Below are 59,815 nucleotides of genomic sequence, written 5' to 3'. Positions count from 1 at the left end.
CTCGAAACTTGAAAGTTTTGCTGTTAAGGATGCCTAGAAAGAGGGACACCTACGCTTCCCTTTCGTTTCTCCCCCCCCCCCGCATGTCCCCCATCCCAGCCGCTCCAGGGAAGCATTGCAGGGGAAGAGAGAGGGGGTGGCACAGACCAGCCGCGCACGCCCCGATCTTCCAGGTAGAGGTGTTTCGCTTTTCGAAAAAGGAGGGAGCAAAGCCTCGCCAAGCGGGCACCGACGGGAGGGGCGGGGCGGGGGAGGGGTTGATTGACGGTTCCCATAGAAACCCCGGGATGCCCCCGCCCCCTCCGCACTGGGCGGCCAATCCGCGCCCGCGCCCGGGTCCAGGAGGCTGCTTGTGCCATTAAAGAATATGTAGGCAGGCGAGAGGCAGAGAAGGCTTTGGAGGAGTCACGTTGTGGTGGTAGTGGAGGGGGGGGCGGGGGGAGAGGAAGAAAAGGGAGAGGGGGGGTTGGGGAGGAGGAGGAGGTCGGACGGGGTGGGGGGAAAGGAGCCGCGATCCGCTTACACAAAGTTTTGCTCGAACAAGCTGTCTTAATGGTTCCTGCGCGGCGGCGAGGAAACCTGATCGGCTGAACGCCAGCCGGGTGGCGGGGCAAGGAGGAGGAGCAGGAGCAGGAACGGTGTGTGTGTTTGTGTATTGCACTGGGGAGGGGGGGGAGAGAGAGGAAAGGGGGGGAAACCCACAAACCCACACCACCCAACTCCAAAACAAGGGAGGGGGCGGTGGAAAATGTCCTCTGCCTCCCCCACCGCCCCGATCCCCGGCGTGGTGGCGGCGATCAAGCAGGAAAACGTGCTGGCGGACATGCTCTCCGGCGGCGTCGGGGCGCAGGAGAAGGCAGCCCGGGAAGGCTGCGCGCCGCCTTTCGCCAGGAAGCAGGAGGAGGAGGACGACGACGGGGAGGACGAAGACGACGAGGACGAGGAGGCAGCGGCGGAGGCGGCCGACCAGGTCCTGCTCCACGCCGAGCTGCTGGTGCGCAACCAGCCCGTGCGCCACGCTGCCCTCTCCGCCGCGCCCGCCTGCTCCTCGCCGTCTCCCGCCTCGCCTTGCTCGCCGCCGGCTCCGCTGGCTTTCTCCCCGGAGCACGTCGCGTGCGTGTGCGAGGCTCTCCAGCAAGGCGGCCACCTGGACCGGCTGGCGCGGTTCCTGTGGTCGCTGCCGCGGAGCGACCTGCTACGTGGCAACGAGAGCCTGCTGAAGGCGCGCGCGCTGGTGGCTTTCCACCAGGGTCTTTACGCGGAGCTGTACGGCATCCTGGAGAGCCACAGCTTCGACGCCGCCAACCACGCGCTGCTGCAGGAGCTGTGGTACAAGGCGCGCTACAGCGAGGCGGAGAGGGCCCGCGGGCGGCCCCTGGGCGCCGTCGACAAGTACCGCCTGCGCAGGAAGTTCCCCTTGCCGCGGACCATCTGGGACGGCGAGGAGACGGTGTACTGCTTCAAGGAGAGGTCGCGCAACGCGCTCAAGGAGCTCTACAAGCAGAACCGCTACCCGTCGCCCGCCGAGAAGCGCAACCTGGCCAAGGTCACCGGGCTCTCGCTCACGCAGGTCAGCAACTGGTTCAAGAACCGACGGCAGAGGGACCGCAACCCCTCCGAGCCGCAGTCCAAGAGGTGAGCGCGCCCGCGGGAAAGGGAAAAACTTTCGCAAACTTTTTGGAGAGAGAAAGAGGAGGAGGCAGGGAGTGGGGAATCGGCCGGGGACAAAGCAGCTCCAGAATCCGGGAGCTCCTTGAGGCAGGGAGAGAGGGAGAGGCAAGCGAGGAGGACGGAACTCTGCACATGGGCAGGGGGCGCAGGAGTGCGATCTGGCGGAGCAAGTCCCCGGGTTAAGAGACGGCACAGCCTGAGGCTCTTGCTGGACGCGGGGGCTCCGCGCTCTGCTTGATTTCCACTCTGTTTAGACCTTGTTCCCTGCCCTTTATCGCCTGTTGTCTTCCCTTCCCCAAAACTTCCTGCTGCTTTGCTTGATTCCTTGCCACCACCACCCCTCTCTCTTCTGCCCTCTGCCTTGTTAGATATGCTAATTTCCCGGCCCCACAAAAGGCCTTTGGTGCCCCCACCCTACCCCAATGCCCCATCTTGCTTTCTGGTTTAGCATCCATAATTCGCACTCTGAGCCACTGCCTCATTCCCAGCTTATTTCCCCCCTTTGCATGCCACCCCCATCCTTCTTGCCTGACCCTCTCCTTCCACCTTGTCTTTCTTTGTTTCTCCAACCACCACATGCCATCTCTTTTAACACCTTGCCTGCTCCTTTGCTTTTCCTGTCCTTTCCCCCTCCTGTCTGGCTTGCTCCCTCCCTTCCCCTGCCCTGTCTGTCCTAGCCTGGCTCTCATTCCTTGACAAACATGGCGTTTACCTTACAGCTTTCTTCTCTCTCTCTCTCTCTCTCTCTCTCTTTCCCTCTTTCCTCCCACCACTGCCCCAAATCTCTCACTTTTAAAAACACACACACACCTTCTTCTTCCTTGCAGAGTGTCGAGCAAAATAAGTGTCTCTGGTAATCTCCTTGTCCCTTAAAAGTACTTTCTTCCCACTTCCTTCATCCTGCACTCACGGCTACATAATTCCCCCGCCCACCCACTAAAAAAGAAAGTGGTTATTTTGCTTCCAGATTCCCTGGGTGGAAAATCTCTCCTCCACCATGGCTTGCACACCATAACCTTCAAGGTATCTCTGCCTGGGAGCACTTTTTGTAGCTTGATTCGTCCTGGGGTGGGGGTACCCCTTTATTCCTCTCCCAGTGCGAAAATATAAAAGTTCCTCTCCCCCCAGTGCTCCCCACTTTATCCACCAGCAAAACAGCTCCCCCCCCCCAACAGCAAAACTTCTGTGTGTTCTTTCCAATGCCATATCCTTTATTTCTCTGTTTACTCCTTTCCTTGCGCACGATTCATGAAATTATGATGTTCTGTATACATTGCCACAAACCGCCAACCTAACATTTAAAATCTGCTGTTGCCGCGGGGGGGGGGGTGTGTGTGTGAAAAAAATGTTTCCAGATCTGCAAACTCCATACTACCATGGGAAGAAAAGTTTTCTTTCTCCATCTTAACCCTCTGCATAAATAGCAGCAGCCTCCTTTCCTAGGTTCCCTCAACACACCCAACAAACACGCAGTCATCTCTGATCATCTCCTCTTCTTGTTGTCCAAGGAAACTTTCTCTCCCCCTCCCATTTTTATTTGACAGCGTTAATCATTTGCCCAGGTTTTATGTCACCAAGGGGTGGGAAACCGAGAGAGGGAAACTTGAAGCTCCTTCCTCCGTGGCAGGAGGGTTGCTAGTCCCTCTCCCCACCCCCTCCTTGCACACTCACTCGGGTCTCTTGTTGTGAAACTTGATTCTGCCTTCGGTTCAGATCAGTTTTCCTTTCCCCCACAAGACAGGAACCGGGGACTGCCCAGGTCTATAATCCCAAGCAGCCCCTTGCCCTCAAAGGCTCCCAGGACAGAGCACCACCTTTCTGATCCCCCTTTATTCCTTCCCTCGTTCCCACTGAAAATATACTGGTGCGTGACTTATTCCTAAAATACCACAGAGATTTAAATGTCTGAACCTGCAAAGCCTGCTCTCTCTTTTTCTTTCACTAGATCTGGGCCAATGGTTGGGTCAGTTGTCCAGGGCTAGGAGACTTAAAATCGGGGGGGGGGGGGGCTTTGGCTGGTGAGAGGCCACCCCAGAGGTATTCTGCTGGGCCAGCCAGGTGAGCTGACCTGCTTGCCTGCCCAAGGCACATTCCTCTCCTCCTGTTCCTCCTCTTCTCTTTTCTTGCCCTCTTGCTTGCTTTTGGAGAGGGGCTGGTTGACAGAAGGCAGGAAAAGTGGTGGGTGGTTGTTGTTTTTTTGTGAAAGGAAAAACACCGCCCTCAACGGCCCATCTTCAAGCAAGGACACACAGGTTGTGCTGAGGCAGGTAGCTCCTTTCAATCCTTGGAGGACATAACATCAAAGCTACAAATAGCAGGCGAGGAAGGAGGGTGTAAAACCGGGAGGACCAGCTGCAAAAGTCTGGCCTGCGGAAGTTTGACCAGGCTACAATTCTTGCAAGGCCAGTTATTTGTTTGTTTGTTTTTTCTGATGGGTGTAAGGGGCAATTTGCTTCATTATTATTATTATTATTATTATTATTATTTGCTGGTAGGTACTCTGAGCAAAGATCCTCTGGCAAGCTTTGGAGGCTGCAGTTGCCCTCTTCCAGTGGTGGTTTAAATCAGTTCTTAAAATCCTGGGTCTTTATATCCCTTCTTTTTTCTAAGCACCCGGAAGCAAACGTAACCCAGTAGGAGGTGTTTTATACCTCCATGGGCTATATCACATGTTTTTATGTGGCTTACACACAAAAAAAACTCCAGAAAATATTTGATGCATGTTGCTTGCAGACATGTGTTTGCTATCGGCAAGTGTTGTAGCAGGAACATAACTGGCTGTGACTTCCTGGAGCCTGTTATCAGTGTATTCAGTTTAAGGGTGCGGGGGAGGAATCCTTCACTCCCCAATTTCTCCCAGCCCCTTCCCCCAGTCAGATCCCTGTTCTTCAGAAACCTCCATATATCTCCAGTCAGCTCACTGGCTTAGCAGGGCTAACTTGTTATAACACTGAACTGTTTGTGCTCCGTGTATCCTGAAGGCAAACTGGATCCTAACCACTATCACCCCAGCTGCCCCCCCCCCCCAGTCCTGCTCCCCCACCTCCTCTGCATGGATAAACTCCAGCAACAAAACTAATTTGAATACTATTTTTAAAAGAAAAGGGAGTGTAAAACTTAAAACTAATTTAATCCCTTCTGGATCAATGAGATGTGGGAACGGATATTACGTGTGCACAAACCCACAGGATATGCTTCACCTCATAGCAAATATTTATTCCTGCCCCTATAACTGCAACCCTATGGGGAGTGGAGGCAGGCAGCCGAGTGATGGAAGCATAGAGTTGCAAGGGAGCATGTGTGAAATATTCTTGCTTTCTTTGCTGATCTAAAATAAAGTGTTCACTTGACTTCATGGGATGTGTTTAGAGGCATCTATCTTCCTCAGAAAGCAGATGTGTCAGGTTAGGTCAAAGGCAGAAGTTGTTTTTTTGCTTTAAGGACTATTTTTTAAACCTGCGTTAACACTTTTTAATAGTTGCAAGGTATAGAAAACCAGCTCCAGCAAATATTCTTTAATCATTCTGCTTTGTACCGTTTAATCAGGAGCCTATCCCAGAGCAGGCCCTTCACGCCTCTTCCATCTCAATCCTCCCCAAATCTCTATACAGTGGTACCTCGGGTTAAGAACTTAATTCGTTCCGGAGGTCCGTTCTTAACCTGAAACTGTTCTTAACCTGAAGCACCACTTTAGCTAATGGGGCCTCCCACCGCCGCTGTGCTGCCGCTGCACGATTTCTGTTCTCATCCTTAAGCAAACTTCTTAACTCGAGGTAATATTTCTTTTTTTTTTTTTCCTTTATAATTTTATTGAATTCCAACTCATTATACATTTTATCCATTATACAACAAATCATATCCGTTTTAGACTTCCTTCAACGTCACTGACATTCTTTCATAGTTATCCTTTTGGTACACATTCCATTCTTCCATATTGCCATTTACACCTCCCTTCCCTCATTATTTCTATTAAACAATATTCATAAATTCTTTACAGAGCCTCTTTAAAACCCGCCAGCGTTGTATTTACACCATAGTTATTTTCCAGATAACACACAAATTTCTCCCAGTCCTTTATAAATTTTTGGTCTTTAGTATATCTGATTTTCCCTGTTAATTTGTCCAGTTCTGCATATTCTATTAATTTTGCTCTCCACTCTTCTACCCTTGGAATTTCCTCCTGCTTCCACCTCTGAGCCAATACGATTCTGGCAGCTGTTACAGCATACTGGAAAAGTTTGCAATCTTTTCTTCTAATGTCCTTCCCTACAACACCTAATAAAAAAGCCTCTGGCCTTTTCACAAAGGTATACCTCAACATCTTCTTCATCTCATTATAGATCTCATCCCAGAAGCTTTTTACTTTCTTACATTCCCACCAACTCGAGGTAATATTTCTGGGTTAGCGGAGTCTGTAAACAGAAGCGTATGTAACCCGAGGTACCTTGCCTGGGCTGGTTTACTGCTGCAGAGCTCCCTCCGTGGGCTGGATTGCGGGTGCTCATGAGCACGCCTGCATCCGCGCAGAAGCCATTTCCATCGCTGCTCGGTGAGTCCCCGCGCCACATGTCGGTTTAGCGCAGTGCGCAGGGACTCAACGAGTGGGCAGCTCAGGGGCCGGTAAAATGACCCCCGTGGGCCGCTTGTGGCCCATGGGCCTTAGGTTTCTGACCCCTGCTCTATGTCTTTCGGTTTTTCCTAAGGAGACATACTTAATTTTGCCCTTCCCCCATTTTTTATCCTCGCAACAACCCTTTGAGGAAGGTTAGGCTGAAAGAGAATGACTAGCCAAGATTTGCCCAGTGAGGGTCATGGCTGAGCAGGGCTTTGAACCTGCATGTTCCGGGTCAGACACTCTATAAGTGCAACACTACACCTGCTCTCTTGCAGAAATCTGATGTTGTGTCCCTTTGCCTGCGTTAAGACTTGACTCCTTTTCAGCTTTTAGCAATATTGGTTATTGCGATGAATCTGCCTGGCGAGCAATTGTCATCTCTTTCCCTGGCTATTTTCTTTTTTGGCTGCAGAAAGGGGGCCACTAAACATTGCATACAAATTTATTCTCTTGTAGCTGCATTAATCAGTGCTTGCATTTAATTCTTTTTTTTTGCCATCACTTGAATCCTTTCCAGTAATGGTTTGTTTTGCAGATGAGTAAGATACATGGGCTGTAACATCCTCTTAGTTTAGACCACAAGCATTGTAGAAATGAGAGCGTTCAAAAAATAAACAACTCTGCTCCTTTGCTTATTTGCAGGGATGTGTGATCATCCCACTTCCAAACCCCTCTGAAACTTCACAGCTGCAATAACCTTGGGGGGCTTACTCCTTTCATTTCCCCAGTGGGCTGTTCCTTTCCTCCCATTGGGAAGTGCCAAGGAATTGAGGACACCTGACACTTTTGGCCAAGCTGTCACGGTGGTGATAAATCCATCAGTTCAAAGAGCTTTTAACAGGCTGTTGTGTCTGTGACATTTTGGAACAACTCTGACATTCTGGATATTGCCTGGTTGGCCATGTCTTGAAGTCCATCTTCCAGATGTCATACTAAAGACTTCTTTACTTGTTGTTTTCCTTACATGGGGAAAATGGCATCACTTGGTGGTAGAGTACTTGGTTTTCACGCTGAAAGTCCCATGTTCACTCCTCCCAGGTAGGGCTGGGAAGGACTCTTACCTGAAAGCCCTTCTGTGAGCAGGTACATCATCTTAAAACAAAACCTTGCTTCAGAATTCGTTCCTCCTACATAATAGACAGATCAGCTCATGTCATGGATGATTTGGCTAAAATTTCAGTATTTTTGGTTGGACCAGATGAACCACTGTGCCCTTTCCAACTCCACAATTCTGTGATTCTATAACCCACTAAAACAGGCATGATAATTATTTAAGCGAAATATTGTCCTGTTTACAGTCATACCTCGGGTTACAGACGCTTCAGGTTGCACGTTTTCAGGTGACAGACGCGCCAAAACCCGGAAGTTCCAGAACGGGTTACTTCCGGGTTGCGGCACTCGCACATGTGTAGAAGCACCAAATCACAACTCGCGAGTGTGGAGACGCGGCTCTGCAGGTTGCGAACGTGCCTCCCGCACGGATCACATTCACAACCCGAGCGTCCACTGTATTTAATTTATTTCATTAACAAGTCTCTTCCTATGAAACCTCTCAAAGCAATTGGCTAGTTAGAAATACACACACACAAAAAAACTTCATTGTTTTATTGTCTTAAAAAAAAAAAATCTTGTGAAGAGCGGGTTATAAAAGCAGCCTTCTAAATTCATTTTGTACCTGCCTATTGGCCACTTGAGACCAAATGAAGATGCCCAGATGCCAGGATGACGCCTGACGTCTCTACCACCTGGAGGTGCCTGCCTAGGGATCCTTGGATCCTGACTGTTTTCACACACTAACAGCGCATCCTGTAGAATTCTATCCATTATCTTTTATCTGCACAGTCGGAATGAATCTAGGCATTCAGTTTTGGCAACTGTAACCCTGGTTTAAGGAGCCATTTGGCACCTACCTGTGGCTTATATATCTGAGTTTCTAACACTGTCAATAAATAGTTAGCGTTAAATAAATAGGCCTCAGGCAGACGTGTAGAGAAAGAGAAGATAAATTAGCCACCTAATGTGTGATTCATGTAATGCATAATTAATTTATAAGATTTGCTGCCGTAAGAATTGAAGGCCACTGTCCTGCTTATTTGAAATATTGATAGGCTGCCTTTCGCATCCTGTCAAGACAGGATCCAAATGTAATAAGCCATCATATAACTTAATAAAATACCAGCGAACCAGCTCACTAAGCCCATCATCAGAACGCTAAAATCAAATGTTCATTGTTGAAACGGCACCAATTCAAACAGTTGTGCTATAAAACCCATTATGCAAAAGCAATTTTAAACAGTTGGGTTGTTAAAGCCCACTTTAAAGCCAGCAGTGATGGGACTTGGCAGGCATCACTTTGTAGCAGAGTTTCACAGGCATGGGGCCATAGCTGAGAAGGCCCTTTCCCCCTCTCTACCTCCCAGTCTAATTGACCTTGAAGGCAGGCACACTAGCCGGGCCTTGGAAGATGACTTCAAGGTGCAAGTAGGTCGTCTTTGGAATGCTCTTCCCTGTGGAGTTGTGCCTGGGCCTCAAGAATCCTCCAGATAATTCCAGAATATTCTGAATGTCATGGCGTGCAGCTCGCGAGGCCATAGCATGTTACAAACCAGGTTACCCAATACTGGTTTCTGAGCACTAAGTCTGAACTAGGGCTAGTGGAAGGTTATTAGCCTGTCGGCAGCGCTCTCCAAAGCAGGCCAAAGCTGCATTTATTTATTTTTTGCAAACGTGATGGGATATATTGGCAGTCAGGAGGCATCGACGTCTTCATTTTTAATGGAGTTGCAGGCTTATTCAAAAGTAAGGTGATGGAGAGTGTTCAAGTCTGTCTTTCCTTCCTCCATCCTAAGTAGAAAGAAAATGGCTAGTGTGTGCTTAAGCCATTTTTTCTTTAAAGGCTTTAAAGCCCTGTATGGCCTAGGACCCTAGTACCTATGGGACTGCCTCTCCTGGTATGCCCCATGGAGGACCTTACGGTCTGCAAATAATAACATCTTGGGCCTCAAGAGAGATTAGGCTGGCCTTGACCAGAGCCAGGGCCTTTTCGGCCTTGGCCCCAGCCTGGTGGAATGCTCTGCCACAAGAGATCAGGGCCCTTGGTCAGGGCTCAGCCTGACTCCCCTTCCCTTTTTGTATAAGAACTAGTGTGAAAGAGGCCTCCCAGCATTCTCACAGGCCCATATAAGATCAGCGTACACAGTTGGGCCTGATGAGCATTTACTATTCCCAACCCAAATCGTGCAGAAAACCATCTAATTCAGATTTTTTATTTTATCCCGACTTGTTTTTAAGAGGTGATTTAATTATTGTTTGATTTTATATCAATGTTTATATATGATGTTAGCCGCCCTGAGCCCGGTCTCGGCCAGGGAGGGTGGGATACAAATAAAAGATTAGTATTATTGTTATTATCATTATCATTATTATTATTTCTTATACATGCTGAGGAAGGGGTAATGACTGAGAAAGTGGCGGGCATGCATGCAAAAGGTCTCAGGTTCATTCCGCAGCATCTCCAGTTGAGAAGGATGTCAGGAAACAGGTGATGTGAAAGATGTCCGCTAAGGAGCCACTGTCAGTCAGGGCAGGCAGTTCTAGAATAACGACAGGTAAATTGTTTGCTCTGACAAGGCAGCTTACTATGGCCAGTGCCAAGGGCCTTCTGGTGGTTCCCTCATTGTGAGAAGTGAGGTTACAGGGAACCAGGCAGAGGGCCTTCTCAGTGGTGGCACCCACCCTGTGCCTTGCCCTCCCATCTGATGTCAATGAAATAAACAACTATCTGACATTTAGAAGTCATTTGAAGGCAGCCTTCTTTAGGGAAGTTTTTAATGTTTGATTCTATTTTTAATATTCTGTTGGAAGCCACCCAGTGTGGCTAGGGAAACCCAGGATATAAATAAACTATTATTATTATTATTATTATTATTATTATTATTACGTACCTTTGGTCTCAACTCAGAGTAACCTATGGAAATTAACGGACATGACTAACTTATGGATATGTGCCTGGTGAACTCATTGTATTGTTCTAGTCATCCTCTGAAAGCTTCTTTATTTTGGCAACCTTACCCAGACACAATCAGTTGTCTATCTTCATCTGTGTTTTAATGATAATTATTTTATGTACGCTTGTTCTTACTGGTTTCCTGGATTTTACATGTGTTTCGTCTACAGTTTTGTTATATGCAGCCACTTAGCTATCTGATTTCATAAATATTTTGACATTAATGCAAGTGCATTGATTTCAGTGGGTCTACCGTGAGTAGAGCAGAATTGGATGCAACCCATACTCAGACCTTCCAAGTGTCCCTGTTTTTCAGGGACAGTCCCAGATTTACTGAAGTCGCCACGGTTTCTGGTTTGATCCCAGAATGTCCCACTTTTTCTTAGAACGTTCCTATTTTCATTGCAGAAATGTTGGAGGGTATTAAGTTATGTAACCCCTGAGCAAGGAGATAAGTACCGTAACTATTCAGCCTTTAGAAGACATCTGAAGGCAGCCTTGTTTAGGGATGTTTTAAAAAAATATTTAATGTATTATTATGTTTTTATATATGCTGGTAGCTTCCCCACAGTGGCTGGGGCAACACAGTCAGATGGGCGGGGTATAAATAATAAAATTATTATTATTATCATAGAATAGGGTGTCCCTATTTTCATCAGAAAAATGTTGGAAGGTGTGGAGTTTATGAATCCTGGAACAGCAGGACCTCCTCTAACCTCAAATAAAATTACAAAATGTGTTTTTAATAAATCAATCCCTCACCTTCCCAGGCTTCAGAAGTGACTTGTGTTGCAGCATAGCAGGCAGAGGGGCCTGTTATTGTGAGAAACCTCAATACGCATGCAGAGCTTTGGATCGTGACCAGCGGTTTTCTTAGGATGGTGCCTTAGCTTGGGAGCTACTTTCTGTAGGCTGGGGGGGGGGGAGAGTTGTCCAAGGATTTCCAGATCTCAGAGTAACTTCAGCTGGTGCAGAATTCAGTGGCCAGGTTGCTCACCTGAGCAAGACAGTCTGAGCATATTACACCGATCCTGGTCCAACTGCACCAGCTACCAATTAGTTTCCTGGCCCAATTCCAAGTGCCAGTTTTGACCTATAAAGCCTTAAACTGCTCGGAACACAATTCCTCAAGGACCGCCTCTTTCCATATGAACCTACCCAGACTCTGAGATCGTCTTCTGAGGCCCTCCTTCGTGTGCCGCCTCCTCGAGAGGTCCAAAGGGTGGCAACGTGAGAACAGGGCCTTCTCTGCAGTGGCTCCCCGTCTGTGGAATGCTCTCCCCAGGGAAGTTCACCTGGTGCCTTCATTATACACCTTTAGGTGCCAGGCAAAAACGTCACTTTTTCACCTTTGGTTGATCTGATTGACATCCTATGCCCTTTTAAAATGTGGGGTTTGTGTGTTGGGGGGGGGAGGTTATTGGGTTGTTGTTTTGATTTTGATTGTGCATTTTGTGGTTTTACATTTTGATTTTACTCCGTGAACCGCCCTGAGATCTCCAGGTATAGGGCAGTGTATAAATCCAATTAATAAAAATAATAACAATAATGACAACAACTTCAGAACCCAAGAAAAAGCACAGGAAGTGCAAGTGTCTCATTCATTCTTATTTTCTTTTATTCCTCTAAATTTTCACAATGCCCAGAATAGATTTTTCACGTCTTTCCCCAGTGGGGTGAGGCAGGTCATGAGCCAGCCTTTGTCAGCCTGGTGACCTCCAGCTATCTTGGACTACAACTCCCATCATTCCCAGTCAGCACACCGATGGGAGTTGTATTCCAAAACAGCTGGGGGCTGATGGGAGTTATAGTGACAGCTGGAGATCACCTGGTTGGTGAAGACCATAGCTGTCAACCGTCCCTTATTTGGCGGGAAAGTCCCGTATCCCAGGGCCGTGTCCCACTGCTGTCCCTTATTGATGATGTCCCTTAAATTTCCCGGGTTTCAAAGGAAGCAGCTCCTCTCCCTCCCTCCCTGCCGGCCAGGGAGGAGGGAGGCTCCAACTGTGTTGCTTGGCTGTGTTGCTCACCCAATAAGGAGTCTGAGAACGACTGGGGGGGTGGAGCTTGCATGCCTTGTGCCAATCAAATCGACCGCGTTGCCTGGGGACACGCCTTTGCTCAGCGCTTCCCAGAGGAGAGGTGACGGTGGTTTTCCTTGCTGCATCCCCTTTGCTGGGTTGCTGCGCTGTGGGAACCACCGCTTGAAGCTTCATTTGGCTGCTGGCTGGGCTTTCTGCCTTTGGCTTGGAGGGGCTCAGAAGTTGAACATACCTGTGTTCGGAAAATCCCTTATTTTGGCTGCTGATCCCTTATTTTTGAGGCTGCTGGTCCCTTATTTTCAAATCTGTAAGTTGACAGCTATGGTGAAGACTACTTGTGAATAAACTATGAAGGGGGATCAAAAACGACTATAAGTCGTGTGCCTGGATGCAGAAAATTCTCCTACGTGGTTTGGCGTTCCCAATGCATTTCAATATTTATCAAGGGTAAAATGATACGATCGGAACGTGTTTGGGTGATCAATCTTCGCAGCTCTTTTCCTCCCTTCGTACAGACATGCAAGCTGTCCCTGCCTCAGCCTGATGGTTGAAGCTGATTGTAACTGGCTGAATTGTTTTCATAATGCACCTACTAGCCCAAATACTCTGGAGGCAAGCCAACTGAGTTTAATCGTTTTCAAGGACCCATTGATCCCAAAGGAAGAATTAGGCATTGGGCTCAACATCTCACCCATTGAAATCAGTGGGGTTTGAAAAGTACTGAAATTGGGCTCGACTGTGCCTTAAATAATTAAAATGTGCACCATAAATAATGCAAGAATTTAAATAGTATAAATGGCAGGGGGTTAAGTGAGAACCTTCTTGTATATTTATATGCATGTAGTTGAAAATCAATAACAAATGCTAATATAAATTATTATTTTTAAAAAAGAAAGAAAGCAAGATCATGTGGGACCTGGAAATCACGTGGGACTAGATTGCCATAGCTTTAAAGACATTCTTTGTCCTTGAGAATAAATATTTATATAGCTTCCAATCTTTGCTCAGAAGCTGCGTGCATTTTTCTGCATGGTAGCAAGTTCAGATAGCAGAAAATATTCCATCATTTTAAAAAAAAATTAGCGGTGGGAAAAAAGAAGTAATATAGGTGAGAAGGAATGATAGCCAACTTTGAGAAAGAATTATAGGGGTGTCTGTCGTCCATAATTTTATCATTCCAAAAGTTGATGGCAAGGCACATCTTTCTATGAATTTATACTGTTGGTTCTTTGTTGCCCTTCTTTGGTAAGTTACCATAAAGCCATTTGTCTTTTCCAAATTAAACTTGGGGAAGGGCTTCAGCCAGGGTTAGAAATGGAGATATATAAGCTAGGTGCTAAATGGCTCTTTAAACCAAGGTTACAGTTGCCAAAGCATTGCGTCTAGTTGCTATTTTGGGTTGTTGTTGTTTAGCCGTGTCCGACTCTTTGTGACCCCATGGACCAGAGCACGCCAGGCACTCCTGTCTTCCACTGCCTCCCGCAGTTTGGTCAAACTCATGCTGGTAGCTTCGAGAACACTGTCCAACCATCTCGTCCTCTGTCGTCCCCTTCTCCTTGTGCCCTCCATCTTTCCCAACATCAGGGTCTTTTCCAGGGAGTCTTCTCTTCTCATGAGGTGGCCAAAGTATTGGAGCCTCAGCTTCAGGATCTGTCCTTCCAGTGAGCACTCAGGGCTGATTTCCTTAAGAATGGATAGGTTTGATCTTCTTGCAGTCCATGGGACTCTTAAGAGTCTCCTCCAGCACCATAATTCAAAAGCATCAATTCTTTGGCGATCAGCCTTCTTTATGGTCCAATTTATGGCCATTTTTGGGTTTAGACGGCTCTAAAGTCTTATTTTTCAAGTGATGGACTGGCTGTAATTGATTATCAGTTAAACACCTGGCTAGTTCAGATGACAACCTTAGCTAGATTAAGAGATTTGAGAACTTAAAGAAGAAAAGTCTCTTGATCCAGGGACAGTCCACATATATATTGGCCTGTTCCAACCTCTTTTTCTTAATGGGGAGTGCTCCTGCTCAGGCTGCACAGAAAAAGCATGTTGGTTTCTCAAATTCATTCTGATTGTGCAGATAAAATATAATGGATAGAATTCTACAGGATGGGGTGTTAGTGTGTGAAAACAGGCAAGACCCAAGGATCCCCAGACATTCACCTCCAGATGATGGAGATGTCTTCATCCTAGCATCTTCATTTGGTCGCAAGTAGCCAGTAGCCAGGTGCAAAATGCTGGCTGCAGCTTAGTAGCGGAGCCTCTGCGTTGCATTCCAAAGGTCCCAGGTTCGGGGATAGTGCGCACCCCGGAAATGATCTCTTTCAGCTTCTGCCTTCTGGAAGAAGGTACAGAGTTATAAAGACTAGGACTAGCCCCCTGAGAAACAGTTTCTATCCAAATGCGATTTTGGTTTTAAACGCAGTGTAAGGTAGTCTCTGTGTGAGAAAACTGTATTCAATTATGGGGTATCAGAGTTTTTAGGGGTTAACCAGGCTGGGATAGCTGGGATAGCAGGCTTGTGGGTTTTTGAAGGTCTGATGTAGATTTTTCAGTTTCGTTGTTCTGTATGGGATAGTGACAATAAAGATTATCATATCGTATCGTATCGTATCCTAGCATATTCAGGTAGGGCTGGGAGAGAACCCTGTCTGGAATCCTGGGGAGCTGCTTTCAGTGGTGTCCAAACTTTTTTCAAAGGATACCAAATTTGATGAAATTAAAGGGCTGTGAGGGCCAACCAAAATCCACAGGGGCCGGATTAAACCTACCGGCAGGCTGGATTCACTGGATGAGGAAGAGGAGTGCGGGGGGCGTAACTCCCCCGGCAGCACAATCCCGGTGGGGTGCCATCGTGGCTGCCCTCGCAGGCGGCGCACCATGCCCCCAGGACACGCGCCATGCTTCAGCAGGTGGCACACCACACCCCCGGGATGCACACCAGCCCCCCCGCCTGCTCTCCCCCCGATGCCAGAGCATGAAGCTCCGCCACTGGCCGGATTAGGTCCCCAAAACGGACTTTGGTCATGCCTGGTAGATGGACCAGTGGTTTAAACTGTCTATATGAAGCAGTGAATCTAATGCACACCTCAATTTTCAGAACCTTGAAACCAAAAAAGCATTTGCTGGGGAATGTAAATGCGCATCAAATCTAATGCGCACGCTAATATTCGTGAAATTGCATTCGAGTAAATACGGTTAAAGGTAAAGGGACCCTTGACCGTTAGGTCCAGTCGTGGACGACTCTGGAGTTGTGGCGCTCATCTCGCTTTATTGGCCAAGGGAGCCGGTGTACAGCTTCCAGGTCATGTGGCCAGCATGACTAAGCCGCTTCTGGCGAACCAGAGCAGCACACGGAAACGCCGTTTACCTTCCCACCGGAGCGGTACCTATTTATCTACTTGCACTTTGACGTGCTTTCAAACTGCTAGGTTGGCAGGAGCAGGGAGCGAGCAATGGGAGCTCACCCTGTCGTAGGGATTCGAACCGCTGACCCTCTGATCGGCAAGTCCTAGGCTCTGTGGTTTAACCCACAGCGCCACCCGCGTCCCTGTAAATACGGTAGTTTTGTATAAATTTTTGCAACTGGTGTTCTAAGGAAAGGTCGAAAAATTAATCCTGATAACATTTAGGCTGGATGTGTGTGCTCCTCTGTGTATGGGGTTGCCTAATGCCACACTTGATAGCAGAGAAGATGCCAAGAACACATTGTTCCCCCTGGCATTTCTCCAAATGGCTGCAAATAGCTGGGCGTCCCCCACATTTGTGCCTCTCTTGAGGGTACTTTAGCAGGAGGCAGAGAGGCTGGCCTGAGGCTATATCTTTCCTTTTGATTCCTTTTGCAATAAACATATTGGACTGCCCTGGAAATAGGAGCCGGAAAGGACATTTGCCTCTTCTCTGTGCTTGAGGAAATGGAAATACAGTGGTACCTCGGGTTAAGAACTTAATTCGTTCTGGAGGTCTGTTCTTAACCTGAAACTGCTCTTAACCTGAAGCACCACTTTAGCTAATGGGGCCTCCTGCTGCCACTGTGCTACTGCTGCACCATTTCTGTTCTCATCCTGAAGCAAAGTTCTTAACCCGAGGTAATATTTCTGGGTTAGCGGAGTCTGTAATCTGAAGCGTCTGTAACCCGAGGTACCACTGTATATAAAAACATTAAAAAATAGTCCAGTAGCACCTTAGAGACCAACTAAGTTTGTTCTTGGTAGAAGCTTTCGTGTGCACGCACACTTCTTCAGATACACTGAAACAGAAGTCACCAGATCTTTATACACTGTCCCTCAGAAAGTTTGGAAAAGAAACAGAAACAGTGGAAAGTTTGCTGGCCCCTGCACTAGATGCTCACCTAGAGCTGACAAGGTCCCTGCTTGGAGGGTCTGGATCTGACGTGCATGGACGGCAGCATTGGGTGGTGTAGGCAAAGATGGCCAACGACCTGAATGGCTTTGGAAGAGAACTGGGCAAATTCAGGGGGTGGCTTCTAGCAGTCGGAGGCAGCGATGGCTCTGAATCGCAGTTGCTAGAAGCCACTGGAGGGGAGAGTGTTGCTCTTGTGCCTCAGTTCTGCTTGCGGGTTTCCCACAGTCATCCGGTTGGCCTCTGTGAGAACAGGGTGCTGGGCCTGTTGAGATGGCAACGTTGACTTGTTTAATTAGAGAAGAATCATTACCGGCATTTTTTTTTGTAAGGATTGCAAACTACTTATGGACTTCCTGCATGAAAGAGACAATTAACTTGTAATAAAGTGGTACCTCGGGTTAAGTACGTAATTCGTTCCGGAGGTCCGTTCTTAACCTGAAACTGTTCTTAACCTGAAGCACCACTTTAGCTAATGGGGCCTCCTGCTGCTGCCGCGCCACCAGAGCACAATTTCTGTTCTCATCCTGAAGCAAAGTTCTTAACCTGAGGTACTATTTCTGGGTTAGCGGAGTCTGTAACCTGAAGCGTATGTAACCTGAAGCATATGTAACCTGAAGCGTATGTAACCTGAGGTACCACTGTATCTGGATTTGAAGTTTTTTTTAAAAAATTGGTTTATAGAAGATAGAAGGGTTGGATGAGTGAATACTCTATTTAGCTGCAGGACAGAGAACCGAAAATCTTTTTTTTCTTTATAATTTTCTTTCTTTTTCCTTTTCTTTTTCTTTCTGCTTCTGTTCTTTTTTTAGATTAATTATCTGTACTATTTCCATGTATTATAGAAAGAGACTTAGTAGTGGATGTGAATTTTTGTATATGCTTGAATAAGTATCAATAATGTTGTTGTTGTTGTTGTTGTTGTTGTTGTTGTTGTTGTTGTCAGCAGCAACAAGATGGCCCATTGGCCTGACCCAGCAGAGTTCTTATCCTGGGCTGTACCATTTCAGGTGATAGGAGAGAGAGCTGTGTGTCTGCTCTACTTTAAACCTCAAGACAAAAAGCAGTTCTCTCTATATGGAAAATGGGTGTCTTCAGGGAGGATAGCCTCAAAATCTCCCCCATCACGTGCTAGTTTTCTGTGCGCAGGGAGACTCTCCCTGCCCCCAGAACAACGCTTTGTTGAAATCAAATTGGAGGCCTCGGTCCAGTATACCTGAAGGAGCGTCTCCACCTCCATCGTTCTGCCCGGACACTGAGGTCCAGCGCCAAAGGCCTTCTGGCGGTTCCCTCGCTGCGAGAAGCCAATTTTCAGGGAACCAGGCAGAGGGCCTTCTCGGTAGTGGCACCCCGCCCTGTGGAACGCCCTCCCACCAGATGTCAAAGAGAGAAATAACTACCAAACTTTTAGAAGACATCTAAAGGCAGCCCTGTTTAGGGAAGCTTTTAATGTTTAATAGGTTATTGTATTTTAGTGTTTTGTTGGAAGCCGCCCAGAGTGGCTGGGGAAACCCAGCCAGATGGGTGGGGTATAAATAAATAATAATAATAATAATATTTATCATTATCATTAACATTAACATTATTATTATTCATTAACATTAACATTATTAACATTATTATTATTCACTGCTCTTTCTCTCTTGCCTTGCAGCGAGTCGGATGGCAACCCCAGCACGGAAGATGAGTCCAGCAAGGGGCAAGAGGACTTGTCTCCCCACCCGCTTGCCAGCGCCTCTGACGGAAGTGCCACCTTGAGCCTTCCTGGCCACATGGAGCCCGTCTACATGCAGCAGCTTGGAAACTCCAAAATATCTCTCAGCTCCCCCGGGGTTTTGTTGAACGGGAACTTGGTGCCCGCCAACCCGTCCCCCGTTTTCCTTAACGGCACCTCTTTCATCCAGGGGCCCAATGGGGTCCTCCTCAACGGGCTCAACGTGGGCGCTGCCTCGCCCTTGAATCCGCCCAAAACGTCTCCGAGCTCTTTGAGCAACGGCATGCCCTTGGCCGACATGCTGGCCTCTTCGTCGGAAGACGTGAAAGACTTCAAAATCCTCCAGACTTCCATGTCCAACTCGGCGGCCCCGTTGACGACGACGACGACGACGGCATACAGTCCCAGTTCTGCCTCTTTCTCAGGTCTGATACCAAGCCTTGAGGTGAAGAGGGAAGAAAGTGAAGAAGCCATTGCCTCGCAAGACGGCAGCTCCATTGTTACCTTCACAGGCCCTGTCCAAATAAACCAATATGGCGTCGTCCAGATTCCCAATTCGGCAACAAACGGAGGCCAGCTCCTCAACGGAGGCATCAGTTTTTCACCAGTCCAGCTCCCTCCGGTATCGACAGCAACTTCCCAAGGTAGGTTTTTCTCTTTCTTCAATTTGCTACGGGGTTCGGAAAGCTGAGCCTCTTGCATATTTTCGTAGTTGTGCTTCGTACGTCAGATTTCACCCGCCTGCACCCCTCCAGGACTGCAACCCCCATCAGCCCCTGCCAGCATGGCCGTGATGTCTATGACTGTGCTTGCTGAGGCTGATGGGAGTTGTAGGTCAAAACATCAGGTGGGTGAAAGCTCCTGTATGGAATGTGTAAGCGGGTCCCTTCTGTACACAGAAGGATTTTTTCTGCAAAGAGAAGGTCATTTGATCAAGTCATTTGAGCGTCTCTACCCCCATCGTTCTTCCTGGACACTGAGGTCCAGTGCCGAGGGCCTTCTGGCGGTTCCCTCACTGCGAAAAGCAAAGTTACAGGGAACCAGGCAGAGGGCCTTCTTGGTAGTGGCACCTGCCCTCTGGAACACCCTCCCATCAAGGAAATAAACAAGAATCTGACATTCAGAAGACATCTGAAGGCAGCCCTGTTTAGGGAAGCTTTTAATGTTTGATGGACTATTGTATTTTAATAATTTGTTGGAAACCGCCCAGAGTGGCTGGGAAAACCCAGCCAGATGGGCGGGGTTTAAATAAATTATTATTAAAATTGTGGCAGTTTTTGACAGTCCTCCCTGGGCCACCTCACATGCTGTCCCTGAGGGGTGGTGGTAGTGGTCTCTCTACAGCCTCCTTCCCCAAAAATGGCTCCTGGAGGTTGAGTCTTCTGGAGCAGAATGGCTCCTGGGCGTTACCAGAAAATTGAAGAAACCCCCCTCCTCATGTGTGGCTTATTCTCATTGATCTAAGCCTAGGATTCTGGCTGCTAGATATTGAGGATCCCTCCCCCCACTCAAGTGTCACATGCACCCAATAAATAAATGAGCTGCACACCATCTAAATCAGACCTGAAAATGTCTATAGGGTACCTTTGGTTGAAATTTAAAGCACTTAAACAATGTCGAATCAGGGGGAAGCAACCATTTTCTCCCACAGTTTTCTAAAACGCGCATCTCTTCAAATATGTCTCTTGAAATAGCGAAGCAAGCTTAGTTTCGTGTGTGATTTTATTTTATTTTTTAAAAAGTTACCCTGCTCTGTAAAAGTGGCTAGCATACAGGAAAAGGAATGGAAAGGAAGTTTCTATGTTGGGGAGCCAACACTGAGAAGGCCCTCTCACAGATCCCTACCTGCATTGCATCTGAAGGGAGAGGGCATGTGTAGAAGGTTCTCTGGGGAATAATAATAATAATTTTATTATTTGCACCACACCCATCTGACTCATGGCACATGCAGGAGGAGATGGCCATTAAGATAGCCTGGTCCCAAACCATTTAGGGCAGAGGTGGCTAAGCTGTGACTGTCCAGAAGTTGGACTACAACTCCCATCATCCCTGACCATTAGTCATGTGGACTGGAACTGATGGAAGTTGTAGTCCAAAGCACCTGGAGGTCCGCAGGTTAGCAACCCTTAATACAGGGCTTTAGAAGTCAAAACCAGCATGTTGAATTTGGCTCAGAAATGGATTGGGAGCCAGCATAGCTGTTTTCAAACTAGTTAGATGTGTCCCTTATTCCCAGGCCCTGTTAGTAACCTAGATTACCAGTTTCCAAACACTATTTTTTTCCTTTGGTCATTTTTGCATTTATAAAAGGCAACCAAAGTAAGCAGATCTCAAATGCAAACAGTAAGGTAACCTATGTTGGTCAAGTGAGAGCTCATTTTCTGAACTTGGTATATGATCTCCCTGGACTGAATTTTAATTGCATCAAACAACTTGCTGCAAGGAGCCAAGAGCTTCACATCTCCAGTCTCCGTTTTTCTTCTACCCTGGAGGAGATCCTTATAAATAGTTCTCCACTCCACCATCTGGGCTTCTCAAAATACCTCTTTGTTCTTTGCTGAGCTAGAATTTGCATTCCAGTACCTTCTGCAAAAAGACTAATCTGACTGCGGTTCACATTAAGTTGCTTTGCTTTGCTTTTCGGTACTGATTCTCTCCCCCCCCCCCCAAAAATTTTTTTTATTCATTTTATAACACAAATAAACAACACAAACAGAAAAACAAACAATACAAACAAATTCTTGTCTTATCCTTATTTTTTTCTAAACATTGTTAGGTGAGCTTCCCCAAGTCCCCCCATCTGATTTTCATTTTTTACCTCATCTTTAGCAGTTTACATATATCATAATTATTTAGCAATTTTTTATCACACTTTCTTTTACCATAATAATCTTCACATTTTATCCCTTACAAGTAATACTATTTTAAAATACACTATCTTCTACTTCTAACCCTTCAGCCTATATCTACTTCCAAAGCTATTCTAAGATTTAAATATTAACATATTTTTTCAAATATTCTTTAAACTTCTTCCAATCTTCCTCCACATCTTAGGAGGAGGATTAAAAGGCCAGGGAACGGACTTCTTCAATTGTGTTAACGTGCGAGTCATTCGTAACTTTTGGACAATGCCTCAGTTGCTGGATAAAACTGCCTGAGAGCCAGTGTGGGGTAGCAGTTAGTGGGTTGGACCAAGGACCCAGGAGATCAGGGTTCAAATCCCCGCTCAACCATGAAGCTCTATGGATGACTTTGTGCCAGTCACAGTCTCTCAGCCTAACCTGCCTCACAGGGTTGATGCATAGCTGTCAACTTACAGATTTGAAAATAAGGGACCAGCAGCCTCGAAAATAAGGGATTAGCAGCCAGAATAAGGGATTTTCCGAGCGCAGGTATGTTCAACTTCTGAGCCCCTCCAAGCCAAAGGCAGAAAGCCCAGCCAGCAGCTGAACAAAGCCTCAAGCGGTGGTTCCCACAGCGCAGCAACCCAGCAAAGGGGATGCAGCAAGGAAAACCACCGTCACCTCTCCGCTGGGAAGCGCTGAGCAAAGGCGAGTCCCCAGGCAATGCAGCCGGGCACAAGGCATGCAAGCTCCACCCCCCAGTCGTTCTTAGACTCCTTATTGGGTGAGCAGTGCAGCCAAGCAGCACAGTTGGAGCCTCCTTCCTCCCTGGCTGGCAGGGAGGGAGGGAGATGAGCTGCTTCCTTTGAAACCTGGGAAATTTAAGGGACATCATCAATAAGGAACAGCAGCGGGACATGGCGCTGGGATAAGGGACTTTCCCGCCAAATAAGGGACGGTTGACAGCTATGGGTTGATGCGAGGATAAAATTGGCCAAGGAGTGATTAGTAGTGCATCATCATTCTGAAGCTCCTTTTCTCCTAATTCAGATCTTTATAGATCTAATCCAGGCGCCTGGAGCCAAGCGTTCGGATGTGTCATATCCTGGTCTTGGCAAGGCAGCAAGAATAGCACTCAGATGAGCAACTTGCTCTGACAACGCCTAAGAATGAACAGAAGGCTTAAAGTCGGGGTGGCTAACCTGAGGCCCTGTAGATCTTTCTGGACCACAATTCCCACCACCTCTGGCCAGTGGCCAGTGGCTGGTGGGAGCTGTACTGCAGCAGCATCTTTTTGGCCATTGATTAGCCATCCTTGGCTTAAAGGGGCGGGCCTTTCTTTGGCTTGGAGCTTAGAGCTCCTCTGTGTGCATTTCCTGCCTTGCTTGAAAGACATACATTGGCTCCCAGTATGTTTCCAAGTACAGTTCAAAGTGTTGGTGTTGACCTTTAAAGCCCTAAACAGCCTTGGCCCAGTATACCTGAAGGAGCGTCTCCACCCCCATCGTTCTGCCCGGACACTGAGGTCCAGCGCCGAGGGCCTTCTGGCGGTTCCCTCATTGCGAGAAGTGAGGTTACAGGGAACCAGGCAGAGGGCCTTCTTGGTAGTGGCGCCTTCCCTGTGGAACGCCCCCCCCATCAGATGTCAAAGAGATAAACAACTACCTGACATTTAGAAGACATCTGGAGGCAGCCCTGTTCAGGGAAGTTTTTAATGTGTGACATTTTAATGTACCGTATTTTTTGCTCTATAAGACTCACTTTTTCCCTCCTAAAAAGTAAGGGGAAATGTGTGTGCGTCTTATGGAGCGAATGCAAGGTGCGCAGCTATCCCAGAAGACGGAACAGCAAGAGGGATTGCTGCTTTCACTGCGCAGCAACCCCTCTTGCTGTTCTGGCTTCTGAGATTCAGAATTATTTTTTTCTTGTTTTCCTCCTCCAAAAACTAGGTGCGTCTTGTGATCTGGTGCGTCTTATAGAGCGAAAAATACAGTATTTTTAATCTTTGTTGGAAGCCGCCCAGAGTAGCTGGCGAGACCCAGTCAGATTGGTGGGGTACAAATAATAAATTATTATTATTATTATTGCTGGGCTGACGAGGGGGCTGGTGGTTACTCAGAGTGGGGGGAAGATTGTAGGTTGCAGCTTCAGGTGTGGGTTCCAGAATCATAGAATCATAGAATCATAGAGTTGGAAGAGACCACAAGGGCCATCGAGTCCAACCCCCTGCCAAGCAGGAAACACCATCAGAGCACTCTTGACATATGGTTGTCAAGCCTCTGCTTAAAGACCTCCAAAGAAGGAGACTCCACCACACTCCTTGGCAGCAAATTCCACTGTCGAACAGCTCTTACTGTCAGGAAGTTCTTCCTAATGTTTAGGTGGAATCTTCTTTCTTGTAGTTTGGATCCATTGCTCCGTGTCCGCTTCTCTGGAGCAGCAGAAAACAACCTTTCTCCCTCCTCTATGTGACATCCTTTTATATATTTGAACATGGCTATCATATCACCCCTTAACCTCCTCTTCTCCAGGCTAAACATGCCCAGCTCCCTTAGCCGTTCCTCATAAGGCATCGTTTCCAGGCCTTTGACCATTTTGGTTGCCCTCCTCTGGACACGTTCCAGTTTGTCGGTGTCCTTCTTGAACTGTGGTGCCCAGAACTGGACACAGTACTCCAGGTGAGGTCTGACCAGAGCAGAATACAGTGGCACTATTAGTTCCGACTGGTTCTTTCCCCCCAAATCCATGTGGGAACTTCAACCTTCTTCATTCCTGCAGCTCTTGGGGTGATGTGCACCTCTGCTCTCAATCATAGGAGCCAACTCCTAGGGGTCAAGGTCCCTTTGCCCCCCCCCCCCCCATAAAATATTAGAGTGGCTAGGCCTCCCCAAAGTTTATGAGTATTGCCATTCAGATGGTGTGCGTGCACCGCATCATGTGATTCATTGTGTGGGGTGGGGCTTACCTCCCCCCCCCCTATATTTTTTCAAGTTGGCACTCCTGTTCTCTATCCACTCTTTTTTGTCTCTCTGACTGAGTTTGGACCTAAGGAAGCCATATTTCCCTGCTATGTGAATGAGTTCAGACCTCAGTGCTCTCTCTTCCTCTTGTGTGGGTTAAGAGGAGGTGCACAGAATCTTCTGCTTTCACTTACAAGCTAACGCAGTTCCCCATGATGGCTGAACTCAAGAAACCATTGTTTACCACAACTATGGTTGGTGGGAATGTGCTGGTATCAAGCTGTAACTCCAGGCTACTTCTGGCTTGTCCTCAGGCTGGTGACGGTGACAAAATCTGTTAAATCTGTTAGAGCATCATACAATATAGGTGTTTGGGAGGGGAAACAGAGATATTTCCACACCCCACTTAGGATTTCATGGTGAAAAAATTTTCTGCTGCTGAAAAGCTAGACTGTTGTTAAAATGCATCTTTTATGAAAGCCCAGGAGACACAGAAACACATTATTATTATTATTATTATTATTATTATTACTATTATTGTTAACATTTTCATTAACATTATCAAAAATTTGTATAACGCCCTTCATCTGTAAATCTCAGGGCAGTTCACAACATAAAATCACAATATAAAAAACACAAAATACATAATAAAAAGAAGAACAAAAACAAACCAATAATCCCCTCCCGCAACACATTTAAAAGGGCATTGGCAGTCAATCAGCCTAGGAGAAGAGGAACGTTTTCGCTTGGTGCCTAAAGATATGTAAAAACGGGGAACCCTGCAGAAAAGTCCCCTTTTTCTGTTGCCACCAACTGGACCTCTCGCGGAGGGCCTCAAAGGATGATCTCAGGGTCCAGGTAGATTCGTATGGAGGGAGGTGGTCCTGAAACATTTTATGATTATTATTATTATTATTACTACTACTATTTAATTACAGTGGTACCTCAGGTTAAGAACTTAATTCGTTCCGGAGGTCCGTTCTTAACCTGAAACTGTTCTTAACCTGAGGTACTACTTTAGCTAATGGAGCCTCCCGCTGCACGATTTCTGTTCTCATCCTGAAGCAAAGTTCTTAACCTGAGGTACTATTTCTGGGTTAGTGGAGTCTGTAACCTGAAGCATCTGTAACCCGAGGTACTACTGTAATGTGTCTTTTAGGAAAGCCACAGGAGACACAGAAGCACATGGGCTGTGGGACCTTGACTTTGCAATCTTTATTCTACACTGATGCACAACTTTAAGACTGTTCCTGTTTGTTTGTTTTTCCCTTCCTCTCCCACCGCAGGCAACTTGCCGCTAAATCAAAGCACACCCAGCAGCGGCACGTTTACAAGCGACTCCGCCGCGACGCAGCAAGGGAAAGTGTTTTTCAGCAACCTTCCTCCCAGCGCGGTGGTGTACACGCTCCCCAACTCCAGCCAGGCAATCGGGCCAGTCAAGCAGGAAGGTCTGGAGGCCAGCCTGGTGTTTTCTCAAGTCATGTCCCTCGGCCAGAACCCGCAACTCCACGCAGCCCTGCCTTCGGACAGCCTCTCTGGCGGGGGGCCTTCCTCACTCGTCAACGTCACCCTGTCACATAACTTTTCCCTGGGACCGCCCACTCTGATAAACTCCGAAGAACTCGGCTCGCCCGTGTCCGAGAGCCCGCCCCTGTCGGCCCCCGCCACCAGCGGGGCGACCGTGGTTTCCATCACCAACTCAAACTATGCAACGCTCCAGAACTGCTCCCTCCTCGCCGGTCACGACCTGATGTCCATTTCGGCAACGCAGCCGGCGCTCGGGGGGATCGGCCCGGCCATTGGCGGCCACGTCGGACCCCACCCGTCGGCGCAAGTTCACCCCCATTTCGCCCGGGAGCAGCGGTTGGTGCTGCAGCCGGTCACCAGCCTGAAGGAAAACTTCTTGTCTGAGGCAGAGAGCAAATCCGCTAGTGGCTTGATGATGCTGGATTCGAAAACCAAATACGTAATGAGCAATATGGTTGACGCAATCTGCGAGGAGCTGGAGACAGACAAAAAGCAGCTGGCCAAGCTCCAGACAGTGCAAATGGACGAAGATATGCAAGACTTGTAAATTAATAATAATAATAATTAATTTTTTTTGTTCATATTTCCATAGAGAAGTCTCTTCCTCACGAGGCCCTAGGACCCACAGAGTGTTTTTGTTGTTGTTTTTCTCACCTAGTCAAGATATGCATACAGAATAACCAAAAAAAGAGAGCACATTTTGAAGGGTCTGCTACAACGAAGTGGAAATCTCCGTTAGAAATATGAGATTGGCCATGCGTTTTTTGCATGAACTTTGACCTTTGTTAAACTTGGTAATGGGGGCGGGCCGGGCGGGGGGGGGGGAGGTACAACATAGCAGTCAGATACGGGATTGTTTGGCTTACTAATATAATCCAAATAGTTTTATTAGACATGCAACACTTCCATGTATTTTCAGAAAGTATATCCTCCAAATATTAGATAGGAACGAAAATTACCTTTTTGAAAAGTCTGAGTTTGGGAAGCCAGTGTCTCGCATTTTGTTCTGGATATTTCTGGGCATTGACAAAGGTGGTGTTTGTTTTTAAGGAATATTCTAGATGATACCTCATGAGCTGCTGTTACCTCCTTGGCGGAGAAAGCGCAATGGCAAACAACTTTTGTTTTTGTTTGGCAGTTTCTTTTCCTTTCCCTCTTTTCCTTTTTGCAGCAGAGTCCTTTTTGCAACTGAAAGTTCTGGGCCCTCAACCTTTGTGGTTCCTGAAATGTTACGTGACTTTTTCTTTTTCTTTCCTTCTCTGTAAGGCCCCCGTCTGCACTATATGTGTATTGAAAGCACTCTTACACCACTTTTAAACAGCCATCGCTTCCCCACAAGAATGTTGGATACTATGGGGGTTTATTTTTTAAAAGTTGCTGCATAAAGCTGTGATTCCTAGCATAATCAACCCCTCTCCCTAGGAACTCTGAGCAACTTCAACAAACCGCAGTTCCCAGGTATGCTGCTGCTTTAAATGTATAGAGTGCAGATTGCGCCTTAGGTAGGATTAACCAACATGGTGCCTTCCAAATGTTGCTAAACTACAGCTCCCATCATCCCAGATCATTGGCCATGCTGGGTGGGAATGATGGGAGTTGGAGTCTTAAAACACACACACACACACACACACACACACACACACACACACACAGACACCCTAGAGGGGCACCATATTGACAAGTCCTGCTCTAAGAGTTTAGAATCAGTGCTGTGGAAGAAAAAGTCCGTTTTGCAACTTGAAATCATGCAACGTAGAATCCTCCGCCCCACTATTTATGTAAATATTGTTTTAATTGCTCCAAAAGGAACTTCTCTTTTTATTAGTATGTTGGGTTGTATTTATAGCTGTTGGTGTCCCATTTATCATTTTTAGACATGTTGGAACAGTTTTTACAACTGCTTAATTTATTTGTGATATTTTTGAACGGGAAGTCACTTCTGACCATTTTAAAACCTTCCCCGCCTCCTCTTGCTAGGGCTTGCATCAATTGGTGGTGTTGTTGTTTTAAAAAAGATGTTTTTCAGACTGATTTAGACAAAAGCTTAAACTTTCTGATGTTGGAATATAAACAAATGCAATTCGGAGAGTCTGGGACATTTCCCCCCCTGGCACCTCTTCTGCCCTGTGAATTTGTGTTTTCTGCTTTAAAGTAATATTACAAGGTTCATGTATTTTTCTAAAGAAGAAGAAGAATCCCGCGTGCCTTTTTGCCTAGTGGCCTTACATCTTTGTGACAACAAGCACAGCTAATGTACAAAATGTGAACTCTGTTCTGCAGCAATCTAACCCGATTTATCTTATTTATCTGCGCAGTCCCTTTGAAACTAGTGCCGGTGCTCTGATAAATATGGAAATTGTGATTGGTTACTTGGGGTGAAATTGCCCCCTTGGCGCACAAAGATAACAGATTAAACCATTTGAAACTGGATAACTCTACCCCAACCACCCCGTATTGCCCGTTCTTCTTACTTTACTTTTTGGAGTTGCAGTGATTTTGGCAAAAGGGGATTTTTGAATATAAACCTTGATGTCTGCTTCCCAGTTTTAATTCGGGGGGGGGGGGGGGAATCCCTAGGTCTGTGAAAGAAGGATTCCACTTGATTGAACTCAGCTGGTAATCTCCTCTTTGGCCCACATTATCCTGGATCTATCTTTGATCTAGAATAAGCAGCCCCTTAACTCAGAAATAGAATTGCTGTAGTGCCATTTGCAACATATACAGGAGGCTTGGAATCTCAGCCTGGCCAAATATTTGATCCCTGGGTTGTATTTCGCCCTTTTTTGTCTGTGTGCAATAAAATCAACAACAAGCACGTCTTTCATAACTCTGAAGATGACGGCAAAGGATTTGTTTGCACATTTTACTTTTTTGAAACAACTTGAAGGGCATTTCTGCATGCGATGGTTAAACCTTGCTTTAAATTGCTCTCAGCTTCCCCTTCCCCTTCCCCAACCTGCATTAACTGCATCCATCGCTTGTGACATGAACTCAATGCTCAGATGCTCAGAAGTCCCTTGTAGAGCGAGTCTGTGAGAGTGATAAGGGGAGAAATCTAACTGCAGTCCTATGGTTCTCGTCCCTCCCCTTGTGTTGCAGAGCTAGGCAATGCTAGCAGAGGGGCTCTTTGTTTTTATCTCGCAAGCAGGTCTCCAAAAAACCATTATATGGCCTTTATTTGCAGTGGGCAAACAACTTGACCTGATCTGTAATTGGCCTAGTATTGGCTTGTTTACTGGGCAAATGGTAATATGAGCAAACAGAACCTGGTCAGGAGAGCTTTTGTGAAACCATAATTGCTATGGGGCGTTGGAGAAAGTGTTTATGGTCCACCACCATCCTTAGGGCAGCTGGAACTGGTGCAAATTCCCCTCCTTTACCTGTAGACTTCCTGGTGGGATTCCTGGACTTTGTGAATGCGACCAGTGGAAGGCAAGCAGGTCACTAGCCCAGTAAGCCCAGTCTGTGTAATTTGTCCCACTTATAGCCCGTTAGTGTCTAATACAGGGCTTCCCAAACTTGGGTCTCCAGCTGTTATTGGAGTACAACTCCCATCATCCCTACCTAGCAGGACCAGTGGTCAGGGATGATAGGAACTGTAGTCCAAAAACGGCTACAGCATGTGCAGAGGAGGGCAACCAAGGTGATCAAGGGTCTGGAAACCAAGCCTTGTGAGGAATGGTCGAAGGAGCTGGGAAAAGAGGTGGCTGAGAGGAGACAGGATAGCCATCTTCAGATATCTTGAGGGTTGCCAAGGGAAGGATGGAGCAGGCTTGTTTTCTCCTGCTCCGAAGGGTAGGACTCAAACCCAAGGCTTCAATTTACAAGAAAGGAGATTCTGACTAAACATCAGGAAGAACTTTCTGACAGAGCTGTTTGACTGTGGAACAGACTCCCATGAGAGGTTGTGGACTCTCCTTTCTTGGAGGTTTTTAAGCAGTGGATGGATGGCCATCTGTCATGGATGCTTTAGTTGAGATTCCTGCCTCTCAGGAAGTACGACGATAACCCTGGGGGTCCCTTCCAACTCTACAATTCTATGATTCTATGGAATTTGTGCTTTACCAGAATGCTTTTTTAACTTACTTATTTCCGACAGACAGGAGCTTTGAAAATGAATACCGTATTTTTTGCTCTATAAGACTCACTTTTTCCCTCCTAAAAAGTAAGGGGAAATGTGTGTGCATCTTATGGAGCGAATGCAGGCTGCGCAGCTATCCCAGAAGCCAGAACAGCAAGAGGGATTGCTGCTTTCACAGTGTAGCGATCCCTCTTGCTGTTCTGGCTTCTGAGATACAGAATATTTTTTTTTCTTGTTTCCCTCCTCCAAAAACTAGGTGCGTCTTGTGGTCTGGTGCGTCTTATAGAGCAAAAAATACGGTACTTTCCAAACATACTATATGGCAAGAACCTTGGCAAGAACCTTTTCAGCTGTCTATCTAGCCGTTAATTAATGGTGTTGAGTGTGATCTGTTTGATTGCTCACCACCGCCGCCTTTAGTTTTAAAGAATCCAAAGTTTGTCTTACAGGTTTTAGTGTGTCTGTCTCTGCGGCCGCCTTGGACCCAGTCTGAGTGCATGCTCCAGAGGTTTAAGAATGCCAGAATTCGTGTGCTTCTCTCACTGTGGCTAAACAGAACCTCCTTGACATAGTTTTGATAATTATCTCATTCAGGTTTGTTAATTTTTTTTAAGGGAAATTAAGTATCCTAGGCTACAAAAAGGCAATTTCTGGCTCAGTTTGACCCTGGAGTGGCCTGTTACAGGATTTCATAGAATTGTAGAGTTGAAGGTGTTCCTACGATTCCAAGATGCAGCTGGTGGGCTGGATCTGAAGAGACACAAAATGTAATAAATTGAGCCAGTGGAAGATCTTGCACCATAATGAATTGCAGGGGGTTGGACTAGATGACCCCCAGGAGACCCAACTCTTACTGTGATATGAAACTTGAGATCTTGCACAAGGTCTCGTGCTAACCGTTGGATTTTGGCTCTCTTTTTCGTACACAAGGATCTTGCACTAAGCCAGAAAACAAAACGAAAAGCCTTTCTCCTCCAGGAAGAGGCCTTCTGTTTGCCAAAGAGCTCCTCAGAATCCAGTCCAAGGTTGCTGGACCTTTGCTCAGTTGGGCCTCTTTGTGAAAAAAAATCTGTGGGCAGCAGGTTTATAGAGCAGTGCCCCCTTTTGAAAGGTCCTCCTCAGTTCACTGAGAAGACTCCTTCACACATGTAAACATGTGTCCTCTGCACTTGATTACTTAAAACGTCTGAACTGGCCTTGCTTGAAAAGGACTGGGTTCTGAATTTTGAAGAAAGTTCTGTCGATGGCACTGTACAGTGGTACCTCGGGTTAAGTACTTAATTCATTCTGGAGGTCCATTCTTAAGCTGAAACTGTTCTTAACCTGAAGCACCACTTTAGCTAATGGGGCCTCCCGCTGGCGCCGCGCCGCCGGAGCTTGATTTCTGTTCTCATCCTGAAGCAAAGTTCTTAACCTGAGGTACTATTTCTGGGTTAGTGGAGTCTGTAACCTGAAGCATCTGTAACCCGAGGTACCACTGTATTACTGGCCCATTTACAAATGCAACTAAACACTTGATGTTGCTGTTATCAAGTGTGAACCGGGTCACAATCCTGCACATTGTGGTCTGCCGGTGAATGTCTGCCCCTTCCCCAAATGTTGCATTCCAAGGCACAATCCTTCCATGTCAAGCATCCCTTATTTGGTGTATCCTCTCTTGGTTTTTGAGTGCATGTCAGTCATCCTTAGTAGGCACCCTCGCCCGGGTCTTTTACCTTGCTTCAGTTTTCTTTCACTTACCTTTTGTCGTTGTCGAGCCCTTCTGGAGAATTGTGCAGATCCTTCTCTTAAATCAGACAGGATCATGGTTCCAAAAGGCTAGTATTTTGTTATGCAAAGGCTTTCTTGGGGGAAGGAGTAGCGTTGAGCAAATATTCTTTGATGGCGTGCTAAAGGAAATGGTTCTTTTCATGGAAAGGCTTTGTGGTTCTGCCAGCACCTGTTGCCACTAACTCTTGATCTGACTGTTATTTTGAAGTGTTTTACCAAGACTCCTAATTGCAGCTGTGTGCATGCAATCCCATTGTTGCAGCAGGAACATAAAATATGGGGCGGGGGAGAGATACATGCTTGTACATACATCCTAAAAACACCTGTGCATGCAACAGCTAGTTATATGTACCTGGCACTGCTTTCCACATCAAGTGTGGAGCTGCCCTGCAAATGCGGTGCTGTGTATCAATGCAACATCTCTTCTTATCCCAGAGGACAGGCTCTTTTTACTTTGCAGTGCTCGCTGCTGACAATAGCTCTGAAGTCTTCCAGGAAGCAAATAAGTGTGCGTTGAGCACTGGTGCTTTAAGCCTGTGTCCACTTAAGACAGAATAAATATCTCAGGTTGCCTCCACTCTACAGAACTACCAGTTGGTGGTGTTTGCATCTGTTTGGAGACCTCTCAACAAAGGCTTCTGGGGCGCACATTCGGTGCACCTAGAGCCAATCTGCACATGAAGAACTATGTTGTGATTTTTTTTTTCACCTGGGCTATAACACTTGATGGTATTGTGTTGGAGAAATTTGGGGTGGGTGGGTGAACCTAGTTTTCCTGCACTTAGGAAACCTTAGGGAGAAAAGCTATACTGCTAGTTTTGGTGACAGAGAGATTCCACCTATCACTGGGAGTTTTCAAAACAAAATACAGAGTCGTCGTCATCATATGCTATGCATGTACAGTCCCATTTTCCAGGTAGTTTTAAATACGCCCAGACCCTCAAACTCCCAGACACGGTCTGAAAATGGTTCTGCTGGTGACCTATTGTAACGATAACTCCACTGCTAAAAGTCTGTTAGAAAAAATTGCGATGCTATGTGTTTGTTTTTTCAAAAGATATCCCACAAAACTAAGCAGTTCACGAAACATGTGGCCTAAATAATTGTAATGTTGTGGTTTCTGCAAGCAGATAGGATGAGGCCAAGTCACTGCACCCGTTGGGGGTGGTTTGTTTGGTTTTTAAACTAGTGTATTTCAACTAGGTTTTTGATTCATGTCTCTCTCCAGTAACACAGGCAACTGCTTTTCAATTAGGAAATGTGTATACATGTAATTCAGAAAGGGTGTCATTTTTGTTTCCATGCCCCCAGTACAATTATTTGTTCACAGCTGCCTTAAAACTAGGCCTTTGCTTCTCAGAAATAAATCATAGCCCAGCCTACCAAGGTCTGATTCCCCCATTTTTGTGGTGGGGGATATCACAGACTAGAGGGTGTGATGATTTCTTTTGTGAGCTTTTCATGTGGTGGTTCTCACCAGAGCACTTCACCGTACAAAATGTGAGGTGGAGACTTGCCTTGTGGTGTCAAAAAATAGCCACGTGAAACCCAAATACATCCCAGGAGTGACAAGGCCAGCAGTAAAATGGGTTATGATGACTCTTTTGGAACCGGCTATTTTCTTCTGGCGATATTTAGAAACGTGGGATAAATCTGAAACAGAACGGAGGTGTGTGGCAAAAGCAGTGTGTGGCAGTTTTACTCTGTTGCCCTCCAGATATTTTGGACTGCAGTTTCCATCAGGCCAAACGAAACATCTGGAGGGTACCAGTTTGGCTACTATAGAGCTTGGTTCCAAGCTAAATAACTTCTCACAGGTGTTTTTTAAAAAAATATTTCTATTTGGGTTTGTTCTGCAAATTGGCTTGGAACAAACAACATGTTTCCATGGAGTGTGGGGAGCCTATAATCATTAGATAATTTGCTAAGTCGAGCGGTAGGTTATGAGAAATGGGGAGGCGGTGGGAAGAATGACAGGGGGTGTTGTCAAAATTACAATAGTATTTGTCCAGAAGTGTTGCCTAACATTTGGAATCACTTCGATGCAGTTCAACTTGAAATGAAGTCTGGTTCCTCTTGCAGACAAATAAAATTCTGGCTTTGATCATTAAAAGCTCGATTTCCAAATTTGCAAAATGTATTCGAGGAAATCCCAGTGTTTTTCATTTACAAGTGGGCTTGGGTGTGCTGCCCTAAGTCACACTAAAGCCATGTCCCAATATGTGGGAATTGTCTGCGTAGCACATTCGCCAGCAATTCAGCTGAGTAGGGCAGTCCCTGCTCACAGCTCCCCGCCTAAGAGAGAACCACAAAAATACAATCCTTGCATGCCGAAGGGCTGAATGAGAAATTGCTTTACCCAGAGAACACAAAATCAGAATTTCAGAATCTCTTGGAAGCGTGAGCAATACGACAAAATCCATGTATGTTGGAATACTTTGACCGTACAGCCCCGTTCCTTTTAAGTTTGAAATCTGTGAAACCGAATTCTCCATTTGCTTAGTTAGATTTGTGGGTGAAGGGTCGTATCTCACTGAACTCCACAAAAATTTGTTCTTCACTGTCTTCACAGTCCCTGAATAGGTTGCGGCTGTCAGAAAGTATTACTAATTTTTTTAAAAAAATTATACACATCTATATAATATTTATTTTCTGTATACTTTTTGCTTAAATTAAAAAGGAATCCAGAAATCATCTTGGAAAGCTGGCAGCGAGGGCTATTAAAAATGATGTCTGTATGTTATCCTTTGGTCATTTTGTGTATTGGGTACCTCCTTGATAGCTTGTCACCAAATCATGGCTGTTGGTGAACTTAACTGGAACCAGGCAAGCCTCTATACAGGGGAATCTTCCTTTGCTGTTGACATGGGGATGCTCGTGTGGACTGGTCCATTAGGGTGGGCCACTGTCCCACCAACCTCAGTTTGCCCTCAAGCAGCTCCCACCTGCCTCCTTCCCTCCTTAAAACCAGTCATTGAGGGTGGGGGTGGCTCTGCCTGTCTTGGCTCTAGTGCCCCCTACTGATGGCCTCCCTGCTTTCTGACCTACCAGTTCAGTGGGCACCAGCCACCACCAAAGGCAACTGCTACCAGGAGCAAATGCAGCAAAGGTTTTAATATATGCATAAACTCTTTTGCCGAAACTTTCCTGTATCTCTGCAAGCCGCCATTTCTCGAAGGGTGGTTTTAACATAATGCATTTTGTAAGTTTCTTTTTTAAAATAATAATAATAATAATACTGTAGGAAAGCTAATAATACAGGGAACCTTTACATTTCTCAGCTGTAAAAGAAAAGAAAAAGCATGTGGATTTCTTAGTCTTTGGAATTTACGCTTAGGAAGTCTCTTTTCTTTCGTTGCGCACAAACTGTATGCCCAGAACTGTAAATCAATATGGTTTTGATTGTGCCTTATGACAAAGGATGGAATCGTAACACGAAAGGTAGATGTTTAAAGAGGCAGAAGTGTTGTTTGCTGCACTGTCCGGGATGATGCATTGCATGTCACTAGAGAGATTGCCATGCTTTTAACCCCCCAACCAAAGAGATCGAGGGGGAAAAAAATATGTGTGTATGTATGTTGTACTGTAATAGAAGCTTGTGCCTGGAAAAATTTAAGTGGTTTTTTGTGTGTGTTTTGTTTTGTTTGTATTCTGAAATGTGAACTTATTTTTCTAAACACTATATACTGAATAAACTTTATATTTATACATAACTTATGTAATGATTGGTCAATTGGCTTTTATACCTGTAAACTGCTAAGAAGCCACTTTCAGCTTTAAGTCCCCTATCCTTCTGTTCAAGTCAAGCGTTCTAGCCCAGGCATACCAATAGCCAGTCACCTGTTCACCTAGGGCGAGTAAAATTCACCTGTAGGCTGGTTCTCACACTGGACCATCACACACACACCCCAGCTATTGATGCACCACAGATGTCTCATATAGGTATTTGAGGGCAGATGGGATAGGAACTGGCAGAGATATCCAAGCCTCCATCCTTACATTGGCCTGGGATTGGCTGGAGGCGTCCCCCTGCCCAGCTGAGGCAGCCTCACATTGGTTGTCACCAACCTCCCCTATTAAATATGTAGGTAGGATGTTATTGGCAGGCTGCCTGCTGATGGTAGCCAATGGAAGACCCTGAAACAGCATTTTGAGAATGGAGAGGTGGTTGGGTCAGGCCTGGTTGGCTCCTCCCTTTTCCAGCCTAGTCGCCATTTCCAGCGGTGTTGTGGATGTACCTGGCATCAGAATACCTGAAGGAGCATCTCCACCCCCATCGGACACTGAGGTCCAGCTCCGAGGGCCTTCTGGCAGTTCCCTTACTGCAAGAAGTGAGGTTACAGGGAACCAGGCAGAGGGCCTTCTTGGTGGTGGCACCCGCCCTGTGGAACACCCTTCCATCAGATATCAAGGAAATAAACTACTATCTCACTTTTAGAAGACATCTGAAGGCAGTCCTGTTTAGGGAAGTTTTTAATGTTTGATTCTATTTTTAACATTCTGTTGGGAGCTGCCCAGAGTGGCTGGGGAAACCCAGCTAGATGGACAGGGTATTATTATTATTATTATTAATAATAATAATAATAATGATAATAAATTATTAGGTGAAGTTGGATTGCACCCTTATTTGCAAAGGTGTCTCAGTCTCTCTGCCTCCTTCCCTCCAGCGAACCGGCCACAAACCCACATTCCCTGCTGTCTTCCGTATATCACGTGCCCTTCTAAACCAAACGCCTCTGAGAAATAAGAAACAACTTCTGATTGAAAGTTCATTGGCTCGGCAGGAAGAATCGAGCAAAACCGTTAATCAATAAAAAGCATTTAAGAGCAACCGCAATGGCAAGGCAGCATTTGTGCCTCTTTTCTTTAGTGACTATAAATAATCCATACTTTCAAAAAGGGAGTAAACTCCATTTAACTGCAGCCTGCAAGAAAATGAAAGGAAGGCATTGGCTCTATAAGGGCACTTAGCTTAAAGCCAGTGGGCAGGGGGAGGAAATCTATTAGAAGTACCTAAAGTGGATTACAATGGAACGGGTTCTGAACCACAAAGTTTGACCTATATTGAGCTTTCTAAAAGCATTCAAGGCCTTTCTTCAAAAGGGTGGAGGGGGGGGTGGATAAAAAATCAGATCACCACCAGAAATTAAGCATACTCCAGACTTCGTCTAGAAAGACGTCACTCATCTTGGGAAGTTCCAGGAAAAGCAGTTCAATGCTTATTAATAGTAGCTTGATCCACATTTCTCTTGAGTGCTGGGAAATTCCAGAGTGCCTTTTGAGGGTTGGTTTCTTCTGCAGAAGATGACAATCGATATTTGGGTGTCTTTGTAAATAGCCTGAGAAGGACAGGTAGTAGGGATGGAGGAGAGAAATCAGATCCACTTTGCACGCATCCCGAAGCAATGCGCCAATCAAAACCATGCCATCCTTTGAAGTTTGCTTTCCTCCGTATTTTGCAATAGAGTTCTCCAGTTAAGTAATATCCACAAAAGTGCAAGCACTGGGGTAAACAGTGCAGAAATATGCATTTGTTGTTGTTGTTTAGTCGTGTCCGACTCTTCGTGACACCCTGGACCAGAGCACGCCAGACCCTCCTGTCTTCCACTGCCTCCCGCAGTTTAGTCAAATTCATGTTTGTAGCTTCGAGAACACTGTCCAACCATCTCGTCCTCTGTTGTCCCCTTCTCCTTGTGCCCTCCATCTTTCCCAACATCAGGTTCTTTTCCAGGGAGTCTTCTTTTCTCATGAGGTGGCCAAAGTATTGGAGCCTCAGCTTCACGATCTGTCCTTCCAGTGAGCACTCAGGGCTAATTTCCTTAAGAATGGATGTGTTTGATCTTCTTGCAGTCCATGAGACTCTCAAGAGTCTCCTCCAGCACCATAATTCAAAAGCATCCATTCTTCGGCGATCAGCCTTCTTTATGGTCCAGCTCTCACTTCCATACATCACTACTGGGAAAACCATAGCTTTTACTATATGGAGCTTTGTTGGCAAGGTGATGTCTCTGCTTTTTAAGATGCTGTCTAGGTTTGTCATTGCTTTTCTCCCAAGAAGCAGGTGTCTTTTAATTTTGTGGCTGATGTCACCATCTGCAGTGATCATGGAGCCCAAGAAAGTAAAATCTCTCACTGCCTCCATTTCTTCCCCTTCTATTTGCCAGCAGGTGATGGGACCAGTGGCCATGATCTTTGTTTTTTTGATGTTGAGCAGTGGAAATAATGTACAGAACTGCTTGAGTATCTGAGGCCCTTCTTCTTTGTGTGCCCTCTCGAGAGGTCTGGAGGTGGCAAGATGAGAACTGGCCTTTTCTGTGGTGGCTCCCTGCTTCTGAAATGCTCTCCCCAGGGACGCTCGCCTGGCGCCTTCATTGCATATCTTTAGACACCAGGCGAAAACATTCCTCTTCTGGCTAAATAAACAATCTTATGGCCTTTTAAACTCTATGTGTGGGTTTTTTTTTTGGGCGGGGGGGTATTATGGTTTGTTATTGTGGTATGTGTTGTTATATTTTATATTGTAAACTGCCCTGTGAGTGGCAGTATAGAAATTTAACATGTCGATAATGGTGATGGACCTCGCGAGCTGTTCTTTTGGTTTTGGTTTTCCAACTTCAGATGTTTCAGATCGAAAATAGTTTCACCTATAGGCAATTGTATTATTTAATTTACCTCTTACAGCATCGGATCGGCTTTGTAAGAAGGGCTGGAATGTTACTTATGAGCAGGTGCCATTTTTGCGGCTGCGCTCCAGCAGAGGGGAAGAAGGAAAGGTCGGGAGGGATTATATCAAAGAGGAGGGATTTGCTGGAGGACCAAACTTGGCAAGATGATGTCCTGACGGGAAGACCGAGCAAAAATAAAGTCTACCAACATCCAGGAGGCATCGGCTGTTGTGCTGTGAAGAACACACTGCACTGAGAAGTGTTTAAAAAAAGAAATCGCAGTCCGTGTTTGACAAACAGACAGTCCCAATCACAGAGACAAAACTTCAACAAGATTTCAATTGTGTGGTTGTTGTTGTTTTTTACCTTTTCCTCTCTGATTTGCTTCAGTTATAAAACCTGACAGTGGGAGTGACCGGCTGCGGCAGACCAACTTGGTGTCCACTGATATTTCGGACCGCAACTCCTCTCAGCATACTGGCTGAGACTGCTGGGATCTGAAGTCCGAAATATCTGCAGCTGTGAAAAAGGCAGATTCCAGGCTAAGGATCATTAGAAAAGGAGCTGGAAGTAACACTATCGGCGTCATCACACTGTTATACAAATCTATGGTGTGGCCGCATTTGGAATGTTGTGTACAGTTCTGGTTGCCTCATCTTGAAAAGGAGATGGAAAAGGTTCAGAAAAGGGTAACCAAGATGGAAAGGGGGGGGGGACAACCTTCCCTGTGAAGAAATGTTGCAGTGTTTGGGATTTTTTTTAGATTAGGGGAAAGTTGAGCAAGATGATATACTTTTTTTTAATTATGTATGGCGTGGAGAAAGTAGATAGAGAAAGATTTTTCTCCCTCCTTCATAACATTCTAACTTGTGGACACCCGGCAAAGCTGAGCGTTGGAAGATTCAGGACAGATAAAAAGAAGGACTTATTCACGCAGCGCATTGTTAAACTGCGGAACTCCCAGCCACTGGAGGTAGGAACGGCCACCAACTTGGATGGATTGTGCAAATTCAAGGAGGACAAGCCCATCAATGGCAGCGATGCTTCTGAATACCTGTTGCTAGAGACTACAGGAGGGGAGAGTGGTGCTCCTGTGCTCGGGTCCTGCTATTTTCTGGTGGGCACCAGTTTGGCAACAGCTGGACTACAGCTTTGGAAGGAAAGATGCTGGGCTGTCAGGCTCCTTTAGGTCCTGGGACAGAGGTTCCCCCCACATTGCTCTAGAGCATTGAAGAGTGGAATCAACAAAACATTCCTGCATTGCAGGGGGTTGGACTAGATGACCCTCAGGGTCCCCTCCCAACTCGAAGAAGCTATGATTCTCGGGATTACCCACCCTTGCAAACAACCCCGAATTAGCAGCCAAAGCAATCTAGGGCATGGGTAGGCAAACTAAGGCCTGGGGGCCGGATCTGGCCCATTCACCTTCTATATTGGGCCTGCAGACGGTCCGGGAATCAGCGTGTTTTTACATGAGTAGAATGTATTCTTTTATTTAAAATGCATCTCTGGGTTATTTGTGGGGCCTGCCTGGAACCAGACGGAGGGACTTCTCGGTAGTGGCACCCGCCCTGTGGAACGCCCTCCTTCAGATGTGAAGGAAATAAGCAGCTATCTTATCTTTAAAAGACATCTGAAGACAGCCCTGTTTAGGGAAGTTTTTAATATTTAATGCTGTACTGTTTTTAACACTTGATTGGGAGCTGCCCAGAGTGGCTGGGGAAACTCAGCCAGATGGGCGGGGTATAAATAATAAATTATTACTATTATTATTATTGTTATTATTATTACTACATGAGTAGAATGCGTGCTTTTATTTAAAATGCATCTCTGGGTTATTTGTGGGGCATAGGAATTTGTTCATTCCCCCCCCAAAAAAATATAGTCCGCCCCCCCCCCCCCGGGTCTGAGGGACAGTGGACCGGCCCCCTGCTGAAAAAGTTTGCTGATCTAGGGTGTCTCCGATCACAGAAAGCGACAAACATTTGCAGCAGTGCCAAAACACAAGGCTCTCCTGCAAAGTCTGAGGCTGCAGGGGTTTTGCTATAGGAAAAACAAATATTGTCCTTTCAAACAAAGGGGGCTGTTTGTTATATAACAGGCTGGGAGGCTGCCGCTAGTGCTGCCTCTCTAGACCATGCTAAGCTCCCTGGAGACAGCCGCCTCCAAACCCGCTGCCTGCAGGGCTGTGTGTCCAGGCGGGGATGGGTCTCGCATGCCAAGCCAGTTCTTTCACTGTTGGCTACGAGATGACAGGGAAGCTATTCTGAACAAGTAGGTTATGAAGTGAATGTCTGCCTGTCCCCATAAATAGCCGCCTTCCTTATCCGGCGGGGATTCAGCACCCCGGCAGAAGTCCCGGTTCTGGGCCTCTTCCAGGGTCACCCCAGCACATTTTGGGTGCGTGGAGCAGAAAAGCCAAGCGGCATCCCCTCCGCACACACACAAAAGTACACAATGGATGCCTGCTCTTGCCCAGCTTCCGTTAATGTCAATAGGTCAGGTGTGGGACCCTCAGGCCACACCTCTGTATCTGGCCCTCGGGATATTGCCATGCCCACCACTGACTCTTGCCTCCCCCACCCCACAGAGTTTTTGCCTTGCTGGAATGTGTCTTTCTTTCTTTCTCTTCTAATTTATCAATATAAACATTATTTAATCTCTTGATATAAACACACATAAAATGCGGTCAAAGTGTAGCCGATACAAATGCATGCGGAAATAGAAAAGGTAAAATAAAACGAAGATGCAATGGGGAGGGAAACTTGAAAACAACTGAGAATACAATGCAGCATTCAGCTATCACATATTAAAATAGGCGCTCCTATCTTTGGAGCGTGGTACCGACTCGCCCATCATGCATAAACCTCTTCTGTTTAGGCTTCTTGCTGCAGCCAGATTGTCAGTGGCCTCCCATTGGAAGCCCAAATCGACTCCTTCCCGAGAGGAGTGGCTAGCGAAAGTATGGGACGTTGCACCGTCATAAACAGAGAGTCCTCATAATTTGCACTAGCTGTCTGGGCTCAACTTAAGGTGTTGGTCTTAACCTTGAAATTGCAGAAGGCTGGAGATCTGGGTACCTTGGGAGCTGCCTTTTCCTTGCGCCCTCTGATTGACATCTGAGGCCCGGCTCCAAATCCCTCAGCAGGCAAGGGTGGTGTCAACTATGGGCAGAGCTTTTTCAGCAGCAGCTCCTACCCTTTGTTGTTGTTGTTTAGTCGTTTAGTGGTGTCTGACTCTTCGTGACCACATGGACCAGAGCATGCCAGGCACTCCTGTCTTCCACTGCCTACCGCTATTTGGTCAAACTCATGCTGGTAGCTTCGAGAACACTGTCCAACCATCTCATACTCTGCTGTCCCCTTCTCCTTGTGCCCTCCATGTTTCCCAACATCAGGGTCTTTTCCAGGGAGTCTTCTCTTCTCATGAGGTGGCCAAAGTCTTAGAGCCCTCAGCTTCAGGATCTGTCCTTCCAGTGAGCACTCAGGGCTGATTTCCTTCAGAATGGATAGGTTTGATCTTCTTGCAGTCCATGGGACTCTCAAGAGTCTCCTCCAGCACCATAATACAAAAGCTTCCATTCTTCGGCGATCAGCCTTCTTTATGGTCCAGCTTTCACTTCCATACATCACTACTGGGAAAACCATAGCTTTAACTATACAGACCTTTGTTGGCAAGGTGATGTCTCTGCTTTTTAAGATGCTGCCTTGCCGTGGCGAAGGGGCTTGAATAACTCAGAGAAGCTATGAGCTATGCCGTGCAGGGCCACCCAAGATGGACAGGTCATAGTGGAGAGCTTTGACCAAACGTGATCCACCTGGAGCAGGAACCGGCAAGCCACTCCAGTATCCCTGCCAAGAAAACTCCATGGACAAAGACAACAGGCTCCTACCCTAAGGAATGCTTTCCCAGGTGAGGTCTGTCAGGCCCCATTGCCATTGAGAAACTTTCAGTTAATTGTGTAATTTTTTCTGGTTCAGTTCAGTGTTATTTTTGTGCTGCTGCAATTTGTTAAACAGGTTGGATAATGTTAACTTACCGTATTTTTCGCTCTATAAGACGCACCAGACCATAGGGCGCACCTAGTTTTTGGAGGAGGAAAACAAGAAAAAAAATATTCTGAATCTCAGAAGCCAGAACAGCAAGAGGGATCGCTGCACAGGGAAAGCAGCAATCCCTCTTGCTGTTCTGGCTTCTGGGATAGCTGCGCAGCCTGCATTCACTCCATAAGACGCACACACATTTCCCCTTACTTTTTAGGAGGGAAAAAGTGAGTCTTATAGAGCAAAAAATACAGTAAATAGGAGCCTTGGAGCTGCAATGTGTTGACATCTCAGTGTATATCTTGTCCTCATATTTTTTCACTCTTTTTTTGGCAAGGAAATTAAAAGGAAGCAATTGCTTTCTTCTGTAAAGCTTCAGATTTCTGTAAATAAATTAAAAGGGAGCAATCGCTATCTTCCGTAAAGCTTCTGATTTTGTTTTAAAACATCTATGTTTTTATTATGTATAATATGATGAGTGAAATAAATAAAATAAAATTAAAGCCTAGGTGGAGCTTAAAAAAAACAACAGAAAACAACAACAGAGAGTCCTTAACAGTCTGTTGTTTAGTTATTTTGCATATTTCTTGTATAATTGCTGTCCAGTGTCCCTTTGCTGTTAGAAGGAGGTTTTCGAAGTCACCCCAGAACTGGCCCTACTAAACATCTTCAAAGATAATAATGCCCACTCACATCACAAAGAGCTCATAATCCGCTTACTCTCAGCAGCCAAAAGCATCATAGCCAGACACTGGAGAGACCAGTCAGGAGTAAGCATGGACCAAGGATATCAAATAGTATGGGAAACAGCCTTATTAGAAACAACTAACCAATAAACTGAAACTGACACAGGGACAAATGGAAGAATATGCCTTCACCCTGGTATGGCTCCCCTTTATCACATACACAGCCCAACAAGACAATGACAAGAATCTGCCAACAGCATGCGAATCAATCTGGCTAACCTGATACAAAAACACCCACCCACCCCACTAACACATGAAAACCAAGTTCAACACAGCCAGTCACAAACAAACAACCACACCCTAGGCCAACCTCAACCTCTCTCACCACCAAAGGAGTACAAGCGAATAGGAAAGAGAACCTGCACAAGCGACGCTGGCACAACCCTTCACACACACTAAGTAGAATAAGAGAAGCATAACCACCCGACCCCACGCCACTCACCACTCCGCCTCTCCCCCTTTTTCTTCTTCTTTTTTTCTCTTCTTCTTCCTAATTGTTTAAACCAATTCATGAACCAATAATTTATACATTTACCACTAATAATGAAACGTATGTTGTAGATACTTTCCCACATTTATTATGCTATTTTTGTGATATACAAATGACATGAGAAAACTTGGTACAGTGGTACCTTGGGTTACATATGCTTCAGGTGACATACGCTTCAGGTTACAGACGCCGCTAACCCAGAAATAGTACCTCGGGTTAAGAACTTTGCTTCAGGATGAGAACAGAAATTGTGCTCCAGCGGCGTGGCGGCAGTGGGAGGCCCCATTAGCTAAAGTGGTGCTTCAGGTTAAGAACAGTTTCAGGTTAAGAACGGACCTCTGGAATGATTAAGTACTTAACCTGAGGTACCACTGTACAGTCATACCTCGGGTTACAGACACTTCAGGCTGTGTTTTTCCAGATTACAGACCGCCGAAACCCGGAAGTACCGGAACGGGTTACTTCTGGGTTTTGGCGGTCACACATGCGCAGAAGCGCTGAATTGCAACACTCGTGTGCGCAGACTCACCACTGCGGGTTGCGAACGCTGCAGGTTGCGAACGTGTATCCCACACGGATCATGTTCGCAACCCGAGCGTCCACTGTATACTTAGTTGTATAACATTTTTCCGCTCTATAAACACTCACACACACACCCCAAAAGCCCCAGATCATCTTTATTCAACATGGCGTAAGTTTTTCTCCTGTATTAACTCAATTGAACAGCTCACTAAACTCCCTGTTCTACAGATAAACACGTGGAGAAGCTTTATTGTTTCTTTCAACCGGGGTGGTCTTTCAAATTCAGCGGTGCCTTGGGCGAGGCCAAAATTCAGTGCCTCCCCTCGCCTTCCATTCTGCACGTGCGCTATGGCATAGTTGCGGCACCCTGAGGCACGCTGCTCGGCTTGGCACCCGGTCGCGCTGCCACAAATCCGCCTCTCTCTCAACTCTTCATAATGCTTCTGGCTCACCTGGATGGAGGAGCAAAGTGTTTGCAGGAACGAAGCTACAGTACAAAAGGTAAAATCTGCATTTTGTAACTCCTCCAACTTTTGCCTCTGCCCCCCGCCCATCACCAGCATGTGGCCCCTGGAAGCTCGCCCAGGATGGAACTTGGCCCTCAGTTTGAAAAAGGTTCCACTCCACCTATCTCCGAATAAGTCTGTGATCCTAAGCGCCCTTCTCTGGATACGTCCTGCTGAAGCTAATGAGGCTGGCTGGCTTTTGTGCAGTCAACTACATTCCGGTCACACAAAATCCAGAGAATTATACACACATAAACACACACCATACAGACAGGGAACAGCTCAGTCGGCACAGCATGAAACTCTCAATCTCAGGGTTGTGGGTTCGAGCACCACGTTGGGCAACAGATTCCTGCATTGCAGGGGGTTGGACTGGATGACCTTTGTGGTCCCTTCCAATTCCATAATTCTATGATTCCCAGCCCTACCTAGAAATGCTGGGGACCAAACCTGGGATCTTCCGCAAGAGAAACAGGTTCTCTTCCACTGAGCTTTGGCCTTTCCTAGAGCTGTGTCCCTAGAGTTCCCTTGGCAATATCAGGGAGAGTCCTCAAAACGAGCAGCAACAGCTCACAAGAGCTTTGTTTTGTTTTGCTGCTGAAAGGCAAAGTCACAGAGAACTGGGGTGTGTCTGATGTCCTCTGTCGCAGGGCCAAATTCCACGTCGGAGTGCCACATTGAGCGCTCCTGATGTAATTTTCTTTCGTAAAAGCATCTGTCCACCCCGCTCCCTGTCACAATTTGGATCAGGGCCACGGCACAAGGGAAGGAGGGGTCTACCTTTTCCCTGCCAGACTACAACTGTGCTCCAGATCAGCCCCCCATCCCCAGCTGTTGTGAGTCACAAAAGAAGGGAGAACCAAACAGCTTAAATGTTTAAGCCTGCAACTTTCGTCCTCTATGGCTAATAGCAGTTCGGCGGTTGAGGGAGGTAAAGCTGGATCAGGGCCACAACTCATGGGGCAAGAATAAAACCCCACACCTGCAACACCACACCACTGAACCAATTTTTTTTCCCTCCCCTGCCCCGCAACCGCTCTTGCGAAAAAGAATGCGGTTTCACTGCAAATTCCACTTGAATGTGTGGTTTGGTTCGCCATTCACTGGGGGCAACGACAAGACACATCAGTGAAGGCTGGTCTGTTGTAGGGTTGCCATATGTCTGGTGATTCCCGGACATGTCCTCTTTTGCCCATCTTGGGGGGGGGGGGGAATTTTACATTTCAAAGCAAATGTCCTGGATTTGGGGTTAAAAAAGAAATGGTCCGCGGTCATGTATGGCATGGGCGGCCATGTTGAGCCCTAAAAAAGCTCAGCAACTTTTTGTCTCCAGATTTTTACCTCTTGCAATATGGCAACCCTGTTTAGGATGAAGGGGGCAGCCCATCTTGACCCAACCTGCCTTCTTACATGACCAGACCAGGGGATGGATAAAGAAAACTATGTCTTCTTGCAGCGCATACTTAAACTATGAAACGGCCACCAACCTAGATGGCTTTAAAAGAGGATTGGACAGATTTTTTAATTGAAAGTTATAGACCACTCTTCACCCCAGGATCTCAGGACGGTTTGGGAGATAAAAATGCAGGATAAACAAGATAAAAATGCAGGATAAATTCGTGGATGACAGGGCTATCGGCAGCTACCAGGCATGATGGCTACGTCATACCCTCCAACATTTATCCGATGGAAATAGGGACATCCTATTCCATCATCGGGAAGCGGGTGGAGCAGTGGGTTAAACCACAGAGCCTAGGACTTGCCGATCAGAAGGTTGGCGGTTCAAATCCCCGCGACGAGGTGAGCTCCTGTTGCTCGGTCCCTGCTCCTGCCAACCTAGCAGTTCGAAAGCACATCAAAGTGCAAGTAGATAAATAGGTACCACTCTGGCGGGAAGGTAAACGGCATTTCCGTGTGCTGCTCTGGTTCGCCAGAAGCGGCTTAGTCATGCTGGCCACATGACCCGGAAGCTGTACGCCGGCTCCCTCGGCCAGTAAAGCGAGATGAGCGCCGCAACCCCAGAGTCAGTCACGACTGGACCTAATGGTCAGGGGCCACTTTACTTTACCTATTCCATCATCAACATCATGATAATTTTATTTTTTATACCCCGCCCGTCATCTGGGTTGACCCAGCCGTTCTGGGTGGCTTCCAAAATATATAAAAACATAACTGAACGTTAAAAAACTTCCCTATTCAGGGTTACCTTCAGATGTCTTCTAAAGGTTGCATAGTTACTTATCTCCTTGGCTCAGGGGTCCAATGACTCCATGCCCTCCAATGTTTCTCCAGTGAAAATAGGGACGTCCAGAGGAAAAGTGGGACGTTCCAGGATCAAATCAGAAACTGGGATTGCTTTGGTAAATGCAGGACTGTCCCTGGAAAATAGGGAGACTTGTTGGAGACAAACAGTTGGAGTCAGCAACTCTTCTGAATGCCAGTTGCTGGAGGCCACAGGAGGGAAGAGTGGCTCTTGTGCAAGAATTCTGCTTGCAGGTTTCCCAGAAGACGTTTCTACGGGGATATACGCTCGGTATTTATCACTCCTTTTATACAAAAATCTCCAAATGGATCCGAACTTCAGTGTCTAAAACTCCTGGTAGAGGACAAGGATCTGGAGATCACGCTAAGGGTGGCCAAATTCTGTGCGACTGCCATAAAACTTAGGGAACAAGCTGTACTACCAAAATGATTAAGGTTTTAAATGATAATTTTAGGTTATATTTTAGGGATCAAGATTTTTTTTTTTTAACTGCCGCTATATCTGAATTGTCTCTGTTATACCTAATTGCAATTCCCTGTTGTGTTTCATGATTTTCCTGATATTGTAAGTGACCCGGAACTGGTCTGTGACCGTAATAATAAAATTCTATTCTTTCCCAGAAGAGGCATCTGGTTGGCCACTATGAGAACAGAATGCTGGACTAGATGGGCCCCTGGCCTGATCCTGCGGACTCTTCTTATGTTCTTATAGTCTTATGCCTGCCAGCTGCCTCCTCCTCCTTAGTCTCACTGTTGCTCTTGCAGAATTCAACACAAAGGAGGAGTCGGGGGACAAAACCAGAGTAAATTGACTGCATCTATTACTGGTTCTTCCTGCCACTGGCTCTGGCGCCCCCTACTGTCAGGCTCCATGCCTTCCACCCTATCAATTCCCAATGGGCACCAGCTTCCACTGCTCCACCGTAGACCCAGCTGACCTTCTGGGTGGGGTGATCAGGCTGCATATCCTACAAAATGCCCCGGACTCTTCTGCAAGACTTAGTAGTTCTGTGGGGTGTGCACACAGGGTTCCCAGAAGACATGAGAGTTTGAAAGCCCGCTATCCTGCAGTTAAAACCAGATGTGAAATATCACAATGCCCCGGAGGGAATGGGGAGGAACGACTCAGAAGAGCCACCTTGCCAAATGCAATACACAGCGGATGAGAAGAACGGCAGAAAATCGTTTGGCTGTCATACAAGCCTAACAGACAGCAGTCCCACTGCTCCACCCAGGGAGGTTTCCAGCTCAGAGGAATGCGGAATAGAAAAGTCTTGTGGATATAAGAGACAGAGGGAGGAGGGACAGACAGGAACTACGCTGGCAGCCAGCCTGCAACATGAAATTCGTGGAGAATTGCATTGTACTTGGAATCCCAAACTGGGCATTCCTCTTGATGAACATAAATAACTTTCCATGCAACAGGGGGAGCTCTAACACTAGGGTGGCTGAGTTGTGGCACGGAGGCACCAGAACAGCTCTGGCTGAGCTCTGGGTCTGGGGTTGTTGTTGCTGCCGCCATCCGTCTTCCCTTGCCTTTTCTCCACTTTCATCAGGACCACATCCATGCTCCCTCCTTTATCCTACAGGAAGGGCCGTAGCTCAGGACGTAACATCTGCCTGGCGTGCAGAAGTTTGCAAGTTCAATCGCCGGCATCTGAAACCTTGGACAGCTGCTGCCGGTCAGTGTAGAAGAGTTTGGATTTGATATCCTGTTTTATCACTGCCCAAAGGAGTCTCAGAGCGGCTAACATTCTCCTTTCCCTTCCTCCCCCACAACAAACACTCTGTGAGGTGAGTGGGGCTGAGAGACTTCAGAGAAGTGTGACTGGCCCAAGGTCACCCAGCAGCTGCATGTGGAGGAGTGGGGAAGCGAACCTGGTTCACCAGATCACGAGTCCACTGCTCTTAACCACTACACCACACTGGCTCTCCATACAATACTGAGTGAGATGGACCCATGGCCTGACTCAAGAGGGCAGCTTCCTGTGTTCCTATGTGGAGCGGCTGCTTTGCACACAAGTCTCAGGTTCAATTTCCAAGATTTCCAGACAGAGCTGGGAAATATCGCTTGCCAGAAACCCTGGGAATCTGGTGGCAGTCACAGTAGACAAAGGTGAGCTGGATGGACCCAGGATCTGATTCCTATGCTCTTCAGGACTGCCATTAGCACCCATATCCTTAGGCAGGAGATTGCTACCCCTTGCAGACACCTATCCTTCCATTTTGTAAAGGCTCCCCCTGACCTGCCAAAGGGCAGCAAGCAGGGAGCATTCCTGGCCCGGAAGCTTAAGTTGCCAATGTGTCTATTTCAGGCATAGGCAAACTCAGCCTTCCAGATGTTTTGGGACTACAACTCCCATCATCCCTAGCTAACAGGACCAGTGGTCAGGGGTGATGGGAGTTGTAGTTCCAAAACATCTGGAGGGCCGAGTTTGCCTATGCCTGGTCTATTTGTTTATTTTGCTGGAAGTAGTGTGGTACAGTGGTTAGAGCGCTGAGCTAGGGCCTGACTGACTAGGGTTGGCTTTGCGCTGCTCATTGTCTCTTGGCCTATCCTACCTCTCAGGGTTGTTGTGAGGATAAAATGAGTTGGGGAGGGAGGGGAGAAACTTGGATAAAAGGTGCAATATAAATGCAGTGATAAATAAGCAATAATTAACAAACAAACAAACACCTGTGGCCCCTGTAGAAATGAGCTGCAGAATAATTGTATGGGTTTGTTCCTGTAGCTTAAAACCTGTATCCTAGGACTTGGCTACACTAGGAAAAAAAATATTTTAAAAACATTATAAATGTGTTATAACAGTGTGACACCAGATGGCGCTGTAGAGCTGAAATCAGAACTCCATGAAATTTTCCATTGTGAGCTTTAAAACGTTCTGTTCTCCCCGCCCCCCAGAGCATTTTCAGAGCGTTTTTTTTTATAGCTGTGTAGATGCAGCCCTAGAAGACAAGCCTTCCTCCCTGTAAAAATAAAACCAAATTAAATTAAAAACCTTACGTCCTTTTGATTAAGCGGGCTGTGGCAAAAGGATGTTTGGGTTCATTTTGACATCGGTTGGGAGCCACCACACAAAACAGACGACTTTGGCTACAAGGCCTCTTTTTCCAGGAAATGTCCTCTTTTTCATGGGCAGAGTCGTCATGGCAATCCATGGTTAAAAGTAGAAGTCGGCAAATGTGTCCTCTTTTTTTGCTATGATATGGCAACCCAAGATGCTGCAATAAACATTTCCGGGGGGGTTGGACTAGATGATCCTCAGGGTCCCTTCTAACTCTATGATTCTATGATTTAAAAGGGCCACAAGTCTCTTTGGGGTCCTCCAGGTGTCCAATTTATTCAGCACTCATCCAGATTTGCCTTTGTGAAGCTTAGACGGTCCACGGTCTTTGCTGAGCATTTTGTTCTGATTTGTTTACATGACAACAAACATTCATCCTGATTTGCCTGAGGAGTACTGTTTGCACTTTTAATCATCTGTGCATCCCACACTTTGCTTTGCTTTTTTTTAAAAAAATGTATTATTATTTTATTAAACGATAAAACAGACAGTACATATGAAAAAAAGGAGGACAGACATTGACAACAACCAAAAAAATAGTATGACTTCAGTACAAGGAGTTTGGGATGATAAAATGAAAAAGCTATTTAAAAAATCAGGAGAAAATGAAGTGAATATAGTTATAAAGTTATAAATGAGGTGCAGAAACACAACATTGAACAGAAAAGGGGGGGAAAGGGAAAGGTTTTTTTTCCAGTCAGAGCTCACCAGACCTCAGGGCAGGCACTTCTTTTCCTAGAAAAATAGGACTGGTCTTGCCTGTTTACAGATGCCCACAAATAAAATAATATTTCAAAGGGCTCTGCCACCAGTGTGACTGCATTGCCGTAGTTAATAACTAACCTCCAAATACGTAAAACCGGAAATATCAGTATCACCCTTAGCTGCGTGAAGATTACAGGCCAATTTCTTTGAGACAGCAATGAACTTAACTTTCTTGAACCTGTTATAGAGGCATTTTTCCAGCCCTCATCCCACACTTAGCAACGCATTTTCTTGTCACTTTCAAATTGAAAAAAGAAAAAAGAAAATCCGGTCTTTTTCAAAAGCAGACTTGTTGGCGCTAGGGAAACGTAGTGCTTGAGTGCGCCAAACTAACGTTCCCAGGCGCACTGGAATTCCCAGCCCCCTTCACCCACAAAGTTATGATACTGACAATCTGGAGGCCTCCTCCTTTGTTGAATTAGTTGCTAATGCGAAAAATAAATAAATGTGGGGGCTGGCCACTGTATACGAACATGTGTGTGGGGAGGGCTGCCAAGCTAGGTCTTTGACCCGGGTGAAATAAAGCCTAGTTTCTTCCCTGCCTGCAGTCAGGAGACCCAAGCAATGTTGGTGGTGACGGCGGCAGATGGGACACCCACCATGTTTGCTCGGAAAGAACTGATAACCTCCCCCTTTCCTCAATGCTCGCTTATTAAAGATGACCTTTCGCCTCTCTAAAATTTCAAAGCTGGCATTCTGAGGGCTGAACAGACTGTGCGCCATATGTAATGTGACCTCGCTCTCTGTTGTGCTGGAGCGTTGATGGCACCACTAATGGGGGGTGAAAGGTCCTCTTTCTCTCTCTCTCTCTCTCTCTCTCTCTCTCTCTCTCTCTCTCTCTCTCTGCAACTCTCCCTGACTCACCAAGTCTGAATTAAGGTTATCTCCCTCCCCTTCCCCAACAGGCCAGCTTCATTGAACAAATGGAGGGGCCTGTCTGGAAGCACTTAAAAATATATTTTTTAAAAAGGGGGAAAAAATGTGGCATGCTGGTTTGCTTCTCATCACAGCTCAATGACAAGAGTGCGCAACATGGCCGGGACTGGGGTGGGGTGGGGGTGGGGATATATTTGTTTTCTCGCAGGATGCAAAGAGCGTTAAGTCAACAAGGCCTCAGATGCAAATCTCAAAGAGCATTCAATCAGGCATCCCTGGGAGCGGCTGGCTCTGGAGAGAATGGATTAAACAAATCGCAAGATCCAGGTGTGTCACTATACCGTTTTTTTGTTTTTTGCTGTTGTTGTTTTGCAGGAGAAAGAAGTCTGTGGATGAAAGCAGGCTGAGCCACCCTTGCTCGGTTTAAACTCTGAAACTGTTGGCAAAGGAAATGAAGGGAGAGAAAAGAAAAGCATTCATTGCCTTGACCCTTCTTTTATCCATCCTTTCAGATTTAGGTAACAGTTAAAGGACCCTTGGAAGGGATGCGGGTGGCGCTGTGGTTTAAACCACAGAGCCTAGGACTTGCCGATCAGAAGGTTGGAGGTTCGAATCCCCACTACGGGGTGAGCTCCCGTTGCTCGGTCCCTGCTCCTGCCAACCTAGCAGTTCAAAAGCACATCAAGTGCAAGTAGATAAATAGGTACTGCTCCAACGGAAAGGTAAACGGTGTTTCCATGCGCTGCTCTGGTTCGCCAGAAGCAGCTTAGTCATGCTGGCCACATGACCCAGAAGCTGGACGCCGGCTCCCTCGGCCAATAAAGCGAGATGAGCGCCGCAACCCCAGAGTCGGTCATGACTGGACCTAATGGTCAGGGGTCCCTTTAACTTTACCTAAAGGACCACTGGACGGTTAAGACCAGTCAAAGACGACTATGGGGTTGTGACGCTCATCTCACTTTCAGGCCAAGGGAATCGGCATTTGTCCACAAACAGTTTTCCAGGTCATGTGGCCAGCATGACTAAACTGCTACTGGCGCACGGAGGACCATGATGGAAACCAGAGAGCATGGAAACGCCGTTTACCTTCCTGCTGCAGTGGTACCTATTTATCTACTCGCACTGGTGTGCTTTCGAACTGCTAGTTTGGCAGGAGCTGGGATAGAGCAATGGGAGCTCACCCCGTTGTGGGGATTCAAACCGCCGACCTTCCAATCGGCAAGCCCAAGAGGCTCAGGGTCAATGCTCTCAGTATGACACTGGGCAAGTTCGTTGATTTCATTGGGTCTATTTTGAGCATGATTAGCATTTGGCTGTAACCCTAGATCTTGAATGGGATTTCAAGTCCATTTAAGTCAGTCATTGGTTCAGGCTGAAATAAAAACAACAAGAATAGCATTTATATTGCACATTTCAAGAATTCTGAGTATGTTATATTATTATGGTAATGATAATAATTACTATTAATTAGACCTATTAAGATAAGATGCCTGTTACTTAAAGGTCTCCAAGTGACTTACAATACATTTAAAAACATAGAATTATAGAGTTGGAAGGGACCCTGAGGATCATCTAGTCCAACCACCTTCAATGCAGGAATATGCAGCTGTCCCGGGGATTCGAACCTGCAACCTTGGCATTATCAGCACCACACTATAACCTACTAAGCTATCCTGGTCTAAACATAAATACACCAGGACATTAACAGAATACAGACAACACACAAACACACAATTTATTTGCACTATTTCTATATGGCTTAATAGGTAAAACAAATCTCTAAGCAGTGCACAGAAAACTAAAGCAACAACAGACCACTTAAACAACAACAAATATTACAAAAATGCACTTTAATTCTAAGTTACTAATCATTATAAATCAGTATTGATTCATTTTCCTTCCAACACCCCTCCTCTCTTAGCTTCCTGGCTCTCATCCAGGACTCCACCCATCCAGCCTGGGTCTCTCTCAGGGTCCAGACTCAATCTCAGAGGACACACAAAAACCTCACAAAGAGGAAGATTCCTGGAACCAGCTGACATCGCCCAGACATCTCAGAGCGGCTTAAAAATCCATCGCTCTTCCCGGGAAAACTCAGGGGAAAGTAGCTCTTCTCTATTTTGGAAAAAACATTTATTCAAAAGTTACAATACCATACATTTTCAATCAATATATTCCCTCTACAGACATATCTGTGATGATGGTGGGATTAAAATAGCCTGTTCTTCTTCAATAAAAGAGAAAAAGGGAGACCAGATCGTGTCAAAGGCATCTTTTTTGGAGATGCCTTTGGTTAGTTGCCGATGGTATGTGAGGTGTTCTGATAGAGCAATGCTCCAGATGTTATTAACCCAAGCCTCTACAGTCGTACCTTGGTTCTCGAACGCCTTGCGACTCGAACGCTTTGGCTCCCAAATGCTGCAAACCCGGAAGTGAGTGTTCCGGTTTGCGAATGTCCGTTGGAACCCGAACATCCGACGTGGCTTCTGTGGCTTCCGATTGGCTGCAGGAAGCTCCTGCAGCCAATCAGAAGCCATGCCTTGGTTTTTGAACGTTTTTGGAAGTAGAACGGACTTCCGGAATGGATTCCATTTGAGAACCAAGGTACGACTGTATTGGTGTATTAGAAGTTTCCTTCCGTTGTTGGGCAAAAACTAGTCTAGCTGCTGTGAACAGGAAGGAAAACGTAGCTCTTTCAGGGGAATGGGGGTTTTCCTAACGATGCTCAAGCACCCTTAACATGCGACAGCTCCCAGATTTCTTTGGCTCTCTAAAGTGGGATCATAGTGTTTTAACCAGGGGTGTCAACTTGAATGAAATACAGTGGATGCTCGGGTTGCGAACGTGATCCGTGTGGGATGCGCGTTCGCAACCGCAGCGGTGCATCTGCACACGCACAGGTTGCGATTCAGCGCTTCTGCGCATGCGCAAAGTGCGATTTAACGCTTCTGCACATGCGTGACTGCCGAAACCCGGAAGTAACCCGTTCCGGTACTTCCAGGTTTCGGCGGTCCGTAACCCGAAAAAACACAACCTGAAGCGTCTGTAACCCGAGGTATGACTGTATTGTAGAGGCCCGGGTAAGCCCCGCCTCACATCATTGCTCACATGACACAGTGCACAAACACCATTTGAGTGGCAATGCCCATCAACAGGACCCTCACTTTCCTCTCCTGATGCTGCCTTGCAGCATAGATACACTTTATTTCCTGACTTTTCCCTGCCACTTCTATGAGCAGAGCACCATAGATCTATTTCCGCACAGAGATGCACCAAGGCTCAACCCCCCACCCACCACCCGATGCAGTTTTTAAAGGCATAAAAGCACACCCTCCTCTACCTTCATCCCCCCCCCACCTCCCTATCACAAACAGGGAAAATGGGGGGGGGGGACTGTCTCGCACCGCTTTGGGCAGACAGGAGATCAAAGGCGTCAAGGGGGCCTCAGCAGACAGATCGGTTCCTTTTAGTGCGCAATATTATTAGCAGAGCAATCCGCATTTTCACGGGGCATTTGTTTTTGTTGCTCTCCAGCCGCCTCCCCTCCAATTTCTCAGCATAATGGAATTTGCAGTAACCTGACACACGGATAAGAGAGACTTTCATGAGGGCTCCCCCCCCCCTGCAACCCCCACTTTGCAAAATAAGATAATGCATTTTGAATTAGGTTTTAGCAAAGCCTGTAGACAAATTGGGCCACGAGCGCCTGCTGGATTGATCACTACTGGATGGGGCTGGGAAAGAGAGCTCTTGGCAATTTGGGGTGCAAACATGCGCAGAGTTTTTCCTTGGAATGGGCCTAGGTTAGGGCCATTGTTGTTGTTTAATCATTTAGTCATGTCCGATTCTTCGTGACCCCCTGGACCAGAGCACACCAGGCACTCCTGTCTTCCACTGCCTCCTGCAGTTTGGTCAAACTCATGCTGGTAGCTTTGAGAACACTGTCCAACCATCTCATCCTCTGTCGTCCCCTTCTCCTTGTGCCCTCCATCTTTCCCAACATCAGGGTCTTTTCCAGGGAGGCTTCTCTTCTCATGAGGTGGCCAAAGTAGTGGAGCCTCAGCTTCGAGAAACAAGTCGAGAAACAAGATTAAGGGTACATATTTATATAGGAATGTATTAGATAAAATGTGAAGAAATATACAATAATAAGAGTACATTCATTTGTAAAAAAAGAATATGCAACGAGATTGATAGGAAGTCCGTAGTGTTGGTACAAATATTATTTTGAAATGGCTTTATGTCTTTGTTTTTTCTTTTTTCTTTCTTTAGGTACATAAATTTGGTGCATAAACTTTGTATACATGTTGGGAATTATATTATAATATGCCCTGTAATGTAATTTGATAATGTATACATATGTGACATAAGAACGTAAATAAAAAAAATAAAAAATTCCAAAGCCCCTGGTGCAATACTAAAATTTGAAGGGGGAGGGGCAGGTCTCTTGTGCTCCATTTGACACCATTGTTGCAGCGCCCCCTGTGGTGCTGGTGCCCAGGGCGGCTGGACGGGTCGTGCTACCCTAAAACCGTCTCTTGGTCTTACCACACTCTGCCTGCCTGCGGCTTCCAGCAACTGGTATGCGGAAGTGTTCCTGCCTCTGACTGTGGAGGCACAGCGCAGCCATCATGGCGAGTAGCTATGGAGAGCCTTCTCCGCCTCCATCATAGCTGTCAACTGTCCCTTATTTGGCGGGAAAGTCCCTTATCCTAGCGCTGTGTCCCGCTGCTGTCCCTTATTGATGGATGTCCCTTAAATTTCCCGGGTTTCAAAGGAAGCAGCTCCTCTCCCTCCCTCCCTGCCGGCCAGGGAGGCTCCAACTGTGTTGCTTGACTGTGTTGCTCACCCAATAAGGAGTCTAAGAACGACTGGGGGGTGGAGCTTGCCTGCCTTGTGCTGATCAAATCGGCCACATTGCCAGGGGACTCACCTTTGCTCAGTGCTTCCCAGCAGAGAGGTGACGGTGGTTTCCCTTGCTGCATCCCCTATGCCGGGTTGCTGTGCTGTGGGAACCACTGCTTGAGGCTTCGTTTGACTGCTGGCTGGGCTTTCTGCAGTTGGCTCAGAGGGGCTCAGAAGTTGAACATACCTGCACTCGGAAAATCCTTTATTTTGGCTGCTGATCCCTTATTTTCGTAGCTGCTGGTCCCTTATTTTCAAATCTGTAAGTTGACAGCTATGGCCTCCATATATTTGTCCCATCCACTTCTAAAACCCTCAAGGTTGATGGCCATCCCTGTCTCCTTTACAGAGTGAGTCCCAGGGTTCAGCTATGCTAACCCAACACCATCCCAGGATTGTTGGAAGAATAAATTGGGATAATTCTGTGAACATATTGACTAGGTCGGGGGTGGGAGACTTGTGCTCCTCCAGATGTTGTTAACTCTCCTTCATCGGAGGTTTTTGAGCAGAGGGTGGATGACCATCTGTCACAAATGCTTTAGCTGAAGTTCCTGCTTTGCAGGGGGTTGGACTAGATGACCCCGAGGATCCCTTCCAATTCTACTACCGTATTGTTTTTAACACTCGATTGGGAACCGCCCAGAGTGGCTGGGGAAACTCAGACAGATGGGCAGGGTATAAATAATAAATTATTATAATATTATTATTATTATTATTATACGATGCTTTCTATCCAAATGCGATTTTGGTTTTAAATGCAGTGTAAGGAGTCTCCATGGGAGCATATTGTATTTTAAAAGTGGGGTATCAGAGTTTTTAGGGGGCTAACCAGGTTGGGTAGTGATGTATGGAAGTGAGAGCTGGACCATAAAGAAGACTGATCACCGAAGAATTGATGCTTTTGAATTATGGTGCTGGTGGAGACTCTGGAGAGTCCCATGGACTGCAAGAAGATCCAACCTATCCATTCTGAAGGAAATCAGCCCTGAGTGCTCACTGGAAGGACAGATCGTGAAGCTGAGGCTCCAATACTTTGGCCACCTCATGAGAAGAGAAGACTCCCTGGAAAAGAACCTGATGTTGGGAAAGATGGAGGGCACAAGGAGAAGGGGACAACAGAGGACGAGATGGTTGGACAGTGTTCTCGAAGCTACCAGCATGAGTTTGACCAAACTGCGGGAGGCAGTGGAAGACAGGAGTGCCTGGCGTGCTCTGGTCCACGAAGAGTCGGACACAACTAAATAACTAAACAACAACAACCAGGTTGGGATAGCTGGGATAGCAGGCTTGTTGGTTTTTGAATGTCTTATGTAGATTTTTTCAATTTCGTTGTTCTGTATGGGACAATGACAATAAAGATTACCGTATCATATCGTATCGTATGATTCTATGATTCTAATTCTCAGCATCCCAGACTGTTGGCCAACGACATCTGGAGGGCCCAGGTTTCCCATCCATGGTCTAAAAGCCAGAATGAATTTGAACCCAGACTCCAGTGCATTATGTGCGCTGGGCCAGGACAAATAGGTCCAACCAGGAGAAAAAGATTCTGTGCAATAGCCCTGCCAAATTTCAATCAAGGTGTGACCCTTGTTAGAATATAGAAATTGCTTTAGCCCATAGGCTTGTGCTCCATGCTGCCTCCTAGTGCCAGAGTCAAGGAATTAAACATTACTTCAAACCATACAGAAACCTGCTGCCTCTTTTTTATGTGCTTAATTAAATGTGCATGTATTTGTATATACTGTATATATATATATATTTAAAATAATTAATGTTTTGCTAGTAAAGTGGAGCGTCAAGTGGGCATAGTCCTCAACAGTGGCCAAGTTGTCTTGGCATCTGAAACAAAGAAACCTGCAAGTACATAGATTGCGTAGAATTGGTAGAGTTAGAAGGGATCCCCAAAGGCCATCTAGCTCAACCCCCTACAATGCAATAATCTCAGCTAAATAGTCCCTGACAGCTGGCCATCCCACCTCCAATGAAGGAGAGTCTACAACCTCCTGTAGGAATCCGTTCCACTGGTGAACAGCTCTTACCATCAGAAAATTTGTCCTAATGTTCAGCCAGAATCTCCTTTCTTGTAACTTGAATCCATAGGTTCGGGTCCTACCCTCTGGAGCAGGAGAAAGCAAGCTTGCTCCATCTTCCATATAACAGCCCTTGAGATATTTGAAGATGGCTATCATATCTCTTCTCAGTCGCCTCTTTTCAATGCTAAACATACCCAGCTCCTTCAACCGTTCCTCATAAGGCTTGGTTTCCAGACCCTTGATCATCTTGGTCGCCCTCCTCTGCACACCTTCCAGCTTATCAACATCCTTCTTAAACTGTGGTGCCCAGAACTGAACACAGTATTCCAGGTGTGGTCTGACCAAGGCGGAATAAAGTGGTACTATGACTTCCCTTGATCTGGACGCTATACTTCTGTTGACGCAGCCTAGAATAAAATTTGCCTTTTTTGCTGCTGCATCACACTGTTGACTCATGTTAAGCTTGTGGTCCACCAAGACCCCTAGATCCTTTACTTCATCATCATCATCATCATCATCAAAAATTAAATACATTAATACACAATACATTAATGCATAACCAAAATTAAAACAAAAACAAACCAAATAACCCCACTGCCCCCCACTAGTAAGCAAGGTGTTCCCCATCTTCTGTTTATGCATCTGGTTCTTCCTGCCTAAATGCAGAATCTTACAATTGTCCCCACTGAAATTCATTTTGTTAGTCTGGGTCCAGTTCTCCAATCTGTTAAGGTCCTCTTGACTCTTGATTCTAACTTCTGCGGTATTAGCTTCCCCTTCCAGTTTGGTGTCATTTGATGAGCACCCCCATTTTGTGCTTCCTACCATGAAAGGTACGCGGGTGGCGCTGTGGGTTAAACCACAGAGCCTAGGACTTGCCGATCAGAAGGTCGGCGATTCGAATCCCCGCGACGGGATGAGCTCCCGTTGCTCGGTCCCTGCTCCTGCCAACCTAGCAGTTCGGAAGCACGTCAAAGTGCAAGTAGATAAATAGGTACCACTCTGGAGGGAAGGTAAATGACGTTTCCGTGCCCTGCTCTGGTTCACCAGAAGCGGCTTAGTCATGCTGGCCACGTGACCCGGAAGCTGTACGCCGGCTCCCTCAGCCAGTAAAGCGAGATGAGTGCCGCAACCCGAGTCAGGGGTCCCTTTACCTTTACCTTTACCATGAAAATAATTTGAAGCTGTTGCTAGGGGAAGCTTTTTCTTCAGGGGCTACTCTTTTCACGCCTGCAGGGTTGTTGTTTTTTTCATGTCAGTGCATCTCTTTATTTAAATCAGTAGACATTGATTTAGTAGGCATCGGTCCACCCAGCTCAAGACCAGTTACTGCACTGATGGGCATTGGC

The 59,815-nt window shown here is 46.4% G+C and overlaps 1 protein-coding gene and 1 long non-coding RNA gene across 2 annotated transcripts; one reads left to right on the top strand and one right to left on the bottom strand.

Annotated features, from left to right (window-relative positions):
* Window positions 1-662: 662 nt before the first annotated feature.
* LOC308486065 (homeobox protein SIX4-like) lies at window positions 663-26,317 on the top strand. Its single transcript, XM_081022410.1, has 3 exons — window positions 663-1,635; window positions 18,345-19,048; window positions 25,494-26,317. Exons 1-3 carry the CDS (start codon window positions 749-751, stop codon window positions 26,279-26,281), a joined length of 2,379 nt encoding a protein of 792 aa, XP_080878536.1. The 5' UTR covers window positions 663-748; the 3' UTR covers window positions 26,282-26,317.
* A 555-nt stretch (window positions 26,318-26,872) lies between these two features.
* LOC308470417 lies at window positions 26,873-29,970 on the bottom strand. Its single transcript, XR_013982417.1, has 2 exons — window positions 27,376-29,970; window positions 26,873-27,337 (listed from the first exon to the last, which is right to left on the bottom strand). It is a non-coding gene; the product is annotated as an uncharacterized lncRNA (long non-coding RNA).
* Window positions 29,971-59,815: the final 29,845 nt, after the last annotated feature.

Source organism: Podarcis pityusensis (assembly GCF_964106645.2).
Source record: "Podarcis pityusensis genome assembly, chromosome: 1".
In the NCBI taxonomy this organism is placed as follows: domain Eukaryota; kingdom Metazoa; phylum Chordata; class Lepidosauria; order Squamata; family Lacertidae; genus Podarcis; species Podarcis pityusensis.
The sequence above is the reverse complement of the archived record's forward strand: the minus strand, read 5'-3'. Positions and strand labels throughout refer to the sequence as shown.

Excerpts from the sequence above, each read along its gene's own strand:
- LOC308486065 (XM_081022410.1), top strand. The coding sequence starts at position 749 with ATGTCCTCTGCCTCCCCCACCGCCCCGATCCCCGGCGTGGTGGCGGCG. Across the intron at positions 1,636-18,344 it reads TCCGAGCCGCAGTCCAAGAG|CGAGTCGGATGGCAACCCCA; the intron begins GTGAGCGCGCCC and ends CTTGCCTTGCAG. Across the intron at positions 19,049-25,493 it reads ATCGACAGCAACTTCCCAAG|GCAACTTGCCGCTAAATCAA; the intron begins GTAGGTTTTTCT and ends CTCCCACCGCAG.